At 43.8% G+C, this 71,353-nt stretch overlaps 4 protein-coding genes and 1 long non-coding RNA gene across 7 annotated transcripts; 4 read left to right on the forward strand and 1 right to left on the reverse strand.

Moving 5' to 3' along the window:
- The first annotated feature begins 23,602 nt into the window (after positions 1 to 23,602).
- On the forward strand, positions 23,603 to 25,260 carry LOC149768587 (uncharacterized). Its single transcript, XM_089930570.1, has 2 exons — positions 23,603 to 24,790; positions 24,906 to 25,260. The coding sequence occupies exons 1-2, from the start codon at positions 23,844 to 23,846 to the stop codon at positions 24,925 to 24,927; spliced, it is 969 nt and encodes a 322-aa protein (XP_089786696.1). The 5' UTR covers positions 23,603 to 23,843; the 3' UTR covers positions 24,928 to 25,260.
- Positions 25,261 to 29,652: 4,392 nt separating this feature from the next.
- On the forward strand, positions 29,653 to 32,477 carry LOC149768588 (uncharacterized). Its single transcript, XM_089930542.1, has 2 exons — positions 29,653 to 30,372; positions 31,065 to 32,477. The coding sequence occupies exons 1-2, from the start codon at positions 29,653 to 29,655 to the stop codon at positions 32,475 to 32,477; spliced, it is 2,133 nt and encodes a 710-aa protein (XP_089786668.1).
- Positions 32,478 to 36,645: 4,168 nt separating this feature from the next.
- On the forward strand, positions 36,646 to 37,266 carry LOC149768589 (uncharacterized). The gene has a single exon (XM_089930544.1). It carries the CDS (start codon positions 36,646 to 36,648, stop codon positions 37,264 to 37,266), a length of 621 nt encoding a protein of 206 aa, XP_089786670.1.
- Positions 37,267 to 39,118: 1,852 nt separating this feature from the next.
- LOC149768590 (uncharacterized) lies at positions 39,119 to 40,233 on the forward strand. Of its 2 annotated transcripts, none has more exons than XR_016411507.1 (2): positions 39,119 to 39,243; positions 39,598 to 40,233. It is a non-coding gene; the product is annotated as an uncharacterized LOC149768590 (long non-coding RNA). The 2 variants fall into 2 exon arrangements; XR_016411517.1 differs by lacking the exon at positions 39,598 to 40,233 and adding an exon at positions 39,362 to 39,590.
- Positions 40,234 to 41,687: 1,454 nt separating this feature from the next.
- LOC148715181 (uncharacterized) lies at positions 41,688 to 53,920 on the reverse strand. 2 transcript variants are annotated; one of them, XM_089930571.1, is made up of 6 exons: positions 53,616 to 53,910; positions 53,489 to 53,533; positions 52,447 to 52,527; positions 45,287 to 45,453; positions 44,290 to 45,036; positions 41,688 to 44,195 (listed from the first exon to the last, which is right to left on the reverse strand). In XM_089930571.1, the coding sequence occupies exon 6, from the start codon at positions 43,719 to 43,721 to the stop codon at positions 42,807 to 42,809; it is 915 nt and encodes a 304-aa protein (XP_089786697.1). In that variant the 5' UTR covers positions 43,722 to 44,195; positions 44,290 to 45,036; positions 45,287 to 45,453; positions 52,447 to 52,527; positions 53,489 to 53,533; positions 53,616 to 53,910; the 3' UTR covers positions 41,688 to 42,806. The 2 variants fall into 2 exon arrangements, with proteins under 2 accessions (XP_089786697.1, XP_089786698.1); XM_089930572.1 differs by having other exon boundaries at positions 41,688 to 44,523; positions 53,616 to 53,920.
- Between the last annotated feature and the right edge of the window lie 17,433 nt (positions 53,921 to 71,353).

Raw genomic sequence — 71,353 nt, forward strand, 5'->3', positions numbered from 1 at the left:
ATACATGGTCTCTAGTCATATGGGTCCTTGTAGTGTAGATTGGCTGCATTAAGTTCACTGTAGGAGTAGGGTATGCACTTACATGGAATCTATCGACCTTGATAGAAGAGGAGTGATCCTATGTGATTTGTTAGACTGAGTTCTAAGACCTTGGCCAGGGCAGTAATAGAAAGTGGAGAAAGAGTTTTCCACTATCGAACTCGAGTCAAATTAATCTTGACATATGACAGACGAAGGGGTTTGACGAGTTATCCATGACCTCCATCCTGTAGGGATCCACGATAGTAGGACTGTATCACACGATAACTGCACCTAGAGGTTCATCATTCTATTCTGCTGGGTAGCCACTAGATGCTGCTAGGTGTCACTGGTAGATGGTGGGACTCATAGGGATTATCTCGATGATCGATAAGCCCTAATGAGTAGAGTTGGAATCGTTCCGACCCATTGAAAGGAGTTTTCAATGATATTGTGATAGAGATCACAATATATCTCACTACCAGTCAGAGTAGAACCTATGGAGTCACACACACTAGAGGCATTGACCGATCCGATGGTTGAATCGTGATTAGGAATCACAAGTAATCAATTCGATTGATAATAAGCTGAAGAAGGAACAAAGAGAATTAATTAATTGGACTTAAAACAAGAGTCCTACTTGGAGTAGGATTCCTAGAGTCCTAATTGGATTAGGACTAGAAATCCTACTTGGACTGAGATTCCTACTTGGACTGAGATTCCTACTTGGACTGGAAATCCTATTTGGAGTAGGACTAGGATTCCTACTTGGAGTAGGATTCCTACAATCCTAATTAGATTAGGAGTTTTGAATTAAATTTGGATTTCTACTTGGAGTAGGATTCCTAGAGTCCTAATCGGATTAGGACTTCGAATTCAAATTAGAGTCCTAATTGGATTAGGACTAGAATTAAACAAGTCCTAATTGGATTAGGATTTCTTAAGTCCTAATTAATTATTAATCTAATGAATCAACATGACTCCTAATTGGATTAGGATTGAAGAGTTCAATTGAGTCATGGTTCATTCAAGTTCTAATTGGATTAGGACTAGCATAGATTGAACCCAATTGATTCATGATTTGGACTAAACCAAATAGGAGCCCTAGATGCCTTTATAAGGCTTTGAAAGGAGGTGCCTTAATGATAAGTGAAGCCCTCCTCCTCTCCATCACGTGGCCACCCTCCTCTCCTCTCTTTTCAGCCACCAACAACAAAGGGAAGAAAAGGATCTTGGTGGCCTCCTTCTTCCTCCACCGTTTGGTTCCAACGCAAGGAAGAAAAAGAAGGCTGCAGGGCTTCGTTCCTCTTCTTCTCTTCATCCTTCTTCTTCCTCCTCCCAAGCACAATCAAAGATTGATTGAAAGGGAGGATATCAGCCATCAAAGTTATCTCTGCAAGGGAGCTAGCACCCCGGAGAGATAGAAAGCTTGGATCGATTTTCTGCTTCGTGTGGATACCCGTAGAGGCCGGACACTTGAACGGCTTCAAGCGAACCTTCATCCTAAACCACGAACTTCAGTTTGCGGTGATCATCTACCCGACAAGGTGAAGATCTGATCTTCTAATGTTTTAAAAAGTTTTTAATCATTATCTATCTACGAACGATTTTTGAACAACGTTCATGCGATGAACGGTTGATCCCGCGCATGCCTCTTCCGCTGCATCTGAATTTTTTTTAAATTTCAGCGGCATGATCGGGGTTTTCTAACAAGGATGGCTCCTTGCTTCCGTGGGAAGAGAAGGAGAGGGAGAGGGATGAGGCGTGGAGAAGGAGGCTCCAATTCATGCATCTCACATGCCTCCAATGCCCCTTTTATAGATGGTGGCTTTGGGTTTTTCCTAGGTTTATCATGACTAGAGATAAACTCTTCATAACCACCCACCATTGGATCAATGCCAAGTGTCCATGGCTCCATGCAACCATTGCATGACAAGTGTCCAATCCATGTGTCCATGGCGCCATGCAACCATTGCATGACAAGTGTCCATGGATTAATGGATAAAGATGAACCCAAACCAAATCCTAATCACATCAGGAGAGAGGGTGGGGTGCCATGCATCATGTAATGCCATGTGGACTTTAGAGTCTGCATAGTATGAACACGACTTAAAGCATATAATTTAATCCTTGATCTAATTAGCCCAATTGCAATCCAATTGCAATCAATTTCACTTAATTTTTCTTCCATTAACTCACTAACACTTAGTGGGTTAATTCAATCACCAATCATATTGATAATTGACATCAATTGTGATTCTAAATCATAATTATGATAGTCTGACTAATCAAATCATCTATGTGTGTGACTCCATAGTTTCTATTATGTCTGAAAGTGAGACATATTGAGATTCCCATCTCAATATCACTGAAACTCTTCTCAGTGGACTGAAATAATTTCAGTTCTACTCTTAGGGTTCACTGATCATCAAGTGAATGCTTTCAAGTCTCACAATTCACTAGTGACACCCTGCAGTATGTGGTGGCAACCCAGCAGAACGAAATGTCTGAACCTCTAGGTGCAGTTAGCGTATGATACAGTTGTTAGGAACCCTAGTGGTCGCATGCATATATTTTTAAAAATTTTACAACGGAAGCATGAATTAAACTATTTAATTTCTATGCATGCTAGAGATCATATCTCTACAACAAAAATAGATCCAGAACTTTAAACATTTATCCTAAATAAGTTTGCATGATTCTATGTCTAACATGTAGTCAGGCAAAATTTCAGCAATCTAGTTGATTTCTAATCCTAATTTCTAATGAGATCAAATCGCATACCTTTTTGCTTTGAGGACTTTGATGGTGCCTTGATCACCTTGTATAGCCGCATATGCATCCGGCCTCAACGGATAGTCCACACGAAGCTCTAGAGAGATCCACAACTGCAGGAGTGCTAGCTCGCGCAGAGGTACTTAGTGGCTGAACTTTTCTCCCTCGAAGCATTCAACTTTTGATTCTTCTTCGAGAGGATGAAGGATGGAGATGAAGGAGAAGAAGGAGAAGAGAGGGAGGCTGACTCTCAGAATTTTTTCAGAATTTAGAACCCTTTCTAAAGACCATCTTTTTTAAACCCTAGGCATGGGGGTCTTTTGGCTATCAAAAGACCCCCCCACGCCTCACACCTATTTTAGCCTATGAATTTGGCTGATAAAATTCCCAAAAAATTTTGATGAACCGAAAGCTAAGAGTTGAACAAATCCTCTTGTAATTTTGCACCATGAATCCCTAAATATCAAGGGGTTCATGGACTCCAAACTTCAGCCGCATGCCACCCTGCTTTATGCGCCATGTTATCCCTACAAATTAGGTATTTGATTCCGATCTTTTTAGGAATATTTGAGGTGCCATATTTTTCTAAAAAATATCCCCACACCTCCTCTTTCCTCACGCCAGAAATTGGCCAAAAAGAAAGAGGATAGGCATCACTAATTTTAGGAATAAGGATGAGGTGTCTTTCCTCTCCAAGAAAGAAAGCTAGGGTCCTAAAATTTAGAAATTCTTCTTCTTACCAATTTTTGAATTTTTGAACTTAGAATCCTTATCAAATAAGGACTTTTAATTGGCTCGGATCAAGCCCAATCTAATTGGGTCAAGTTCGATTAATTGGGTCGAGCTTAATCAACTCGGATCGAACCCAATCCAATTAGGTCAAATCCTGATATAGCCCAAATTGAATTTTATTCAATTTGGCTTAACCTAAGCTCAATCATTCAATCAATTGAGTTCATTAGCAATCTAATTGCTAATTAATTCTTTAATAATTTAATAATTATTTTACTGCAACTTTTGCTTAGGGTAATTTGTCAATTGAATTGACCGATGTACCCTTGGATGATTCTTAATCGTCGATCAGCCATTTGATCAACCTAGAAACTTCTATGTGTGTGATCCCATAGATTCAAACCTAAGCTGGTAGCACAAGAACGACTTTCTGTACTAATCGAAGTGACCATCTAGCAATGGTACCCGACGTCCAGATAGGCCGAATAATTGCAAAGCAATATTCTGGAAGCCTTGGACTATGGTTACCGTATAATTAATCCCTATGACGCCAAATGCTTAGAATGACTTCAGAGTTCTGTCAACTCTTTAATCAGTGCATCCAAAATGTGTTTCAACTTTACAAATCCTGTGACTCCTCATAAGGATTATCCTGGTCAAGATTTTGCTAAATTGAACACAAGGGCATTATCTCCTGTCACCACGAGAGGTCAATTCCATCTTGACTCACGCACTGACTTCGCAAGTACTTGACTACACCCAGTAGCCTTCCATCACTAAATTAGAAATTCAGATAGTCCGGTACCAAAGTACAGTAAGTTGCTTGCAAGTCACCGTGGTGATCTTAGATCTGAGAGATACTTATACTCATATCTACTCGAAACATCTCTTGACAGCAGAGCATTCCGGAACTGATCACGTTCAGTGAAATGTACTCCTATAATTCACTTGCGTGACATATCAGTATCTCTATACTCCTTGGTTAAGAAGACAACCAACGTATATAGCACACAACGTCCTATTCTTGATAATGCTATTGTCCTAGTGATAGCATATCATTTGGTCGCGAACTAGTTTAAGAGCTCGTAGATAAATCATCCTTTATCGTTTAATAGAGTCCTAAGGACTTCATTACATTATTTGAGTTCATGAAGATGCAAAATATGTAATGAAACAATGCCACATAACTTTTATTAATTTTATTAATTCATATACAATTCAATCATCAACATGCTAACGATTGTCTTTCAGGACACAATTTCCAACAACAGTTCCTCTATTATGGATTCCGACAGGACGGAGGCTATGGATAACTCGTCAAACCCCATCATCCGTCATATGTCAAATTTATTTGACTTCTAATTCAAGATATGGAAAACTCATTTTCCAAAATACCTGGCCAGGAATTTATCAAACACAGTCTCATAAATCATATAAGATCACTCCTAATCTATCAAGATCGATAGATCCCATCTAGATGCAATCCTATTCCAAAATGAACCTACTGCAGCTAATCTACACTACAAGGACCTAAATGGTTGGGGCCCAAGTTTATATGCTCGTCAAACTACAGTAGCCTCACAGTGAATAGCTGAGGCATCGCAGGTCAAAGGACCAGTCATACAACTGCGGCATAAGTAGTCACTGACGAGTGGATAGACGTCCATGTGACTACTTTCTTTGGTCATGCTCAGTACACTTGTTCTCTAACAAGTACTTGCACAATCACTCTAGTGTCTCTACACTGTGGACTCGAGATTCATCCATCTGACTAAATGATCTGTGCACTAATCTCAGCGGATCGATCACCGCCCTCGTGATGGATCCATCGATCACTGCCCTCGTGATGGATCCATCGATCAGGAGCATTTAGAAATTAATCCCTAATGACACATGCCTCAAATTCTCAACTGCTTGAGAATATGTGTCATCATCTTATTAATTTCTTGGACGATTCATGGACACATACAAACATGAATGAATAACAAATTACCCAATTTTATTAATCAATAAGAGTAAATTACAAATTTATGCTCCAGATTACAAATATGCGTCAGCCACATTGGCTTCTAGGGCATACTTCTAACAGTTAGGTTGCTGCACTATGCATCATCATCACTAGGTGATTCATTATCTTTTATTGTCATATTGAAAAACTAAGTGCTTCTATAAGGGAAAAAACATAATAGGGATTGAACATTTTTCCACAACATTTTTTTTTTAATGGGGAAGGGGCATATTAGTTAATGCTTAAGGATAAATGCTCAAAGATACAACTTATACAGCTGAATTATTTTCACTTAAAGTCAGCAAAAACACTCCGCGGTGCGGGGCAGCCTCTTGCTGCATCGAGAATCGTGCTGAGGTCGGCATTTCACCGAACAGTAGGTGGGCACGCCAGATGGCAGCTCCAAGCGTGGAATCTGACCAGGGAAGACGGGATGTCCCATTACGAGGCCTGGCTGAGACCACACCACGATGGGTTGGAGTGGGGCGGGGGGTTCCGCCTCAACCGGAGATGGTATGCCATTGGTTCACCGAGGAGGAACTGGTTGAACTTGAGCGACGATTTTCTCAGGTGCTGATCTTGTCGATGGAAAGGGTGATGCAGGCGAGGAGCGATTGGGAGGGGAGGGTTGTGCACGCCAAGAGTTTGGGCCGGCACGTTCAGGCAGAGGTGGTGGCTCGCGACTTCAAAGGCCGGGCAAAGCTTCAGCATCCGGTGGAGGTTCTCCCACTGGCGGAGGGCCTTCTGACCATTCGCTTCAGGTCAGGGGAGGAGCGGGCGGCAGCGATGGCAGCAGTCCCGTGGCTGGTGGGGGGCAGTTGATGGCGATGGAAGAGTGGTGACCTGACTTCATCTCGGGCGTCCACTCAGTTAGCCAGACAGTGGTCTGGATTAGGTTACCGGGTCTGCCATTGGAGTATTGGGACAGTGCATCAATCTTGGAGATGGTGGCGGCGGCGGAAAGGCCGATGGCGCTCGATGCAGTGTCGAATGAAAGGTGGAGGATCGGCTATACCCGTTCCAAGGTCGAGGTCGACACCAGCCTTCCCCTAGTACCTGGCGCGTAGATTCAGTGGGGGGAAAAAGAGGTTCTGGTAGGCCTTCATTTACGAAGACCTGCCGAGCCTCCGCTACCTCTGTTCCCGCACCGAACACCAGGCAGTTGAGTGCCGGTTCTACGAGGTGGGAGGGAGATTGGACCCGGAGGTTACTGGGGATCCCAGCTGTTCTTCAACGGCAACGAAGAGGAACTCATCTGGGGGGAGCAGGCCGAGAGTGTTCGGTCCCTGGATGACTGCTTCTAGAGCTCCGGCGCAACGAGGAGGAGGTGGGGCTAGGGTTGCAGCGAGGTCGAAGGGACGGCAAGTCCCCGAACTGAGCCAACCTGGGAACCAGTTCATGCCAACTCGGGACCGAGTCCGACCAAGGGTGGGCCGAGCGAGCCTCAGTCATCGCCGGACTGCGACGGCTAGCGAAAGCCCAAGAAGATTTTACGGCGTACTTCACCGGCGAAGGAAATAGGGGGTGCCAAATTGGTGCTAGGAGTGGCAGCGACACCGACGAAGCGGCCTGAGTCAGCACCGACAAGCCGCTTTGGGCCAAGCGGACCTGGGACAACCCAAGGCTTGCAATCTAGGGCCCATTTTGTGCCCTTCCGATCTGGAGAGCGGGCCTGGACCACTGAAAAGGGCCAGAAGCCCATCCAAGCGGCAGGGGGCCCCTGGGCCTATACGAGGGCTGGCCCGAGTCCCTTCGGCACCCTCTATGCCAGGGTCCCTCATGCCGGGGCCTAGTGTGTCGGAGTCGGTGGCGGCGGCAACCAACGACGCTTCAGGAGTCGGAGCGTGTCACCGGTGATCGCGAAGGCCTGCGACCGAGGAGGTCTGTCGGGAGCGTATCTCCGCAGATCCCATCTCTCGTCGGGGTGCGGCGGTGTGCGGCGGAGCATGGGGTCCGCGTTCAGGGGCGCCAGGCCGCGAGGATGCTCGGACGGTGGAGGAGACGGGGCAAGGTGGCCTCCTGCCGGAGGACAAGGGGCCGAAACCCAGCTCAGTCCGCGGGAGCACAGTGAGTGGTCACGGGTCCGAGAACACATGGGAGGGAACCCTCTTCACTTCCACGGATCTTTCAGGCGGGAAGGCTCAGTTGAAGATGGATCAGCCGCTGAAGACCCACTGCGAGAAGCCTAAGGAGGGAGTGGCAGAGAAGTATAGGGAGATGGAAGAAAAGTAGGATCCTGAGTGTGCTGGGCATCCACGCGGGCCGGTACATAAAGCTTTGGTGCAAAAGCTGAAGGGTGTGCTTGAGATGGCCGGTCCGAAAGAGGTTGAGATGCTTGTGGCGAGGCGGGAGGGCTGCAAGACCCCGAGGGTGCGGCCACGCACCAAAATACCCAAGTGTTGTCATGAAGATTCTTCTATGGGACTGTCGGGGAGCGGGTAAGCCCTTCTTCCGGCTGGCTTTCCGTAGGTTAGTGAGTCTGCATGACCCTGATGTTTGTATTCTGCTTGAGACCTGACCGTCGGGATCTAGTTTGGAGCGAGCTAGGCGTGCCATCCCGAAATCATGGGGGATATATGCGGTGGAGTCTCGGGGCCTCTCGGAGGGCATCATTGTGTTATGAAGGTTAGGGGGAGTTGGCATTGATGTTTTCCACAAGTGCAGCCAGTAGGTGATCTTAGTCATTTCTGAGGAGGCCAGGCCCCCTTGGGTCCTTTTAGCCACATATGCCAGTACGGACTATCGGGAGAGAAGAGCCTTGTGGGAGGAGGCCACCAATCTCATTCGACTTGGGCACCCAGTGATGATGGCAGAGGATTTTAATTGCATCGATAGCCCGGAGAATAAGAGGGGGGCAAGGTTTTCACCAACACCATTGAGGTCAGAGAGTTTCAGAACTTTATACGGTCCAACGGGCTGGCTGACCTTGGCTTCACCAGCCCGCATTTCACTTGGTGCAACAACAGGCTGGGGATGGCTCGTGTTTGGGAGCGGATTGACCGAGGGTACGCGATGACCGGATGGATCCAGAGATTCCCAAACTTCTTGGTGTGCCGCCTGCCCAGGATTGCTTCTGACCATTGCCCAGTTCTGGTGAGTACCTCTTATACTTTTTCAGTTCATTGTCCTTTTTATTTGAGAAGGTGTGGTTGTCTTATCTACGGTCGTGGGAGGTCGTGAGAGAGGCTTGGCAGACGCCGGTTAGGGGAAATATGATGTACAGGGTTATCCGAAAACTTGAGCTAACCAGATGCCGGCTGCAAAGGAGGAATAAGGAGGAGGTGGGGAATATCATCAGAAGGGTGGAGGAGACGGAGGCATCCATCACCAGGTTACAGGCACTTGAGGACAGTGGGGGCGGTCTTTTAGAGGAGGATTAAGGAGAGTTTAGGGGACTATTGGCTAGACACCACTCCCTTCTTAGGTAGTAGGAGGTGTTTTGGAAGTAGAAGTCTCGGGTTCTCTGGATTAGGGAGGAAGATCGGAATATTAGGTTTTTTACCAGTCGACCATCATCTGGAGATAGCGGAACCAGATTGGCCGGTTCAAGGACAATAGTGGGCAGGTGTCAGAGGACTAGGAGATAGTCAGGAGGATCTTGGTGCAGTTTTTTCATGATAGATGGACCGAGTCAGGAGGTATAGCTGGAGGAGCATGCGGACCGGCACCAGGAAGGCAGGTGTCAGTGGAGGAGAATGTAGCTTTGGTCAGTCCAGTGTCCGAGGAGGAGGTACAGGCAACCTCCTGGTCACTGGATGAGGACAAAGCTTCGGGCCCGGATAGATTCCTCCCTTTCTTCTTTAGGAGGTACTGACACATAGTCAGACAGGAGGTGGTTGCGGCGGTCCAGCAGTTTTTTGTGTCGACGACGTTGCCCGTGGAGTAGAGGAGGACCTTCATCACATTGATTTCGAAGAGACAGGACCCCGTTGAGCCGAGCCACTACAGACCGATTAGTTTGTGCACTACCTTGTATAAGGTAGTGGCGAGGGTCTTGACTAGAGGATGAGGGGCATTCTACCAAGACTCATTTGCCCTGATGGAAAAATATCCCACAAAATCCGATAAAATCGGATGCCAGGTCAGAAAATCAGTTTTAAAATTTTATCTATTTATTTATAACAGGTATAAATAAATAACATAACTATATTATGTTTACCATACCTCGATCCCGCAGCGGAAGATGGTCAAGGTACTCAGGAACAGAATCTGGTACAGGGCCAAGTGCTGGATCAGATACTGGATCAGATGCTAGATCTGGTACTGGATCGGGAACTGGATCTGGTGCCGGATCTGGTACTGATGGATCTGGTGCTATGCGAGGCCCGGATGTACGGACCCTCTACTTCACACGCACGCCAAGAAATGCAGGAAGGTAGGATGATGTCTGTATATTGCAAAAACCCTTTTGCAAATAAACCCCTGGAAGAAAAGAATTTCAAAAATTCTTTCTTCCCTTTTTCTTTTTCTTTCTTTTCCTCTTTCTTTCCGTTTCCTTTTTCTCTCTTTTATAGGCTACTCAAAAGATCATGAATCTCCCCTCTCCCCAGATAAAATCTCTAGCTCAGAATGAAGAGAAAGCTAGCCTATTTATAGGCAAAGACAAGGCTGAACCAGGGAAGAGAAAACGCCAAAAGGGAAGAGTGAACGCCAAACGTTTCATGATTTTATTGAATTTTTTGAACCGTTTGATTTCAATTAAATCAGTCATATATTAAAGAGGTTTCAAAACCAAAGAGACACGTCTCTTCGGATCTTCAAATGGTAGCCGAAAGAGGGAAGATCAAGCGGCCTTCGATGTGTTCGGAAGAAGAAGAAGAACGCGGTCCACGGGAGAAGGTTTGCAGAAAAAAATTGGTCCACTGGACCGAGGAAGAAACCAGAACCAAAAACGTGTCATTCAAATAGAGGGGCAAACAAGTAAATTTCCAAATCAAATTTGACTTTTCTTAAATGGGTTAATTCAAATGGGCTGAATCAAATGGGCTTGGGTCCATTATTGGTTCTAAACCAAATTGAAGACCAATTTGAAAGATTTTGGATCCGAAAAAATTCCACATGAATCTGATTCATGTGAACTCCAATTAGTTCAATTTTCAGATCAATCCGAGTCACACTTGGACTAGAATAAATATGGAATAAATTCTAATAAAATCATCATTAAGCCCAATTACATTCATTTGAATCCAATTCAAAAACAAACTCAACAAATGAGTCCAAATCAATTTCAATTACATTAATTGAAACTTGATTAAGCCAGAATACAGACATAATTAAATACACATCCATGAAATTCAGTATGTACCTCATGTTTAGTGCTAGCTGAACATAGACAAAACCAAATCTCAAATGACCCACAATTTAATTCTCAATTAAATTGGATCAAGTCCTTCCTACTTAACTTGACTTATGTGCGTGACTCCGATAGGTTCGAACACTAAGCCGGTAGTACATGAACCACTCCATGCACTAATCGAGGTGACCATCTAGCAATGATACCCGATGTCCGGATAGGTCGAATATGCAAAGCAACATTCAAAAAACCCATTCATATGGTTACCGCATAATTCATCCTTTTGACCAACGATGCTCAAGATGACCTAAAGTGAACTGTCACACTTTGGTCCGATCATCCATATTGTATTTCAATTAATTAAATTCGAGTGACCAATCACTTGGTTTACCCTGGCCAAGGTTTTACTAAATTGAAACACAGCGAAACATCAACTCCTATAATCTGGAGCGGTCAATCCCTTCTTGACTCATACACAGACTTCGCGAGTACTTGACTGCACCCATCAACTTTTCAATATCTGAATTAGAAATTCAGATCGTTCAGTGCCAAAGTACAGTGAGTTGCTTGCAAGTCACCGTGATAGTCTCAGGTCTAAGGGATACTTATGCCCATATGCTTTGTGAGCTAACTCCTGACAGTGGAGTGCTCAACAGGTGAGTCACTGTTCAGCGATGATGTACTCCTACATCTCACCTATATGCCATACCAGTGTCTCCACACTCCTTGGTTAAGAGGACAACCAACTAAATGGCATACAACGACCTATACTTGACATAGCTATTGTCCAATTAATAGCTTGTCAATCGGTCGCGAACCAATTTAAGGACTAAATGATAAAACCTCCTTTATCCACTAAATTAGTCCTAAGGACTTCATCACAATACACAGGAGTTCCTATTTGAAGATGCAACACTTGTGATGAAAAGAATGCCAGAATAGATTTTATTATTCATTAAATAAAACATATACATTATTCTTACAATAAAAATTGGCTTTGGGACACAATTCCCAACAGGAAGATCGGAATATTAGGTTTTTTACCAGTCGACCATCATCTGGAGATAGCGGAACCAAATTGGCCGGTTCAAGGACAATAGTGGGCAGGTGTCAGAGGACTAGGAGATAGTCAGGAGGATCTTGGTGCAGTTTTTTCATGATAGATGGACCGAGTCAGGAGGTATAGCTGGAGAAGCATGCGGACCGGCACCAGGAAGGCAGGTGTCAGTGGAGGAGAATGTAGCTTTGGTCAGTCCAGTGTCCGAGGAGGAGGTACAGGCAACCTCCTGGTCACTGGATGAGGACAAAGCTTCGGGCCCGGATGGATTCCTCCCTTTCTTCTTTAGGAGGTACTGACACATAGTCAGACAGGAGGTGGTTGCGGCGGTCCAGCAGTTTTTTGTGTCGACGACGTTGCCCGTGGAGTAGAGGAGGACCTTCATCACATTGATTTCGAAGAGACAGGACCCCGTTGAGCCGAGCCACTACAGACCGATTAGTTTGTGCACTACCTTGTATAAGGTAGTGGCGAGGGTCCTGACCAGAGGATGAGGGGCATTCTACCAAGACTCATTTGCCCTGATAGGGGGCATTCATTGGGGGGCGATCCATCTCCGACAATGGCCTCATTGTTCATGAGTTCATGGCTGACCTCCAGAAAGTGCCTAAGCGCAGGTGCTTGATGGGTGTCAAACTCGATATGGAGCGGGTATATGACAGGATGAGATGGAAGTTTGTGCGGCGATGTTTGGAGGGGTTTGGATTTCACCCACAGTGGATCAGTTGGGTACTCGGGTGTATACTGTCCCCATCCTTTGCCTTACTGGTCAACGACTCACCATCGAGTTTCTTCGAGTCATCGGTAGAGTTGAGACAGGGCTACCCTTTGTCACCACTGTTGTTCATCCTATGTGCAGACTCTCTATCTCGAGCACTCGGACAGGCAGTCCAAGAGCAGGAGTTGGAGGTCTATGGCCCGGCGGCCGGGACGACTACGATTTCACATCTGTTATTCGCTGATGATTGTATACTTTTGGCTTGCGCGATGAGCAGATCAGCTCAGGCCATTAGCAGAATCTTGGGGGCATATTGTGGAGTGTCAGGTTAGCAGGTCAATCTGACCAAGTCTGCTATTTCTTTCAGCCTAAAGACTGACCATAGGGTGAAGCATTCTATCATGAGCCTTCTAAGGATTGGAGAGCAGGAGAGGACCCTTACATATCTCGAGGTACCTATTACGGGACGTCGCCCACGCAGGGGGGAGTGTACATCTATGAAGCTAGGCATGACACGCCGACTGGAGAGCTGGCAGGCGGGTGCATTGTCGATGATGGACCGAGTCATTTTGGTACGGTCAGTATTGAGCTTCATCCCCATTTACTTGCTCTCCAATACTCTGGTCCCTCTTGCAGCGATCTGAAGATTGGAGAGGATGTTTCATAGCTTCATTTGGGGACGGCGGGAAGGTAGAGACAGTGTTCATCTGGTGGTATGGGAGACTATTTGCTAGCCGACTAGCAGAGGAGGGCTTGGTATCCATTCTCTGGTCGAGCGTAGGGAGTTACTGGCGACCAGGATGGCAACCCGGTTTCTTCTAGAGCCTGAGAGCCTTTGGGGCTCATTGTTGAGGGCGAAGTATGGGGATCCTGCCCCCTACTTCACCCTACGTGCTCTTCAAGGAGCTTCCTTTATTTGGAGAGAGGTCTGGGCCTGCGCCCCGGGATTGATATCGAAGATCAGGTGGGATCAGGTGGGAGATTGGGGATGGTCGGACGATCAGCATTATGGAGGACAAATGGCTGGCTGAGGTAGCACTACAGGGTTGGCCCACCGAGATTGACTATGGCTGGTTGGAGGAAAGTAGAGTGTATGCCCTGTTTGCTCAGGAGGATCGGAGGTGGGACGAGGGTCTTGTTCGGCAGGTATTTGGGGAGCACCTTGCTGAGCATGTCCTAGCTTTGCTGATCCTAGAAGGGGAGGCAGTGGATAGGAGGGTGTGGAACAGGACAGGGAGGATGACTGTGAGTGCTCGGGACCTCTCGTGGATAGGCAGAGGGCCCTCGGTGCGACAGATGGACTGCGGCTAGATTTGGAGGATGCACATTCACCCCCGAGTGGCCTTATTCCTGTGGAAGGTGGCTTGGGGGTGTTTACCTACTAGCAGAGTTTTGGTGAGGCGAGGAGTGAAGGTCCCTGCCGGATGTGGAGCTTGTCAGGCGACGGAGGAGACCATCTACCATATTCTTTTTGGGTGCCCAAGAGCCAGCCAGATATGGAGATGTGCTTCAGCTCAGCCTGACCAGAAGCAAATGTGGGCATCCACTGAGCAGCTCCTATGACATTTGGAGGCCTCGGTTCGGGGGTCCATACAGGAGGAGAGGGAGACTCGTGATGCCTACCTGGTCTATCATTGTTGGCTGGAAAGGAATACACGGGTTTTCAACGGCGATAGCCCCCGCCCAAAGGTGGTGGCGGACCGAGTTCCACAGCATGCGGAGGAGATCACCGGCACTATTAAGGCTTCACCTACTAGGTTGGTCAGGAACATCTGGAGCCCCCATTCTGCTCTCGCAGTGTCCAGGATGATATTGGTATGTTGGGTGCCCCCACACCCTAGCTTTCTCAAGGTGAACTTCAATGGTAGTGTAGCAGTGGACGGAAGCTACGAAGGTGTGAAATTTATTATCAGAGATCACGATGCCAGACTTGTGGCGGCAGATGGGCGGAGAGTCAGTGGTGACCGCTGAGCTTCGGATGGCCTAGGAGGGTCTCTCCTATGCGAGGCGGATACTAGGTGCGGGTCGCATCCTCCTTGAGGGGGACTCGACGACGGTGATCGAGTGGATCCAGAGAGGGGGTGCTCAGTTGAGGACCGGCCGCTGCTGCATGATATTTGCAGAGCATTGGGGGAGGCCGACTCCTACCAGGCCACATACGTATATCGGAAGGCAAACGGTGCTGCAGATTGGGTTGCTTTCTTCGCGGCTCATCAGTCGGAAGGCTTTTTCTGGATAGATCATGAGGTTGTGCCTATACCTTTGCGTAGCATTTTGTTTTCTGATTTTGTTGGTTTTCTTCACACTGGTCAGCTGTGAGCTGCCGATGTACCAAAAAAAAAAAAGATGCAATGTATACCAAAGGCCACATAGTTATATATATGAATACTAGTAACATTTATAACACAAAAATAATAATTAATAATAATAATAATGAGTGGTTAGCTAAGGATGCTTACAAGTAGTAGATATTTATATGGAACAACCATGCATGCTAGCTATCTGCAGTATGTTTTTTTAACGAACAAGGATGAGACAAAGACCTAGTGAAATGATAACCATTTCATGGATGTAAGTCTTCACTTGTATCTGAGTCCGCTTTTCACACCTAACCATCTGAGCCTATTCTCGATGCTAAAAGAACAACATTATGTCATATCTACTTCAATATAATCAGACTCTCAATTAGAATTCAAAAACTCTTTAAAAAGCTATGGCATGGATTCAATTATATCACTACAAACTTCTAAATGCATAGATTTAATTATATTACTGCAAACTTCTAAAGAATTGCTACTTCGTGTGCACATGTGCATGGATATCACATACACGATACTTCTAAAGAATTGTTACTTCACTTGCATGAGCCTATAGAAAAGGTGGAAAGTGTAATCGAGTAGGTCTTCGTAGATTTGGGAGACTTCTCTTTTTCTTGGATTTCTTGAACATATTAACGAAGGAAACAAGGATATATTGCCATTGAGGTATCATAATTCATATCTTGGTAAAAGAAGATTTTGTAGAACAAGCCATTCCTCTTGGCTTACCAAATAGCACAAACCATTCTTCAACATCTTCATTTAAAATTTCAAAGCAATTGTCTTCCTACTTCTTCACACAAGTAAGATATGTTTCTAATGCTTATTTAATCCTCACATAAAGTTATAAGCATGCTTCTTTTTCTATAGCCTACACTTGCCCAAGACTCAACATAAGAAATCATACAATCCACAATATTATTTTAATGATATTTAAAAAATACTAAAAAATAAAATTTTGCCCCGTATTTATGATAAATTGCCAAGTATTAGTTCATAGCTCGTGAATCCATGACATTATTATAGAGATATTTGTTTAAAAATATCAAGAAATAACACTTTGTTCCATATTTATGATAAATTATCCGGTATTCGTTTGTAATTCTTCTTTATTTATCCTACCGACAAGTCAGAAATACTCTTTAAAGACATGATTGGCTAACAAAAAAAAATATTGGCTAAGAGTAAGTCGGGCTACCCCCGCACGCATTGCGACGATCGCAGCGAAAATACATACGCGGGGTCGTTCATCACATGAACGTCCTAGAAAATGTAGATTTTAAAAATTCTGAGTTCTCTAACTTAGAAAATTATGAAATCTAAGAAAAGATTAAAATTAAAAACTAGATTAATTTTAGATCTACGATTAATAATTGTAAAGATCCTATATTTACCTTTGAACGCATAGATCTTCACCGCTATCTGATGATCGTAAAATTGGGTTCGCTTGAAGCCGCAGAAGTGTCCAGCCTCTACGCGTATCCACACGAAGATCTGGATCGATCGAGGTTGCAATCGTACCGGGGTGCGAGCTCCCTTGTAGAGATCTCTTTTAATGGTTGAAAACTTCTCTAAGCAATCAACTCTTGATTGCTCTCAACAGGAGGAAGAAGGAGAAGGAAGAAACACTTTCTTTTCTTTCCTTTGCCATGGAAGAAGAAGGGGGAAAGAGAGGAACACCTTCCTCTCTTATGTTTACTTCCATGCGGCTGATGAAGAGGAGGAAGAAGATTGCTGCCCCTTCCTTTTGTCCTTGCAGATGGAAGAAGAAGAAGGGGAGAGAGGGATGGCCGCCCATCATGAAAAAGGACCAAGGAGTAGGGGCGCCAGCCCCTCTCCTTTTATTCCCTTTTGTTGGCGTGGACTCCTCCTAAAAATTAGGAGCCACGCCCCATTCACCTCAAACCCTAGGCGTAAGGGCTCCTCAAATTCTGGAGCCTCACGCCTAGCCCAATTTGATCTAGGAGGGGCGCACACCCCTCCTTTAATTCGGGCCCAAATCCTCCTCCAAGGAGGATTTGGGTTAGGTGCTTTAATCCTCTTCTAAAAAGAATTAGGTGGCCATGTGGAGTCTTTATCCATAAGAGTACTAATCCAATTAGGACCCAATTGGATCATTTAATTGAACTCTTCAATCCTAATCCAATTAGAAATTATCTTCATCTAATAGACCAAAATTAATTAAGACTCTAGAAATCCTCATCCAATTAGGATTCATAAAATTTTAGTCCTAATCCAATTAGAACTTTAGGAATCCTACTCCAAGTAGGACTCTAATTTAATTAGAAGTTCTAATCTAATTAGAGCTCTAGAAGTCCTACTCCAAGTAAGACTCTTGAACCTTATCATATAAGATCGAGCCCAATTAATTAAGTCCAATTAATTCAATCTAATTGCAATTAATTCCTTCTTTAACTCATTAACTCTTAGTGGGTCAATCCAATTATCAATCAAATTGATAATCTTAATTTTTTGTGATTCCAAATCATAATTCAACCATCAGATCGATTAGATCCTCTATTGTATGTGACCCCATAGGTTCTATTCTGTCTGGTAGTGAGATATATTGTGATCTCTATCACAATATCATTGAAACTTCTTTCAATGGGTTAAAACAATTCCAACTCTTGTCATTCAGATTCACTAATCATCAAGTGAATGCCTTTGAGTCTCACAATCCACCAGTGACGCATAGCAGCATGTAGTGGTTATCCAGTAGAATGGAATAGATGAATTTCTAGGTGCAGTTAGCGTAAGATATAGTCTCTCTATTATGGATCTCAATAGAATGGAGGTAATGGATAACTTGTCAAACCCCATTATCTGTCATATGTCAAGATTTATTCAACTCTAGTTCGAGGTTGGAAAACTCTTTTTTCAAAAACTACATTGGCCGACAATTTACGAACTCAGTTTTATAAATCACATAGCATCTCTCCTAATCTATCAAGGTCGATAGATTCTATCTAGATGCACCCCGACTCCTACAATGAACCTACTGCAGCCAATCTGTACCATAAGGATCCAAATGGATAGAGCCCATGTTTATATGCTCGTCAAACTATAGCAACCTCACTGTGAATAGCCGAGACATCGCAGGTCAAAAGATCAGTCATACAACTGCAACATCAAGTAAGTCACTGACAAGTGGATAGACATCCAAGTGACTACTTACTATGGTTACACTCAGTACCCTTGTTCTAGCAAGCACTTGCACAATCACTCCAATGTCCCACACTGTGGACTCAAGACTCGTCCATCAAAGAAAGTGATCTGTGCACTAATTTCAGTGGATCGATCATCGTTCTTGTGATGATCCATCAATCAGGAGCAATTCAGGAATTAATAGAGGCGCACGCCCCTCCCTTGTTTCCCCTTTCACACGCATGAAGGAACCCTTCCTTCCATGCTATGATTTTCTAATCTAATCAGAAACCATGTGATCCATCTTGTTTGATTTAATCCTAATCCAATTAGGACCCAATGTATCTTCCAAATTGATTCAAATGAATCCTAATCCAATGAGGATCCAAATTGGACTTCATGAATTAAGTTCCTTATCTAATAAGAAGTTCTAATTGATTAAGCTCAATCGAATCAATCAAAATTGCAATCTAATTGCAAATTCTTCTTCTTTAACTCACTAACTCTTAGTGGGTTAAACCAATTGTCAATCAAATTGACAATCAAGATCTATTGCGATTCTAAATCATAATCCAACGGTCGGAATGATCAAAATCTCTAATGTGTGTGACTCCATAAGTTCTATTTTGTCTAGTAGTGAGATATATTGTGATCTCTATCATAATATCTTTGAAACTCCTTTCAATGGGTTGAAACAATTTCAACTCTTCTCTTGAGGATTCACTGATCATTAAGTGAATGCCTCATAATCTACTAATAGTACCTAGCAGCATATAGTGGCAACCCAGCATAATGGAATAAATGAACCTCTAGGTGCAGTTAGCGCATAATACAGTACCTCTATTATGGATCTCGACAAGACGGAGGTTATGGATAACTCATCAAACCCCATCGTCTGTCTTATGTCAAATTTATTTAACTCAAGTTCGAGATTGGAAAACTTTTTTTCAAAACTGCCCTGGCCAAGGTCTTTCGAACTTAGTCTCATAAATCACATAAGATCACTCCTAATCTATCAAGGTCGATAGATCCTATTTAGATACAACTCTAATCCGATAGTAAACCTACTGTAGCCAATATGTACCATAAGGACCCGTAGGATCCATATTTATGTGCTCATCAAACTACAGCAACCTCACTATGATTAGTTAAGGCATCGCAGGTCTAAGTACTAGTCATACAACTGCAGCATCAAGTAAGTCACTGATAAGTGGATAGATATCCAAGTGACTTCTTGTTTTGGTCATATTTAGTACCCTCGTTCTCTAGCAAGTACTTGCACAATCACTCCAATTTCTCCATACTGTGGATTCAAGACTCGTCCATCAAGAAAAGTGATATGTGCACTAATCTTATCGGATCGATCACCATCCTTCGTGATGATCCATCTATCAAGAGCAATTCAGAAATTAATTACCTAATGACACATGTCTTAAATTTTCAACTCTTGAGAATATGTGTTATTATCTTATTAATTCCTAGGACAATTCATGGGCACATAATAACATGAATGAACAAAATGTCCAATTTTATTAATCAATAAAAAGGTCAAGTACAAATTTTATGTTCCAAAACAATTATAATGCATCCGCCAAAATTGGCTTCTAGGGCATACTTCTAACAGATGGGTTGAGAAAAATCTTCTTTTTTTTGGATCAGATCATTGTTCTATTGGTTTCTTATCAAGAGATTGAGTGATCAAACATATGTAATTTTTGACTTACTTCAGAACACCATAGCTTAGAGAGGGTGAGTCTTAGAACAATTGTAAGATTGCCATTGTGACATGAGAGTTATAGGTTCAAGACATAGAAATAACCTCTTTATATAAAGGGGTATCCTCTTCAACTCTTGTATACGTGGGAGTCTCGTGCACTAGAATACTTTTTTTTTCAGAATGGTGCAGCTTAAACCTCTCTAGAAGGAATACTTGAGCAAGGTTCATTGTTGGCGGTGAGAGTGGGTCCGTGCCTGCAGCAAACGAGGACTGCAGCAGAAAGCTTGGAACTCAACACAAGAGGAAGCAAAGATAGGAGAAAGAGTGATGCTTGGAATTATTTATTTATTTATTTACTTATTTAATCATTCATTTGATTGTCTATCTATATGATACATATCATGCTCTAACAAATTAAACAATATCTTGTTTGCATGTAATTTTTGCATATTAAGGAGTTACATATTGCTGCAGCACTTAAATATCAGTGGATTTTACAAAAATAATCTACTTAATTATCGACTTTTCAAGAAAAAAAACATATTTATTTCCTTGCATAATGATAAATTATAATGTTGATGACGATTGTGCTCATGGTTATAAGAATGAGGTTAGTTATAGTCCAAACAAATATATATGAGATATTCAAAACATACACATTGGGCATTCGACAAATGTGCATAAGATGCTTAGTAAATATGTATTATTAGCTTCATACGTAGATCTAGAGGTAAAATCTTAGAAGGATCTCTAAATATGTATTTTGCACGACAAAAAATGAATTCAAGTTTTCTTGCAAGATAAATAATTATATAGATGTTTTACAAAACAACACTAAATATTACTATTTGGGCACCATCATTGCATCTTCAAGGTTACTCATTCAAAATTGTATTCCATTATTTTTCTTGGACTTTTTCACATAATCCAGTAACATTAGGCTCCTTTTGGTTTGGGGCAAGAAAAAGGATCAACTATTTCACAAGATACTCTTATTTCACTCTAACTAGATTTTTGAAACAACTCTAGGTGAAGGAGATTTCCTCTATGGAAATATAAGCCAAATAAATTGTAAGGTCCTGCATTTTTTCATATGACAATATTTATGCATGCCCTACATATTTTATATTTCTAGAGCTAATTTCTTTATTTTTTTTATTTTTTAAAATATTTTATGATTGTTAGCATGCATATGTGTTTGTGAGTGTGCGCACAAATGCGTATAGGGAGAGAATTTAATAGGAAGCCAATAGTTTATGTTAATGATTAAAAAATATTGGTCTATGTCACGTCATATACGTTAAAAATGTTGGGTCTGCTATCACGATTTTGACATTCCTGAACAACAAGAATTTAAAACATAATCAACTTTGACGCCTCTAAACTACGCATCAAATTAAAGTTATTCATCACTCTATTATAATCTTTCATTTTGGAACCAGCTGTTGCCCAAGTGTGATAGGACAAGGGTTCGGTCCAACCTGAAGAAGTTTGGGTCCTCGCATCACACTTCGAGATGTATGGAAGCACTGTTTTTGACGTCCTATCATGTACATCGCAAGTGGGCCACTAATCATGCATGATCCATAAGCGCACTTCATTTGCTTAAAGCGCTGCCTGCACATTTCTTAAATCATTACGTTTTGCTTTGGAACGTTCCTTTCAAAAAAAAAAAGTATAGTTTTGCTTTGGAATGACGAATCACTCGCAAAAGGACTTCAAACTCACTATTTTATTGCCATTAACAGCTGCATCACCGACGAGCTCGGTAACTTAAAGAGCTACCTGCCACTATTTTGCGTTCTTCTATGTTGCTTTGAATTTTCCTTTATTAATCTTTCGCCAAAGAAAGATGCTCGTGGTAGATCAGGAACCTCCCAGCTTGTAAGAGGTTGAATGTTCAAAAGCAACTTCTCGCGAAGCGTGACCAGCGACCTTTATCCTAGAAGACCACATTAAGGTGTTTACTATTACATTTTATCACGGAGAATGGATTGCAGTATTGTATTTACCGAAAGGTGACGTATGTAACATTCCTTGCCAAAATTCAAACACTCGGCGCCTCCACTTCCGGCTTACAACAGTTTAGTAAATGAGGGATAACGCAATGAGCGCTTGAACTTTGTGTTGGAATTTGAATAAATTTTGAAAAATTTTAAAGAGGTGTAAATAAAAAAGATTTGTAACCCCCAAATTTTTTAAAAAAGAGTTGTTATAATCTTTAAGTTTTTCAAATTCCATTTGGAAGTTTCAAAACTTCCCAATATCTTTCATTATGGCCTTAATGAGGCCATAAGTATTCAACCGTTATGGTTGGATGACAAAAGGCCTATAAAAGAGCCATTCCTTGTATCTAACAAAAAATACAATAAAAAATCCTTCTTCTTCCTCTCATTGTTTCTCTCTACCACCATTCTCTCTTTTACAATTTTCTATATTATTGGGCAACCGATATAGACTAGGTAATCTGCCTACTACAGACGTGCACTGTAGATTAGGCCCGCTGTGAGCCGTTTGGGTTGTATCTTGGAGCCGTCGCTGACCGCCAATACCTGCACGTGGGGAGGCAACAACGGTTTTAGGACAGTGCGTCTTTTGGCGTGCCTCTCACACCTCACAGGCCAGATATTTTCTTACCACTATTTTATTAATTGTTAGATTTTCTTTTATGTGATTTAAATATCTACAAAGCATCTTGGTAGATCAACATTCTAAAACCGTTGTTATATTGTTTCATCTATATGTTTATATATTCTGCAAGATGCATAGTTGAACACTGTTTTTGTTCATCTTTGATAGAAATCATTGCTGAATACACTTTAAATAATAATATATATATAGTTTAGCTTTAGATTCTCAATTTTAATATTAAACTGTTTAATAAAAAAAAACAGTTTACTGCTTAATAAAAAAAACAGTTTACTGTTTAATTAAAAAAAAAACCAGTTTACTGTTTTACTGTTTTAATAAAAAAAAGTTTACTATTTTGATCAAGAAAATAGATTACTGTTTTAATTAAAAAAAAACAGTTTACTGTTTTACTGTTTTAATAAAAAAAAAGTTTACTGTTTTGATCAAGAAAACAGATTACTGTTTTAATTAAAAAAAAACAGTTTACTGTTTTAATTAAAAAAACAGTTTACTGTTTTAATAAAAAAAACAGTTTACTGTTTTAACAAAAAAACAGTTTACTGTTTAATCAAAAAAAAAATAGTTTACTGTTTTAATAAAAAAACAGTTTACTGTTTAATAAAAAAAAAACAGTTTACTGTTTAATCAAAAAAAACAGTTTACTGTTTAATCAAAGAAAACAATTTACTGTTAAAAAAAAAAAAAACAGTTTACTGTTTCAACAAAAAAACAGTTTACTGTTTCAACAAAAAACAGTTTACTGTTTAATTAAAAAAACAGTTTACTGTTTTAATAAAAAAAACAGTTTACTGTTTAATAAAAAAAAACAGTTTACTGTTTAATCAAAGGAAACAATTTACTGTTAAAAAAAAAAAACAGTTTACTGTTTCAACAAAAAACAGTTTACTGTTTCAACAAAAAAACAGTTTACTGTTTCAACAAAAAAACAGTTTACTGTTTAATTAAAAAAAACAGTTTACTGTTTTAAATAAAAAAACAGTTTACTGTTTAATAGAAAAAAAAACAGTTTACTATTTAATCAAAGAAAACAATTTACTGTTAAAAAAAAAAACAGTTTATTGTTTTAATATAGAAAATTGTTTACTGTTTTTAATTAAGAAAATAGTTTACTGCTTTAAAAAAAAACAGTTTACTATTTAATATATATAAAAAAAAAGTTTACTGTTCTGATTTAAAAAAAAAAATAGTTTTGGTGAAGATATAAGTATTAAATCTAATTGGTGACATTAGGGTTGTTTTCCTTTACAATTATTAGTAAAGTTATTGTTACATAGTATATTATTAAGAGATACTCTTAGGAACATCTTGTTTAAATTTATTCATTAGTGACATTATTGTTATTATTTTTCCTCACAGTTGAATACTCTACTGCCCTTTTTAAACTTTAAAAACTTAGAGTTTAAAATTTAGAATGGCAAATATGGAAGAAGCTAATAGTATTAAGCCTGAAAAATTTAGTGGACAAAATTTTCGTAGGTGGCAAAGACAACTTAAATATTGGTTGACTGTGTTAGGACTTGTATCTGCAATAGAGGAACCACCGTCTAATCAAGAGTTACCTTCACAAATGACTAATAAGCAAGTAGAGTACCACTGCTATAATAGAATACTTAGTGCTTTGTCTGACCACCTTTATGATGTGTATCATGCCACTACCTCAAGTGCAAAAGAACTTTGGGATGCTTTAGAGGCTGAATATGGGATGATAGATGCTGGCATTGATCGGTTTACTGTCTCAAATTTTAATAGTTATAAAATGGTAGACAATAAACTAGTGGGAGATCAAATTCATGAGTATCAAGAACTTCTGAGAGGAGTTGAGAAAAAGGGAACCAAATTTAGTGAAGATTTTAAAGTCTCATGTCTTATAGATAAGTTGCCATCATCTTGGAATGATTTTGCTAGGACCCTTAGGCATAAACAAGGAGAGTTAACCTTAACCCAAGTCATAAACTCTCTTAGAGTTGAGGAAAAACATAGAGCCAATACTAAGAAAGAGGATGAAAAGACTCCTAAGGTGAACCTAGTTGAAAATAATATTAAGAATTTTTACAAGAGAAATAATTTCCAACATAGGGGTAAGAACTTCAAGAAAAATAATAGGTTCCACAATCGTTCTAACCAAAACCAAAACTTCCAATACCGTAATAATAATAATAATAAAACATTCAAGGGCAAAGGAAGTGAGAAAAGGCTATGCTTTGTTTGTGGGAGAACTAATCACATGGCGAAAGATTGCTTCTTCAAGAAGACTGAGGAGTATAAGCCGAAGCCCAAGTCAAATCACTATCAAAGAGATCCAAAGGCTCAAGTCTATATGTTGATGGATCAAGAGAATTCAGCTGAGCCATCCTTTAGGTATAACTTTAGTTCTTCTTCTATTAATTTTACTTATGGAAATAAAGATTGGTGGTTAGATTCTGGAGCTAATGTACATATTTGTTTTGATCATGGTTATTTTAAAACTTATCAGAAATCAAGTGGAGGAAGTGTAACATTAGGTAATGACTCTGTTGCACGTGTGCTTGGAGTTGGAGACATAGATTTGAAGATGACATCTGGAAAGATCTTAACTTTGAAAGGAGTGCGACATATTCCAGAAATCAGAAGAAATTTAGTTAGTGGGTCATCCTTAGTCCAACAAGGATACAAGGTTGTTATGGAATCCAATAAAGTTGTAATTTCAAAAAATAATGTATTTGTTGGGAAAGGATTTATTAGTGAGGGGTTGTTTAAATTAAATGTACTTTCAGAAGTTAAAGTTATCTCTTCAAGTATTTTCAATGTTGAATCTTCTAATGTATGGCATGAACGATTGGGACATGTACACTTAAAGAAAATTAAAAGAATGATGGATCTAGATTTAGTCCCTAAATCCAATCTAAACTTTAAGCATAAATGTGAAGTGTGTGTACAAGCCAAACAACCTAAAAGGCCTTATAAGTCTGTAGAAAGAAACACTCAACTCTTAGAGCTCATACATAGTGATGTATGTGATTCGAACAGACCACCTACTAGAGCAGGAAATAAGTATTTTGTGACTTTTATAGACGATTGTTCGAAATTTTGCTATGTGTACTTAATAAAAACTAAAGATGAGGTGTTTAATAAATTCAAGATTTATAAGACCGAAGTAGAGAATCAATTAGAAAGAAAGATTAAGAAACTCAGATCCGACAGAGGAGGTGAGTATACCCTTACTAATTTTAGCATCTTCTGTGAGGAATATGGAATAGTACATGAAATAACTCCGCCATACTCTCCTCAATCTAATGGAGTAGCTGAAAGAAAGAATAGAACTTTAATGGATATGGTTAATGCGATGTTGATAAGTTCTGGGCTACCTGAGAATTTGTGGGGAGAAGCAATTCTTACTGCATGTTTCATATTGAATAGAGTAACTGTGAAAGATAATGATAAGACCCCTTACGAAATTTGGAAGAAAAGAACACCTAATCTTAAAATCTTGAAAGTGTGGGGGTGTTTAGCTAAAGTAGCAATCCCTGAGCCTAAGCGAAAGAAAATAGGGCCTAAAACTATAGATGCTGTCTTTATAGGGTATGCTCAAAATAGTAGTGCCAATAGATTCTTAGTTATAAACTCTGAGATTAGTGAAATTTCAAACAACACAGTTATAGAATCTAGAGATGCTACCTATTTTGAAGATATATTTCCTTATAAAAATAAAATTTCACACCAAGTAATAGATAAATCATCTACTAATGATAAACCTTCCACTAGTACAAGTGCATCTAAGGAACCAGAAACACAATTAGAGTTAAGAAGGAGTAAAAGGTCTAGAATAGAGAAAAATTTTGGAGACGAATTTTATACCTTTTTAACAGAAGGAGATCCTACTACCTATAAGGAAGCTATGTTTTCTTTAGATGCTCCATTTTGGAAGGAAGCTATACAAAGTGAGATAGAGTCTATTATTCAAAATAACACTTGGGAGTTAACTAATTTACCTCCTGGAAATAAAGCTATTGGGTGTAAATGGGTGTTCAAGAAGAAGTTAAAACCTGATGGAACCATAGACAAGTACAAAGCTAGACTAGTAGCTAAAGGTTTTACACAAAAGGAAGGAATAGATTACTTTGATACATATTCACCTGTATCTAGGATAACTACGATTAGAATTTTAGTTGCTTTAGCATCAGTGCATAATCTAGTGATTCATCAAATGGATGTTAAGACTGCCTTTCTAAATGGAGACATAAATGAAGAGATATATATGGAGCAACCTGAAGGTATTGTAGTTAAAGGTCAAGAACATAAGGTCTGTAAGTTAGTTAAATCCTTGTATGGTTTAAAACAAACTCCTAAGCAATGGCATGAGAAGTTTGATAAGGTGATCTTAGAATATGACTTTAAGATTAATGAATATGATAAATGTGTGTACTACAAAGAGAGTAATGGAGAACATGTGATCTTATGTCTTTATGTTGATGATATATTAATATTTGGGACAAATTTGGAGATAGTAAATGATGTTAAGTCTTATCTTTCTAGAAAGTTTGACATGAAGGATTTAGGAGAAGCCTATGTAATTTTAGGAATGAAGTTGGAAAGAACACCTAATGGAATTACTCTTAATCAAACCAGTACAATAGAAAAGATGTTAAAAAAGTTTAATTATTTTGATTGCAAATCTATATCAACACCATATGATCTAAATGTGCATTTGAAGAAAAATAATGGTGAACCAGTATCTCAACTGAAGTACTCACAAATGATTGGATCATTGTTATACATAGCAAATAAAACTAGGCCTGATATAGCATATGCTATTGGGAGACTTAGTAGATATACTCATAATCCTAACAAAGATCATTGGATTGCTTTAGAGAGAGTCTTTAAATATCTTAGAGGAACCATGGAATACTCATTGTGTTATAAGGGATTTCCGAATGTAGTTGAAGGGTATAGTGATGCGAATTGGATAACAGACAATATGGATGTAAAGTCCACTTCAGGGTATGTATTTCTTTTGGGTGGAGCAGCAATATCTTGGGGATCTAAGAAACAAACTATTATCTCTCGGAGTACTATGGAGTCAGAACTTATAGCTTTAGATACAACTTGCTCTGAGGCTGAGTGGATTAAGAACTTGATGCTTGACATGCCTTTAGTCAATAAACCCATGCCTGCCATTTTCATACATTGTGATAGTAAGGCAGTAATAGAGTTAGTAAGGCAGGCACATACTAATAAAAAAATGAATAGACATTTGCAAGTGAGGTACAAATCAGTTAAAAGCCTATTGAATAAGAATATTGTATCTTTGGAATTTGTAAAGTCTGAGAAAAATATAGCTGATCAGCTAACCAAAGCTCTTTCTAAGAAAGCTGTCATTGATTTGTCGAGGGGGATGGGCTTAAGCCCATAAGGGAGTCACCTAGGGAGGTAACCCAACCTTTATGATTGGAGATCCCATGAAGAAGGTTCAATGGGTAGAAACAATCCATATTGCGTGACTCATTTCAGCACTACTTTTAAGGAGAGAGTCTCCTGCTCATCCCTATGGCAATAGTGCTTTGATATGTGACGTTAGGAAGGGTGTTACCCTGAATGAGCCCGAGGCAGGCATACTCCTGCAGGATACAGGTCACATGTATTCTTGGAGGACTCACCTAAATGAGAGTTGTCGTGAGGCCGCGACCGTGAGAATTGGGCTGTTCTCTAATAACTCTCATGAGAATCAAGATTCAGCGCATGGCCATAAATAGCGCTAACCCGCACCAAGTCTATATCAATACTATGTGTGTGGCATGTTAAAATCTGGTCCAAAGGGTCTAGTTCAAGACTTAGTTCACTATGATCCTTCAGGTTAGAACTGTCAACACTAAGTGTAGGTTCAAGTCCGGAAGACACCTGCACCCATTGCATAGTATAAAGCTGCCCAAATTTCTCTCTATATATATGTATATGATTTTATAAAGTTTTGAAACTTGTGGGGGACTGTTGGAATTTGAATAAATTTTGAAAAGTTTTAAAGAGGTGTAAATAAAAAAGATTTGTAACCCCAAAATTTTTTAAAAAAGAGTTGTTATAATCTTTAAGTTTTTCAAATTCCATTTGGAAGTTTCAAAACTTCCCATTATCTTTCATTATGGCCTTAATGAGGCCATAAGTATTCAACCGTTATGGTTGGATGACAAAAGGCCTATAAAAGAGCCATTCCTTGTATCTAACAAAAAATACAATAAAAAATCCTTCTTCTTCCTCTCATTGTTTCTCTCTACCACCATTCTCTCTTTTACAATTTTCTATATCATTGGGCAACCGATATAGACTAGGTAATCTGCCTACTACAGACGTGCACTGTAGATTAGGCCCGCTGTGAGCCGTTTGGGTTGTATCTTGGAGCCGTCGCTGACCGCCAATACCTGCACGTGGGGAGGCAACAACGGTTTTAGGACAGTGCGTCTTTTGGCGTGCCTCTCACACCTCACAGGCCAGATATTTTCTTACCACTATTTTATTAATTGTTAGATTTTCTTTTATGTGATTTAAATATCTACAAAACATCTTGGTAGATCAACACTTTGATAGGTCAGAGTAGAGTTTCAAGTGATGACATTATGATTGGCTATCTTAAAATTTTGTCGTTTTTCTGACATATTAGGTCGCACTTGGTTGATTCCTCTCGCTGATTGTATCAGGGTTTTCCTCGTAGCATTGAGTTCAATGCAGTTACATTCTAACTAATGCGTAGCCCATGTTAAATTTCTAGTTTCTTTCAGCATCTGCAAAACACCAATGTTTTCGCCCACCAAGCGTCGCAGAAGGACTTGGAAATAAAGTTCCCACTGAATCGAAGCAGCAGCAAAATACCTTCCATGCTCCGCTTCTTCGATCAAAATACAGTACTCTTAAATTCTGGTAGCAGGGACTTGAAAATGACAGTAATTAACTAATGAATTAATTTTGATTATCTAAACAAAGTTCGAGTTGTGCAGTAGGTTTTGTAGCAGGCTTTGAGCTTTTGGCCGCGTCTTATTACTGATAACGCAGACAACTCCCCTATGTTTCTATTCTTATTTGATCTTTGCTGGTCAGATACTATATTAACGTATCATTCACCTACATATGGTACGTGCACAAGAGCAAACATTCCTTTACCAAAAGGTGACGTATGTAACATTCCTTGCCAAAATTCAAACATTCGGCGCCTCCACTTCCGGCTTACAAAAGTTTAGTAAATGAGGGATGACGCAATGAGAGCTCGGTGTAACTTGATGAAACTTTGTGCCTTCAAGAGTACCTGCAGGGTTAGTCACTTACCTCGGATCGCCTCGGACCACTGCCCCCTGCTGATTTCCACATCATTAGGACCTAGGCATTACAGCCCCTTCCGTCTTGAGAAGGTTTGGCTATCGTACCCCCAGTCCTGGGATATTGTACGTGATGCATGGCGCCTCCCGGTGCGTGGAGATGCTATGCACCGGGTGTCGCGCAAACTAGAGTTGGCCAAGAGGCGTCTCCGGCGATGGAACCGCGAGGTTGTGGGCAATATCTTCCGGAGAGTAGAGGGGGTTGAGACCACGATCACCACGTTGCAGTCGAAAGAAGATCTGGAAGGTACGCTTTCGATGAACGATATGGGTGACCTTCGGGGGCTCCTAGCGACTCACCATTCTCTATTACGACAGCACGAGATCTTCTGGCGACAGAAATCTCGAGTCCAGTGGGTGCGTGAGGGTAACCGCAACACTAGTTTCTTCCACCGGACTACGATTATTCGGAGGCAGCGGAGCACGATCCACTCGCTGCGAGATAGGTCTGGACATCGGGTGGAAGGTGAGCCCTCCATTCGTCAGATCTTGTTGGATTTCTTCCGCACCAGATGGACGGAGGAGGAGGATTCCGACGATGGTAACCCCCTCCCTCCTCCGAGGGTGGATGTGAGGATCGAGGATGATGAGAACGCAGCCCTGGTCTGACCGGTGTCGGCACAGGAGGTACAGGAGGCAGTCTGGGATTTGGCTCCAGACAAGGCTCCTGGACCAGATGGGTTCCCCCCGTTCTTTTTTGAACGATATTGGGGTATTATTCCGACAGCGGTGGTAGAGGCTATTCAGTGCTTCTTCTCCCAGGCGGTGATGCCGGAAGATTGGAAGGCTACCTTCATCACGCTCATTCCGAAGCGTCAGGAGACGGCGGAGCCCTGTCACTTCAGACCCATTAGTTTGTGTACAACCTTGTATAAGGTAGTGGCCAGAATTATGGTTCGGAGGATGAAGCCCCTTTTGCCTGGCATCATCAGTCAGGAGCAGGGGGTATTTATAGCTGGCATAAACATTTCCCATAATGTTCTGCTGGCCCAGGAGATGATGTGGGACCTTCAGCGAGCATCAAAGCTACATAGCCTGATGGCTATTAAACTGGATATGGAGAGAGCTTATGACAGGATCAGATGGAGATTTCTTCAACAGGCACTGGAGGCATACGGATTCCATAGGCAGTGGATCGGTTGGGTCCTGGGGTGTGTCAGGGGGCCAAAGTTTTCGATTTTGGTCAATGGCACACCTTCTCCTTTCTTTGAGTCCACCATGGGGCTGCGTCAGGGATGCCCTTTATCACCTTATTTGTTTATTCTTTGTGCTGACATTTTGTTCGTGATTTGCAGAGGGTGTGTGCCCGCAGGGAGCTGGAGGCCTATGTTCCCGCCCCGGGGGCTAGTCCTCTTTCTCACTTACTTTTCGCTGACGATTGTCTTCTTTTGGCCAGGGCGCGGGTTTCTGATGCACGGGTCCTTCATAGGGTGGTAGCGGATTACTGCATGGCGTCGGGTCAGAGAGTTAACTTCCAAAAGTCAGCTGTTCACTTCAGTCCGAGTACGGCGAGCAGGGTCAGACAAGAGATTCGTGGGATTCTGCAGATACCTGAGCAGGAGGAGACATTGACCTACCTGGGAGTTCCCATCACAGGCCGCAGATTATGGGTGGCAGAGTGCTCCAGCCTGGTGCAGCGGGTAGAGAGCAGGTTGGAGGGATGGAGAGCAGCTTCCCTATCTATGATGGGGAGACTGACCTTGATCAAATCAGTGTTGGGGCCCATGCCAGTTTATCTCATGGCCAACACTGTGGTTCCGAAGACGACCTTACGGAGGGTCGAGCGACTGCTGCGATGCTTCCTGTGGGGGTCACATGGCGGAGGCCGCGGGGTGCATCTGGTAGCCTGGGAGCACGTTTGCCGGCCTACCAGTGAGGGCGGTCTCGGGGTGCAGTCCCTGCTGGAGCATCGCGAGACTTTCATTACTCGGCATGCAGCTCGGTTCCTGCTAGAGCCACACGGGCTGTGGAGTCAGGTGATGGCTGCCAGATATGGACACGAGGGCTCAGAGGTGGCATGGAGTGGGCGGCGAGTCTCTTTCATGTGGCGTGAGATTGGGAGGTACGTGCCGACGGTGTCGGCAAACACCAGGTGGATAGTCGGCGATGGGCGGAGTATTGATGTGACTGCGGACCCATGGGTGGACACTGTCCCACTGAGGTGCTGGCCGACCATGATCGATGCTGCGGCTGCGGAGGGACTGCGGGTTTTTGATCTTCTGGCCCCAGGAGAGTCTGCATGGGATGATGCCAGGTTACGTCAGCTGTTCGGGGGATACCTAGCTGAGAGGATCCGGTCTCTTCCGGTGCCAGGTTGTGGGGGGCCTGATGTCAGGGTTTGGGGCACCTCATGCCGATCCAGGGTCCGACTGGGAGATCTCGCCGGTGTTATCCAGCAGGAGCATGAGCCAGGGCAGGACTACACTTGGATTTGGAGGTCAGGGCTTCACCCGAGGGCTGCACTCTTCCTATGGAAGGTGGCGTGGGACCGTCTTCCGACGAGAGCAGCGCTGAGTAGGCGAGGATGGGAGATCCCTGCGGAGTGCGGGACATGCAGAGTTGAGGAGTCGGTCGACCACGTGCTCTTCCAGTGTACGTGGGCGAGGTCGGCATGGCAGTGGGCAGGGCTCCCGCAGGAGCTCTGGCGTGGGAGGCCTCAGTTTTTACAGATGATGCAGCAGTGGTTGGTCCGCCCTCGGACATGTTAGGAGGCTATTCGAGCGACCTGCACAGCACATCAGATCTGGCTGGCAAGGAACGGTCGCACCCTCGGTGAGCGCAGGGTGTCACCGAGGTTTGTGGCGGAGCTAGCGTGCGTACAAGCATTGGAGATCAGATCTTCTTCAGATGGACCTCTGATAGCTCGGGACACCTGGGGTTCTCTTTCTGCTTCGGCAGCTTCTCAGATGGTGTTCTTCACCTGGGAACCCCCACCCCCGAGTTTCCTCAAGGTCAACTTCGATGGATCGGTTCTGGATGGAGGCGCGCGAGGTGGTGCGGGCTTTGTGATACGGGACCCGCACTCCAGAGTGGTGGCAGCAGGTGGCTGTCAGTTGTTCGGCTCGTCGGTTCCCGGGGCAGAGTTACGAGCTGCCTGGGCGGGTCTTCGATATGCGAGGTAGGCTTTGCAGGCTGGCTCGATTATTTTGGAGGGCGACTCAGCCACAGTTATCAGTTGGATTCAGGAGGAGCTGAGGGGCGAGGAAGACTTGGGCACTGGGCCGGGCCGCCCACGGCCCGGCACGAAGCGGGCCATGCCTGGCACGGCCCGCTAGCTACAGTACCGGGCCGTGCCTGGCACGGCCCACTCAAGGGGGCCGTGCTGGGTCACGGGTTTCTGGCCCGCAGGCCGAGCCCGGCACGGCCCGCGGGCCAGCCCGGCACGGCCCATAAGGGCCTGGGCCGGGCTGGCCCGTGGGCCAGGCCCGGTCCGGGCCTGGGCCGGGCCAGGCACGGCCCGTCTCCATTAAAATAAATGCTTCATAAATTTTTTTTAATAAATTAATAAATATTGAAAATTAAGAATTTATTAATATAAAGCCACGTTAATGGTGGGGGGTTTGGCATAGACCCCTACCAGTTTATTAATTTAAATCAAAATGGTATATGAAGGGAGGTTTGGACCTTGGTCTGACCTCCAGAATACAATAAGAAAGGAGAAAAAATAGAGATGACTCACTTTAACAATTAAAAAAATAAAAATGTACAATTATAAAAAATTAAGAAATCTTACTAATCATCAGTGATTCAGTGAATCAGTATTCACTCTTCAGTAGTGTTTGTATCATCATCATCAGAGGATGTTGTATTATGTCCACCTTTATCTTGAAGTCTTGCCTCAACATCCAACCAATCTTTGAAGCAGAGAAGCATCTCAACCGTTTCGCCCGTCATCCTACTTCTCTTTTCGTCAAGAACACGCCGACCTGCACTAAAAGCGGATTCCGATGCTACCGTGCACATCGGCACAGCTAAAATATCGCGTGCAATTGCAGACATAACAGGATATTGATTTTTAACACTCTTCCACCAAGATAATACATCTAGACTCTCTATTTGATTTTCATCATATGCAGACTGAAGATCATTTTGTAAAAAAAATTCTAGTTCACTACTTAAAGATGAAGAAGATGAAGATAAACTTGAAGCATGTGTGTGTTTTCTTTGTGCAATGAATGAAAAAATAGATGACGAACGAGAACTACTAGAAGAAGAAATAGAGCTTTGTACGGAGAATCTAGATCCACGAATTTTTTCATCATATATAGCATAAATATCATAAAGAAGTTGTTTTACCTCATTTTTAGCAGGTTCAGGATCTTGAATCATATTTTCACAGTATGCATCAAGTAAAATTAGCACGCCATTCAATTTAACTCTTGGATCAAATACAGCAGCTAAGTTATGCATAGGACATATCTTGTCCCAATACTCATTCCATTTAGATTCCATTTGGTCAATAATAGCATTAAAACATCATCATATCTATGTTCTGCAAATTTTTGACTAATTATATATGCTTGTTGTAAAAATGAACATGAAGTTGGATAATAAATACCAGAAAGAACATTGGTTGCATTATAAAAACTAAGCAAAAAATCTTCCAAAATTTTTCCTTTATTCCAATCAGTTTCAGTCAATGTAAAGCCTAATCCACGATCATTAATATATGCACTTAATAAATTTTTATATGGGTATGCATCATGTATCATGCTATATGTTGAGTTCCAACGAGTAATTACATCAAGTTTAAATTTTTTAAAATATTTACCATGATTTATACATAGTTCCTTAAATTCTTGAAGTCTTGATCTTGAAGCATGAATAAAAGAAACTGCATTTCTAATTTTTGAAATCACATCTTGAATCATGCCCATGCCAGCTTGAACAGAAAGATTTAAGATATGACATGCACATCTAATATGCAATAAATTTCCATCTAACATGGGATGCAATGAGTCTTTTAATAATGTAACAGCAGAATTATTATTAGATGCATTATCAAAAGTAATAGACATAATTTTATCATTAATATTATATGAACATGCAGTTTGATAAATGACATTTGAAATTTGTTGCCCAGAATGTGGAAAATCAAAAGCACGAAAAGCAAGAATACGTTTATTTAATTGCCAATCATTATCAATATAATGAGCAGTAATATCAATAAAACAATTACTACCTACAGATGCTGACCAAATATCAGAAGTTAATAAAATTTTTACATTTAAAGTAGAAAGTGTTTCAATTAAACTTTGTCTCATTGCTAAAAAGTTAGTCATAGCTACTCTTCTAAATGTACGCCTATTAGTTCTTTTGTAAGCAGGTTGTAGGTTTAATTGAACATATTCTTCAAAATTAAAAGATTCACATAAACTAAAAGGTAATTCATCCTTAACTATCCATTTTACAAGTGCTTTTCTTTGATTTTCTTGATTATATGCAAAATTACCTACAAGTAATCCCCCTTATATATTAAGGGTACTTTGAGTTTGAGCATGAGAATCATGCATCCTATGACTCTCTTGATGTCTTTTTAAATGCCCTATTCCCCCACTACTGCTACAACTATAAAGTTTGGCACATTTTTTACATTTAGTTTTCCAGACTCCATCAACCATAACTCTATCAAATTCATTCCATACAGCACTAGTCCTCTTACGAGAAGAGGTTTGATCTTCACTCGGTTTACTAGTTCTAGAGGAACTAGGAACATGGGGTTGGGGATTAGTTTCTTCTCCCTCAGAAACAGGAGGAATGCCAAAATGACTTTCCTCAAAAGATGACATATCTAAATTGATGAATTCAAAAAATAAAAACTAACCACAAGGAGGAATTGAGTAGAGGGTCGGAGGGCAGAGGCAGAGCCGAGATTCTGAGCTTCCTCTTGTTCTCTCAACAGGAGTGACCTTCTCTTCTCAACAGGAACCTCCTCTTGTGTAGCACTTGAACAGTTGCTAAATGCAAACTAAAAATTAAATTGCTAGAAGAGCACTTTAGAAGAGAGAAATAATAGTAGTAGAGAAAGAGAGAATAGTTGGTTTGGTGTGGTGAGAATGAGGGAGGAAAGGGGTATTTATAGAAGCCAAAAAAAAAATTCCCAAAATACCCCTCAATTTAGCCGTTTTTGGACTGTTGGGAGGGGCACTTTTGGAAAAATCCCAAAATAGCCATTGGAAACGGCTATTTTTCTCCCCCACTCTCCAGACGGGCCGTGCCTGGCAGGGCCCGTTTGCGCCCGAGACGGGCCGTGCCAGGCACGGCCTGTCTCGTGCCGTGCCAGGCCTGGCCCGCCAATAGACGGGCCTGGGGCCGGGCCGGGCTTCGGTTCTCTGCTGAGCGGGCCGGGCCAAGCACGGCCCGTTTAGACCTCTGGCCCGGTGGGCCTGGGCCGGGCCGGCCCGGCACGGCCCGATGCCCAAGTCTAGGGCGAGGGCACAGACCACCCCTTGGTTCGGGATATAGGGATGATGTGTGGGGTTGGGGTGGCCGTTCAGGTCAAGCATGTATTTAGAGAAGCCAATGGGGCAGCCGATTGGGTGGCTGCCTTCGCGGCTCATCATTCAGGATACACCCTTTGGGTGGGGGAGGGGGAGCTGCCACTGGCTCTCCGTGAGTTAGAATTTTTTAATTTTATTGAGTATATTCGTACACGTATTATATGAAAATCCGTCTTAAAAAAAAAAAAAAAAAAAAGGAGCAACCACACGGGTGCATGAATTATAGGATCAGGATTCAGGAGCCAGGGTAGTTTGATACTACTGCCCCTCCTATAAATAGGGCCCGGCAAGCATCGCCTATTAAATGTATTCAGGCTGCTGCAACGACCATCCCCCACCACTACACACTTAGAGATTCCCAATGAGCTCGTCAGACATGCATATCCGTCCCCAAACGGAAGACGAGAAGACCCAGGACGTCCCCGACGCCGTCAAGGAAGAATTGTTCAAGAGTGCCATGCAGGGCAGGTGGCAAAACGTGGAGATCGCCTACGCCCAGGACAAGAAGGTCCACGGAACCAAGATAACCTGGGCTGGGGATACCTTGCCGCACTTGGCCGCATCGAGCGGCGTAGAGAAGAATGTGATGCTTCTCGTGGCCTGCCTGAAAAAGACAGAGGACGAGCAACGTATACGGAAGATTCTGGCGATCCAGAACGAGAGGGGTGACACGTCGCTCCACATTGCCGCTGCTCTTGGGATGGTGGGTGTGTGCTTGGCCATGGCTAGGTTGCACCCCAAAATGGTGGTCGAGATTCACAACGGGCGCAAAGAGACGCCCCTCTTCAAGGCTGTGCGCCACGGCCAGAAGAAAGCCTTCTTCGCCCTGCAGTCTGTCGTGGACGAGAATTTATATCATACCCACATCAAGCCAACCCCTGCTGTCCCGAGGGAAGGTGTCAGGAGGGAAGGTGGCGACACCATCCTCCACAATGCCATTTTCGCGGAGCATTTTGGTAGGTACTACTTAATGGTAGATTTAATTAGCTGCAGTTAGAAATATTGGAATATCCTCCTAAAATTACAAAGGACTATCGTGTTTGTGTTGGCGTTGATTAGGCCATGTCTTTTTTAAAGATCATATACCTCCTTTATCGTAGTGGATGCATTTGCAAAAATAACTAGCTCGGGATTGCCGACATTATTGAAGCCCTGTTCCTAATTTTGAGTGCTGCTCGTGCTGCATAGATCTGGCCTTGGAGATCATAAACTGCTATCCAGATTTGGTGAACGCCATGAACGAGAAGGGGGAGTCGCCTCTTCATGTCCTAGCCAACAAGCCGTTAGCTTTCAAAAGTGGAACCCGTTTCGGCCTACTTGACAGCGTAATCTACCATTGTAAGTCTCTCTCTCTCTCTCTCTGTGCTCTCTCTCTCTCTCTGCGCGCGCATCTCTCCATCTCTACTTCCGAACCTCATCCAAAATTTTCAAAACCACAGATCCTGTATTACGGTATTGGATTTATTCCCGGGACATACCGACAAATGGAGCCTTTTCTCTTTCGTCGTTAATGGTGATAGCGTCCTAATACCTGAGGATTTGTAGGCTCTGAAATTTGGCTCTTCTCATCGGTGTCGTACCGGATGTTTATTTGAAGATGGTTCATCTCAAAAGCTCTGGATCATATTCGGCCACGGTGATTAAGTAGATCCGAGGTCAGAAATGCATAGTTGAGGACTGGCGTTGATATATGAAATTCGTAGGTTGTTGGAGGAGTGCGACTTTCATCAGGCCACGCACGTCTATAGAAAGGCAAATGGTACTGCTGACTGAGTTGTTTTCTTCGCGGCTCACCAATTTGGAGGCTCTGTCAGAAAAAAAAAAAAAAAAAAAAAAAAAAAAAAAAAAAAAAAAAAAAAAAAAAAAAAAAAAAAAAAAAAAAAGAAGAAGAAGAAGAAGAAGAAGAAGCTCTTGATCATCTGCCGCGTGTTCAGACTTAATTCACCAAGTCCACGTTGGAGATTGACTGATGGGCTGGGATGCCCATGGTGGTGGTACATGGAGATCAAGTTGAGAGAGATATATGAACCGCAACAAGAATAAAACAGCGGGGATTAGATCTTCATGAATTGACTTTGAGAAGGGTGGAAATTTCCACATTGGATGAGAAGGGCTATGTTACCAAAAATCACCTCCATGATATATGGCATGCACTACAGGGAAAGTCGGTTTTACCAACGCTTTTTTGCCGAAGCTTGTAGGGCTATTACCAAAAATCACCTCCATGATATATGGCATGCACTACAGGGAAAGTCGGTTTTACCGATGCTTTTTTGCCAACGCTTTTTACAAGCGTCGGCAATTTTCGGTCTAACGTCTAAATGTGGCGACGCTTGTAAAAAGCGTCGGCAAAAAACTACGCTTATACGTGATCAGCGGGTTGGTGTAATCGCAGGCCTAAGACGACGCTAAAAAGCGTCGTCGGAAGCCAATCAGACCCCATTCCCATGGGGCTCCTTTTCCTTGCCATGACCTTCTCCCCCCTCTCCCCCGACCCCTTGAAAAACCCCTCTCCATCGCCTCTTCTCCCCTCCACGGGCCGCTCAAAACCCCTCCCCCTCGCCGCCCTCCCGCTCCAGCCACGAGAAAGCCAGCTCCGCCCTGGCTCGGTCGCCGGATCCGGCAGCGGAAGCAGGGAGGGGAGGTGCGGAGGGGCCGGCGGCCAAGGCTGATGCTGCCGCCGCGATGGTGTCGCCGGCGAGGCGGGTGAGCCGGTGCGCGGGTTGCCGGAAGAGGGTGGGGCTTACGGGGTTCCGGTGCCGGTGCCGAAGCAGGGAGGGAAGCCAACGACCCCCCTCCAAACAACCCCTGTCGGAAGGGGTTGCTTCATAGAGATAGAGGTACAGAGACCAAACCCTTCTCCAATCCCTCTTTTGCTCGATCTTTTCGACTTTTTTTTGGTTGTTTTCTCATATTTTCTTGGGATCTGTTCTACCCTCAGATGTCGATGAGTTCTATGCGATGTGCGATCCAGGTGAGTTTTTTTTTGTTTTTTTTGGTAAAGATCGGTAGAAGTTTGAGATCAGGGTTGTTTTGGTGTTGGATCTGGTTCTTGGAATCGAGGGATTTGGGTGTGGGTTGATTTGATGCAGAGAAGGAGAACTTGTGCTTGTATGGGCATCCTGGAGGGATGTGGGAGGTGACGTTGCCGGCGAAGGAGGTGCCGCGGGAGCTGCCCGAGCCGGTGCTCGGGATCAACTTCGCGAGGGACACAGCGACAGAAAGGAGCCGGTGCACAGCGACTCGTGGCTCCTTTCTGTCGCCTTCTTCTTCGGAGCTCGCGGTTAAATTGATTTTTTTTTTGGCCTTTTCCGATTGTAATTTACAGAGGCAGAGGGAGAGGGAGCTGGAGTTGGAGGGGAATGAGGCACTGGAGATTGTGTCGGTGGAGCATTTCCCGGCGGAGACGTCGCCGGAGGCCACGAACGACGACGACGGGTCGCCGGGGGCGGCGGTGGAGGAGGAGGAGAAGGCGGCGGTGCGCATCCAATCCTACTACCGCGGCTACCTGGTATGCGTCCCCCTTCGTTTCCCATGGATTCTAATTAATTGAAAATCCACTCTTTTATCAAAAAAAAAAAAGCACTTTTAATGAGCTAACCTAGGTTATGTGTGCGTGAAGTTTTCTTTTTTTTTTTTTAATAAATCTTCAAGAATGCAAGTGCAGCCTCGGACCACAGCTTGCAGCTTTTCATGTGAATCCGACGAACATTTGTATGGCATAAAGGCCACATTTGCATGGCGGCATCCTCTATAGCTTTTCTAAGCGGTGCTGTTTCCCGCCGCGCGGCGTCCGCGGGTGGAGACGGAGTGATGTGCCAGGTGGAGACGGCGGCGGGGCTGGCGGAGATCGAGGCGATCGCCGGCGTCGACCCCTTGACGTGGTGCAGATGGATCTGAGCGCGAGCATGGGGCATCTGTGGGATCTGAGGGATGCGATGAAGGAGGCAGAGAGGAAATTGGGGAGGAATCGAGGCTCTGATTCAAAAATTTTTTAAAATATTTTAAAAAAAAAAAATGTTTATAACGACACTTTAAAGCATCGGCGAAAACCCAAAACTGTTTTGGGCTTTTCTGACACTTTAAAGCGTCGGCGAATGTTGTTTTTGCCGACGCTAAAAAAGCGTCGGGAAATTCCTGTTTTTACCGATGCTTTCTCTTAGCGTCGGCAAAAACCGGACCCACACCCACCTGCCCGACGTCTGACCCACGCTTCGGGGTGCGTGGGCTGGAAATTCGCCGATGCTTAAAAGCGTCGGTAGAGACTAAAAAAACCGTCGGAAGATATCCTTTCTTTTGTAGTGATGAGGCCATTGATACATTCATGCTTTAATATGATACAAACAAAAGATATTAAATTGGGTCTTCAGATATTTTTTTACTTGTAATACACATTGCATTCCCTAATAATTTGTTAAACATGATATTGTTACAAGTGTTATTTCATTGAATGAAATGACATATGAAGGACGCCAAATATTTATTCATGCCCTCCTCGCCTCCCACCTTCTCTTTGTTGAGAAAGCATATTGATGGTGATTAATTGCAATAAACTCTTAAAATATTTCTAGTTCTAAGAAATTTCTGAGATTTCAGTAAAAGAGTAGAAGGGGCAATGAAAAGGAGATAATACAACACTGGCCACTGTAGATGGCGAGCAGGGGAAATTATTGTCCTGAAATCTTCTTTTTCTCATTAGATAAGTCATCAAATAAGAAACAGTCATGGATTTTTTTTAGGAATAAACAGTAATTTAAGAGGATGCTGTGGAGAAATTAAAGTCCTGCTTTCCTAATTTCTCTAAAATGCTCCAAGCATTTAATTTTTGGGTCAAACTAGCATGATGCTTGAATATGATTATTTATTTATTTTTGAATTATTTTTAAAATATAATATAGTTGTATAATAAATTAATTAAAAATATTACATAGGTTCGTCCAAACCATCATTGACCATTACGATATTGCAACAGCTATTATTTAAAATCATAAAATAAATTAAATATTTGCAGGTTAGAGTATAGATTGTAGTAAATTTTAAAAACATAAATATGTCAAGTGATTTGAGTTTGAGTTAAAACTAAATATGAATATATTATATATAATATTAAATATTTGTTAATTATTACAAATATATTTATTTTTTATATATAATTGTTATATTATATTAAATTCATTATGAGTATATGATATATTGATTTCAATTGTTGTATGTATTCTTTGCAATTGTTATGATGTTTATATAACAAATTTTTTGAAGAAAACATGAAGGAAGTGAGGCACTGCCCCAATGGAGGTGTTTATATGCCAAATTAAAAATCATCTTCCCACTAATATCAGTGTCCACATGTGATTAAAAATATTATTCTATAGCCTGCAATTTATTAATACATTGATTTATTTAATATATGACTTTTACTTATTAATAATAATATAGAATGCAGAAAAGATTTAAATTTCATTATTAGTACCAGCGTACACATGGTGAATAAAAAGCTGGGCACAAACAATGCCTCCTTTTTAGATAAGAAAAAGAAAAGTAGAGATGTGGGAAGTAGGCATGGATTTAATTCTTTAATTAAATTCTCTAGTAATTGAACTGTCTAACTATTCTCTAGTAATTGGCTGCAAGCTTTCAAGCCTAGCCAAAGTTTTAGAGAAGAATAAACTGCTTCTGCTTGCAGCATTAATGAGCACGGACAACCCTGCAAGTCGTGTGCCGGCACCACCAAAGCTGTACTTCCATTATGAGCTCTACGTCTTCGATGGCAACCATTTTTGGCAGCTGGCCAGCGAAGACGACAGCAGAAACAAAGTGCTTTCGTACTCCTCGTTTGCTTAGCCTCTTCCCACCTCCATGGGCTACGAACCAGGGTGCTCTCGTCAGTTTGTGGGGCAAAATGTGAATTTTGTCTTTTGAAAATAACACCACGGCAAGAGGGCACTGCACCTTTGAGTTATCAGTTTTCAGGGCAGAGCTCAGGTCGTTTGGGAGGAAGTCTCCTATATGAGGCGAGTTCTAGAGATCCAAAACATCATTCTGGAGGGAGAGTCTGCGGAGGTGATTGACCGAATTTTACAGGAGGGGTTGGGTGTGCTCGACCATTTGTTTTTAGAGGACATTTGGCGGCTATTGAGGAAGTGTGATGTCTTCCAAATTGTGCATATATTCAGAGAGGCGAATAGAGCTGCTGATTGAATTGCCTTCTTTGCTATTCATCATTCTGGAGATATTCTATGGACCCGCTTTATATCTATTTCTCTACTTCTGTATAGTATTTTGTCCTTTGATTCAGATGGTAGTGCTCACGCAAGACTAATGTGAGCTGCCGATGTACCAAAAAAAAACACCCCGGTGCCAATGCAATTATTAAGATTTCATTGATTACATCAACAATTAAGGTAGCTTTTAGGAACTAATTTGCAAAATACCAGAAGGAAGAGAGAGAGACACTACTGGGAGTTCCAATGAGATGCACGAGTACAATGAATTATCCAATAGACACCTCAACGTCAGAAAAAAATATGCAATGAAAACTTACGTGCACTGTGCTTCTAAAAATGCATCGAATTCCTCTCTAGCCTTCAGCAATCGTGGGGTGATGCAAGCAGCGGTCGGAAGTGTTGGATACAAGGTATGGGTTGACGTAGAGAATCTAACATGGCGATTCGATGCTTCGTGCGACTTCCTTGGAGTCAAATTTGACGTGCTCTTTTTCAAGACCACCTTCCGATCCTCATCATAAACAAAAGCCATCTTGACCGCTGAATTGGCATCGTCGGTGCAGCTGCTTATCAGCTCCAGAGGCAAGTCGAAATAGGACTCACCAGCTTCATCACCAACATCCAAGATGACAGAGGAAGACCATGACCCGTATTCAAATTTCTCAAGAGAAGCCGCTCTTGACACGGTGCTTCTCTGCTCTCCTTGCTCATCTCGGCTAGCTTCTACTTGTTTCTTTTTGGAGAAAACGGGCAAAAACAAGCACAATACCCCGCATTTGAAGTTTTCTTCCGCTCGAGGATCAAGCTCTTCAGAGTCCTTACACTTGCCAGCATCGTCGGTGCAGTCGCAGAGAATACGAACTCCATTTTCAGGCAGCTTCATGCCGGGACTTCTAAGAATGTCGAACTCATCTGATGGCGTGGAAGATCTCCCCTCACCACAAGACTTGCTCCTACGGAGGGGAATTCCTGCTGTTGGCTGATATGAGATGGATTTGTGGATCGCTGGCGAGCCAAGGAGTGGAAAGCAGGGTGGGGCTGTTTGTGCTGGAATTCTCCATTTCTTGAAGCCCTTCGCTGCAGCTGAACCAGATTGTGGCGACGAGAACGCTGAAATTGGAAGACTGCAGCTGATGAATTTAGGCTTTCGGAGCGGCGGCAGAGTCAGTGGTGATTGTGGCAGATGATCTCCCACCTTTGCTAGTTGCTTCAGTGACAGAGGATCCATAGAGATTTGCTTCTCCTTGTCTGGTTGGACGTGAGGTATAGAGATGGTAGGAAATCGAGCTTTCTTCACTGCAAAGATCCTCCTCCTCTTCCTTCACATCTTTTTTCACTTCTTCCTCGTAGGCTTCACAGCCTTCCATCGCATACTCTTTCTCACAGGCAGCCATGGCATGTTAATTGGTCTTTGGCAAGAGAAATCATTGATGGTTTGATGTGTTTGAAGAGATTTATACTGACAAAGGGAGAAGGTGGCGAGCACGATCAGCATAGTGTTCTGCATGTTCTTTTCTGGCTGTTAAGCTGTTGACCAAACAGACTCCAAAGAATAATTCTTAGCCATCAGTCCTTCATTCTATGATGTATAGAACCGGGGCTGCACTCTTTAGTAATATATTATAAGGACTATTAGTTGTTCAGGTGTCATTCAGTCGTATAAAACACCATTAATGCATTGCTGTTGTCAATCATTCTACACCTGCAATTGAATAGAGGCAATAATAGCATTAATTTCTGACCAAAGTTTGTATACTACTTGGAAAAACCACATTTTGGGGGACCATCTGGTTGACCTGCTTTGGCTATGGATGAGGGCACTATAGTTCCTGCAAGAAATAATGATTGATTTGTTAACCGTCCAACACATGAAGACCCCTCCAGTGAAATCTTGGAAATAAAAAGGTAAAGGCCATTAATCTGTCATAAAATTTGTTGCGATGATTTGGGCTGCATGGAACCTCAATATGAGCAAATGGTGCTAGCTATTCTTCAACAATAGCATGATCTTCGTCAGCAACAAAAGTAGCCTGAGTTGTTCGAGTGAGATAATTTAGCAAGCGTTAACCACTGTTCAAGGACCAAACGATCCAAATAGAAAAGGAATTTTTATTACAGCAACTAGGAACCTTCAGTACAAATTCGAGCAAGAACTTTTAGCTAGAACACATGCAAAAATGCAATCTTGCGCATTTGGGCCAATATATTTTCAATTACATGGCCATATAGCAAATAAAAAGATAACAAATAATGGCTACGGCAGCATAAGGTTGGCTGTATCACAAAAAAAACGAATACCAAATTCATCATCGATTATAGTTAATTACAAAAATCTTGGCAGATTTCCGAAGAGTATATTGACTAATAAATTAGAGAAAAACTTTACAAATAAATATACAGAATGATATATAAATTTGCCAAACTGCTCTGGACAGAATTGTAGAATAGGATCAGTACAACCGACAGGCCAGTTAGAAGTGGCAAAGCTGTCACCAGGTAAAGAGCACCATACCCCTTGCACACAGTCAGGCAATGCGATGTATCTGAAAACATGAACAAAGAGCAGGAAAGATTGAGGGGGGAGAAAAAGATCGAGTCCATCATATCATACTGGTTGCATGCTCATAGGGAAGGATTAAAGCCAACAAAGTGATGATAGTTTATATCAATCAGTCAAGTGCAAAATGTTGGCAGTAAATGATACAATCCATAGTGGGATGGACTCAAAACCGAGACTGTTCCCTCTGCACATAAATTTCTTAAAAGCAGGAGTTATGGACTTTTGATACTTACCACAGCAGGGGGAACTTCTGTCTTATCATTCTCATCTCCAGGTTCAATATCAACAGCTGAATCCCAATCTATGTTGAGTTTCTTTGCAGCCACTTCTGGGTCAACGCTGTGTCTGTTGCTTTTGCATATAGAGATTTGCTAGGACTACTCTTCTTTGGTGCTTCAACCTTACCAAAGAAATTAAACAAAAGAAAAAAAAAATGAGGATTGAAAAAGGCACCAACCAATCCTGTTAGATGGGGAAAAGATGCTCCTGGTAAGCAGCATCCGTGCAGGTTCAAGTTATTTTGAATGATATAAGTAAACTAATGGCTCATATATGGTTGAATTAAAGCAAAAATTGAAGGTAATGTAACATTTATATGTAGAGAATTGCAAGAATGAAAGAAAACAATGCTTCTGTTTCTGTTTTTAAGATAAAACACTTTATCCTGCAAACTTGGACCCACAGAGGGGGCAGATAGTTTGGTCAGCCTCTAACCAAGCAAGACCCATGCAGTAAGGCCCCCTGCCCAAGTGACTCAACTCAAACAATGACCGATGGTGTGGTTTCAGTTTCACCAGTAGTTGGTTACCCTAAGAGAAACTTACCCCTGAAAGACTTCTTGCAACAGAAAAGAGCTAAGTCTAGTAACCATAGAAGTCCCTACTAAGATTACCTGGGTCTTGTATCAAGCAAGGTCTTGGAACATAACAGTGATAACACCATGATGTAGGTTGATACAGCAGTTCAAAGACCATGGGTGAATTCAAGGTATAACATAGCAGATATGGTACATATTGTTGCGAGATGAAAGCACTCACCCTTCGATCGTATTATTCCCTTTCCTAGATCCAAATTGCGGAAAGACGAATCGAGAAGAAGAAGTAGTCGAGAATAAAATCAAACAATCACAAAGACAACAATTTTACGTGGTTCACCCCAATACGGGTTACGTCCACGGAGGCCACACACACATATTCAATATATTCAGCAAAGGGTTACAATGATCTCTCTTCCCCGTTGGAGATTGCACACCTGGGGCTTACAAGAGAAATCCAAACCTTCTAGGGTTTACAAGAGAGATAGGACTCAAAAAGAAACTCTCTACAACCGCTCTCTTATATCCTAGGGTTCACAAAAAACCCTATTTATAGGTTTTCAACACATAAGGAAACTTCCCTACGAAACCTTAAATCAAAAAATCCATCTTGCCACTGTTTCAATCAATCCTGTGATCAGGAGTCGACTCTTCACTTTCAGAGGTCGACTCTTGATAAGCTCGAGTCGACTCGGACATCCTCGGGTCGACTCCAAGTATCAGCACCGAAGACTGACACGCTCTGTCTTCTTGAGAGAGTCGACTCCTTCAACCTAGAATTGACTCGAACAAGGCTGGAGTCGACTCCTGCAGGGCTGGAGTCGACTCCTGCAAACGACCCCAAAAAATAGCTCTCTGTTTCTTCATTGTGGCAAGATGCGAGTCGACCCTCTCATCCCTGGGGTCGACTCAAACTTCACATGAGTCGACTCCTAGATGCTAGGGGTCGACTCCATTCAGTTGGCACAAACTTTTTCAAGCAAACTTGAGCCAAATTCAAATTGCAGTCATTTCGAGTTTCGAGGCACATTTTCTCAACAATCTCCCACTTGCCGAAAAACAAGCCTGAAGCAACCGTAACCCCATCGGCAACATGATCTCCAATCATCCTCTATGTATGTGAACCTCCGTCTTCACTTCTAGCTGTGAAGACCAACAGAAGATGCACAGATGTGCAACTTCTCAAGAGTAAACCACCTTTGTCAACATATCTGCTGGGTGTCCATTGTATGTATCTTCTCTAGCTGGAAAGATCTTCGAGGAGTGACCGAATAAAGTGATATCTGATATCAATGTGTTTGGTCCTTGAGTGAAAAGCAGCATTCTTTGCCAAATGTATAGCACTCTGACTGTCGCTATACAACTTCGCATCGCCTTGCTTCATGCCAAGCTCTTTCATCAAACCTTGTAACCAAACCATCTCCTTGCTCGCTTCAGTAAGAGCAACGTATTCGGCCTCGGTCGTAGACAACGCTACAATCTTCTACAGCTTCGAAACCCATGAAACTGCAGCACTTTCCAGCGTGAACACATACCCGATAGTACTCTTTATGCCATCAATGTCTCCAACCATGTCAGAATCCACAAAGCCATGTAGGCAAACATCAGACCCACCATAGCATAGACCTAAGTCTCTGGTTCCCTTCAGATATCGCAATATCCACTTCACAACTCTCCAATGCTCCTGGCCTGGATTGCTTGTGTATCTGCTCACCACTCCCACTGCATGGGCAATATTTGGTCTCGTGCAAACCATGGCATATATAAGGCTTTCGACTGCTGATGAGAGGGTACATGCTTCATCTCATCTCGATCATCCAACGTAGTAGGACACTCCTGCTTGGATAACTTGAAGTGTGCGCCCAGCGGAGTACTCACAGCTTTAGCCCCGTCCATATTGAACCACTTCAGCACCTTATCAATGTACTCTGCTTGAGACAACTTCAACGTTTTAAGCTTTCTGTTCCTGCTGATATGCATCCCAAAGACTTTCTTGGCTTCGCCCAAGTTCTTCATTGAAAACTCCTGGGACAATTGCTCTTTTAGTTTCACAATCTCTCCTATGTTGGCACTTGCCACCAACATATCATCTACATACAGAAGTAGAATGACATAGGAGCTCTTCAATCCCTTGAAGTAGCAGCAATGATCACCATTACACCTCTAAAAATCATTCTTCAGCATAAATTGATCAGACTTCAAGTACCACTGACGAGGAGCTTGTTTCAACCCGTACAGACTTTTCTGAAGTCGGCACACCCAATCTTTCATCCCCTTCACTACATATCCTTCTGGCTGCTTCATATAGATTTCCTCTTCAAGGTCGCCATGTAAAAATGCAGTTTTGATATCAAGCTGCTCAAGATGTAAGTCTTTGGCGGCCATTATACTCAACACCATCCGGATGATAGACATCTTCCCAACTGGAGAAAAGATATCGTCAAAATCAATGCCCTCCTTCTGCTGAAAGCTCTTGACAATAAATCTCGCTTTGAACCTCTCAGAACCATCTGGTTCAAGCTTTAGTCTGTATACCCACTTGTTGTGCAAAGCTCTCTTCCCCTTCAGAAGTGTAACCAAATCCCACGTCCTGTTGGATGATAGAAAATCCATTTCATCATCCATGGCAAGCTTCCACTTGTCACTGGCTTTGACCTGCAAAGCCTCCTTGTAGCTTTTTGGCTCACCACCATCCGTAAGCAACAAGTACTGTAGGAAGTCAGCATACCTAGACGGAGTTTTTCTGTTTCTTTTACCTTTACGCAAAACAATCGGGATATTAGCTGGCGGTTCTTCTTGTTGTGCTTCTCCCACTCGCTCAGCAACTTCTTCATCGTCTCGAGACATTGTTTCATCATCCAGCTCTGCATATTCCGATTTTACAGTTTTGACGCCTTGGTCCGTCTATTGCTGCAGGTCCTTATACAGAACCTCATCATTGAATACAACATTTCTGCTCCTGATGATTTTCCGATCTGTCGCATCCCAAAACCGGTATCCAAAGTCATCACCACCGTACCTTGGTTCGGTTGTCTGCAGTATCAAGCACGTAAAAGATGCAACCAAAAGTACGCAAGTGAGATAGTTTCACCTCTTTTCCAGTCCATGCTTCCTCCGGCTGTCTAAGCTCCAATGCAACTGAAGGCCCTCTGTTGATTAGATACACTGCTGTACTGACCGCTTTCGTCCAAAAATCTTCGCCAACCCCGCATGAAGCCTCATGCACTGTGCCCGTTCGTTGATAGTGCGGTTCATGCGTTCTGCAATGCCATTTTGCTGTGGCATTCCTGGAATCGTCTTCAGTCTTCGAATTCCAGCTGAGGCACAATAAGCCTCAAACTCATCACTGCAGTATTCACCCCCATTGTCAGACTTGAGACACTTCAATCTCTGACCTGTCTCATTCTCCACTAGAGCCTTCCACCTCTTGAACTTCTCAAATACATCGGATTGGTGCTTCAAGAAGTAGACCCATAGCTTTCGGGTAGCGTCATCGATGAATGTGACATAGTACCTTGCTCCCCCATGAGAAGCCACTTGAGTTGGTCCCCATACGTCAGTATGTACGAGTTCCAACTTAGAATTTTTCTTGGTACTACCTTTTTTTGAAAAACTGACCTTCTTCTGCTTTGACAGTACACAATCTTCACAGAATTCCAAATCCACAGATTTCAGATCTTCCAGTTTTTCTGTGGACATCATCACCTTCATCCCTTTCTGACTCATGTGACTGAGTCTCATGTGCCATATCCTTGCATCAACAGTCGGATTTGCAGCACTGATGGTGGAATCAGTATCAGCTGTCATGTATAGTGTTCCCAACCTTGCACCTCGAGCGATCACCAAGGCTCCCTTAGTGATCTTCCAAGTATCATCATTGAAGGTGGTCACAAATCCCAAATTCGACAACTGACTTACCGAAATTAGATTTCGAGCCAGTTTGGGTACATGTCGCACATCTCTCAGAGTTAAAATCATCCCACTTGATGTCTTTATCTGAGCATCTCCATTTCCTACGATGTTGCAACTGTTTCCATCACCAAGATACACCTTGCCGTGATCACCTGCAACATAGTTTGCGATGATTGTCTTGTTCCCAGTAGCATGGCACCTGAGTCGACTATCCACGACTCCGAATGAACATCACAGAAAAGTATCAGGGCATCATCTTCACTTGCAGTTTTGGCTAGATTAGCACTTGCTTTAGTGTCAGAACCACCGTTGTTCTTCGGTACTTTGCAGTCTTTTCTCAAGTGACCCTTGTGCCCACAATTCCAATACTTTCCAAGAGGTCTAGACTTGTTTCTAGACTTGGATCGTCCACCCCTGTTTCTGTCTCCCTTCTTTGAAGTCCTTCCACGTTCTTCAAAAGCCAGCGCGTTCCCAGATGAACTTGCTGATGAATCCAAGGTTTTCCTTCGAGCTTCTTCACTCAGAATAAAAGCCACCACTTCATCAAACCTCGCTGTAGTCTTCCCCGAAAAATTACTAACAGCCATGATGAAGCATTTCCAACTTTCAGGCATCTGACCTAGAAGAGCCCACGCCTTCACCTCATCAGTGAACGTGATCTTCACAGATTCCAATTGGGCACATAGGGTATTGAATTCATTCAGATGTGAATGAACACTCCTACTGTCTCTCATCTTCAAAGTGAATAATTGTCGAATCAGGAATACCTTGTTTGCTCCTGTTGGCTCATCACCAATTCGCTATAGTCTTCCCCGAAAAATTACTAACAGCCATGATGAAGCATTTCCAACTTTCAGGCATCTGACCTAGAAGAGCCCACGCCTTCACCTCATCAGTGAACGTGATCTTCACAGATTCCAATTGGGCACATAGGGTATTGAATTCATTCAGATGTGAATGAATACTCCTACTGTCTCTCATCTTCAAAGTGAATAATTGTCGAATCAGGAATACCTTGTTTGCTCCTGTTGGCTCATCATACATGGATGCCAGTGTGTCCACAAATCTTTTGCAGTCTTTACTTTGGATATATTGGCGAGGATCTCCGATGCCAAGGATAAATGGATAGCGGCGAGTGCCTTCTTATCAAGACGCTCCCACTTCTCCGATGGCATGTCTGTCGACTTCGCTTCTTCTCCACCCAGTGGTAGATCCAGATCCTTTGAGAGCAAGTAATCCTCCATCTGCATCTTCCACACACCAAAGTTCTGTCCGTTGAATTTCTCTATCCTCAATCTTCCTTCGTCAGCCATTGAAACACAGGGAACGTAGCTCTGATACCAGTTGTTGCGAGATGAAAGCACTCACCCTTCGATCGTACTATTTCCTTTTCTGGATCCAAACTGCGGAAAGACGAATCGAGAAGAAGTAGGAGAGAATAAAATCAAACAATCACAAAGACAACAATTTTACGTGGTTCACCTTAATACGGGCTATGTCCACAGAGGTCACACACACAGATTCAATATATTCAGCAAAGGGTTACAATGATCTCTCTTCCCCGTTGAAGATTGCACACCTGAGGCTTACAAGAGAAATTCAAACCTTCTAGGATTTACAAGAGAGATAGAACTCAAAAAGAAACTCTTTACAGCCGCTCTCTTATATCCTAGGGTTCACAAAAAATTCCTATTTATAGGTTTTCAACACATAAGAAAACTTTCCTACGAAACCCTAAATCAAAAAATCCATCTTGCCACCGTTTCAATCAATCTCGTAATCAGGAGTCGACTCTTCACTTTCAGGGTCAACTCCTGATAAGCTCGAGTCGACTTGGACATCCTCGGGTCGACTCCAAGTATCAACATCGAAAACTGGCACGCTCTGTCTTCCTGAGAGAGTCGACTTCTTCAAGCTGGAGTCGACTCGAGCAGACCCCAAAAAATAGCTCTCTGTTTCTTTACTGTGGCAAGATGCGGGTCGACCCTCTCATCCCTGGGGTCGACTCAAGCTTCACATGAGTCGACTCCTAGATGCTAGGGGTCGACTCCATTCAGTTGGCATAAACTTTTTCAAGCAAACTTGAGCCAAATTCAAATTGTAGTCATTTCGAGTTTCGAGGCACATTTTCTCAACACATATGGAAGGCAAAACAAATGATTTGTGCTTTAAACTAGAATCCCAACATGAATAGCACTAACCCTATCAAATGCACCAATCCCTCCTCATGCCACATGGCAGGCAATCTATGCAGCACTTTTCTTTTCGTACCAGGGTTAGGCCACAGAGCATTACTCTTAATGAATAGATTGAGGATAGTTGGTATAGTTATACGAAATTAGGATTGTTTAAAACTGGATACCTTCAAGAGTTTTGTAATATTCTCTTTTCTAAACTCAATAAACCAGCACAATTTGTTATTACCTTCAAAAAGTACAATCTTTTTCATATTTAGTTTAAAAGCATAATAAGGATCCTTTAGTACTGGTCCATGCTAAAAGAAACCTCAATAGTTATCGACAGTTCTGCATATCAACGATTAGCGATTTCAATAGGCTATTAGGATAATGAGAAATAACAAGTATTACTTAAAGGCTTTCCCTTCAGGAGGTCTAGGGTTCAAATCCTGGGTATTACACAAAAAAAGAAAAAGAAAAAAAGTATTACCTCAAGATCAGGCCATTCGATCATCCTCTTAGCAAGCAACCGAAGAGCGACATGATTCTCTGGAATTCTCCCTTCATTCGCCTATAAAAACATTAGCATCATTAGGACTGCTCATACAAGATGCAAGATGTGAAGTTATACTTATGCTCAAAGATAAGAAGTTATGCTATCCTTTAAGTGTTCATTAATGTTAAAGTACGAAATTTATTACAGTGGATTTGCACACTTCATTTGTTCACTGTCCATGTATATTGCACAGAAACATCAAACATAAGTGAGTCTTCTTCCCCAAGAAAACTCAAGCTTGTATTTGTATAATGGCCATCTCATAATATCTTCAACTCTATTAAGGGTTTGCAGGGACCATATCTTTAACTTGTCGAGCAGCCTGTAATGTGGTAATATCATTCTACATCTAAAAATAAACCATGCAATGGTGTTTTCTACGAGTTAGTATTCTCTACAAGTTCGCTATATCTGCCTGTTGGAACTCCACAGGTGCTGAGGCCTCCAGGTCTTACGTTAGTATTCTCTCCGTGATAACATTTAAGAGAATTCGATCGAGTACATTAAAAATAAAATAGAATTTGTATTTCAATGGATTATTTCTTAAAGACCAACAAATTATCCAGTGAAGAAGCTAGATCGTCTCCTGAACCCTGCACTTCCTTTTTGATTTCATCTGCATGGCCAAAAGTGCGCTTTTCTTAGAGTCCATTCTAAAAAGAAAGGTGTTTTAGTAGAAATCCCTCTCTGTTCATCTTGCAAGGCATTCTTTCTAAGTCTTCTATACCGCTGATCTGGTATTTTCAACTGGATATAAACCCTTGGGGGAACTGAAAATATGTAGTGGTCGCAGGAGCATAGCCAACGTCTTGCAAGCTAACCTTTTTGCCTCTGCCGCTTAGGAACAGATTTTCTAACTACTCCTATACTGGAAATGCCAAATTTTTCACTAACTTTTAACGATTTAATATAAGAGATTCGGAACAATGAAATTAATGAATCATCGAAGCGAAATCGAAGACAGAAATGATCTTACCTCGCCAAAGAGCATGTCTCTGTTCTTCTTGAGAAGCCCCACACCCTGCCAAAGAGAAAAGAAGAAAGAAATTGAGACCGAGATTTAAAAGTAGCCAACTGAGTGAAGATGAGTGAGAGTAAAAGACCCTTCGGATCTGCTGAACGCATTCCAAATCCTCGGTGCTGGCATCCTTGTGCTCCACGCCACTGGAGACGCCCAGCTCGGTCTCTTCCGTGCCGACGAAGACGACCAGGCGGCGCCCCAGGCGGTGGCGGAGGCTGAAGACTTGGGCGGAGGGCCCGGCGGCGGCGGAGGGAAGATGCGGTCTTGGTAGAGGTTTGGGGGAGATCCGGAAGTGGAGGAGGGCTGGCCTTTCAGCGGAAGGGACTGGGAGAAGCGGAGCCCATTCTTCTCTTGGACGGGCTGGGCTGGGCTTCTGGCCTTTGTTTGGCACCACAGGCCGATTCGGGCATCAGGGAACTTTTAGTACTGGATAAGACTATTATTTCTCTTGATCTTGGGCTAGTAAACTATTCTATTATATAAAATGGAGTGGTTTGCTGCAAAATAAAGTGGAGGAGGAATATTCTTTCCTTCTCCTAAGCCAACCTACTCCGAAACTAAACAAAACCTTTATAATTAAGATGTCATGTCCCATCCAATCCATTGCTCTACAAAAGAGGCTCGCTTATCTTGGGCTAGTAAACTATTCTATTACATAAAATGGCGTGGTTTGCTGCAAAATAAAGTGGAGGAGGAATAGTCTTTCCCTCTTCTAAGCCAACCTACTCCGAAACTAAACAAAACCTTTATAATTAAGATGTCATCTCCCATCCAATCCATTGTTCTACAAAAGAGGCTTGCTTAAAAATAGGACTAGCGCTCACCGAGCCGGACTCGTGTTTGGCTTGCGGTGGTTTCCTTGGATTCTCAAGGGGCAAGTACACCTCTCCTATTTCTTCGGGTTGTGAGCAATTGCCTGTGAGCTTCTCACTTGGACTAGCAAATAACATTTATTAGCCAAGCAAAACATGCTGAGATGGAAGATATTACATGCCAACTTTGGTTAGCCAATGACGATAGCTTAGCGGGCAAGTTGAATTCTTTTTAGGCTACATAGAGCCCGGCAAGATTCCATCACAGCACTACCGCAAGACAGAGGTGTCTTCTTCCTGTTGTCGTCTTTGGTCATCGTCTTCCATAATGGTTACAATGGAGTACCATACGTGGTGGCCAGCTTGCTCATGCGATAACATTCAACACATAGCCAGGACATTTAACCTATAGATAAAAAGGAGAGGTCATTCGGTTTGAGCTTTGTTAAAATATTTACGAAAGAAAAAAAATAATAATAATTTTATTTTTCTATTTCATAATATTCATTACATTTTAGAAATTATATATATTCGTGTACAAACTTCATATAAAAAAATAATATAGGCTGATATAAAATTGTGCTAACAAAGAAAAATGTTATGCGCTGATATAAATTGTTATGTGATTTCTAAAATCATTCTAACAAAATCATGCTAAGAAAGAAAAATAATACCGACCAATACAGAATCATGCTAACTAATAAAAATATTATGGGTTGTTACAGGTTATTATGCTATCTTTAAAATTATGCTAACATCCTTTCCTCAAACTCAAGATGGTACTATAGGTGTCAACTTAAGTTTGGAAACTAGTTCACGAATGTACGCAGAAACTGATATACTAGATCAAGAGCTAAAGTAGCAGCTCAGAAGCTGATGTGATAAACTAAGAGCTTACATGGGAGCTCAGAGGCGGACGTGGTGGTAGATCAAAAGCTGACGTAGCAGCACAAAGTCTAATGTGGCAGAACACAAGTTGATATAATAGCTCGGAAGCTGATGTAGCAAGTTAGGAGTTGATATAATAACTCAGAAACCGATATGGCAGACTGATGTGTCACTCTGATGTGACAATATAGAATTTGATATGGCAGAACAGAAGCCGACATAGCAGCTTAGAAAGTGATGTGACAGATCAAAAAGCTAACACAGCAAATTGATGTGTTTGACAATGGAGCTGATTGACTTGTCTGATAATGTAGCAACAAGAAGACACATAGGAGATTACAGTTACAGCGAAGACAGAGCTAAGAGAGAAAGTAACCGAAGATCGACGATCCTCATAGATGGAGGCACTATAGAAAAGGAGCAAGAGATCTCAATTAGATAGTGAAGGAGCTAGAAACAACAAATAAAATTGGAGATGGAGAGAAATGGGTTGAGCTTCAATGAGGAAAGACAACCGAAGATCCAAAACTAAGAAGAAAAGTGGTGGACAGGAGCTGCGAATCCATTAAGAAATAAAGGATCTTTGGATGTTAATCTACCGAAAATAAAGGATATGTAGATCTCCTAAGGAATATAGGGTCTTTGAATGTTGATATACTAGTAAATAAAGGATCTGCAGAGAAATAGATGATCTGCGAATCCACTAGAAAAAAAATAAACTTCGAGTGTTGATTCACCAGAAAATAAAGATCGATAAATCAGCAATAGAGATCTTCAAAGCTTCTAAACATGGTAACGACGACCATAGCAAAGGCGGAATAGATGGCGACAACAGATTAGGTGATCGGTGGCTCTGATACCATGTTAAAATATTTGCAGAAGAAGATAAAAACAAGAGAAAGAGAGAGAAAAAAATAATTTATTTCTCTATTTCATCACATTTAGTACATCTCAAGGGTTATATATACTCTTATACATACTCCATATAAGAAAAATAATATAGGCTGATATAGGATCATACTAACAAAGAAAATATTATGGGCTAAAACAGGTTATTATGTGATCCTTCAAATTATTCTAACAAGATCATGCTAACCAAGAAAAATAATACTGACCAAATCCCACTAACAAAGAAAAATATGATGAGATGATACAAGTTGTTACGTGATCCCTAAAATTTTGCTAACAAGCTTCATCATAGAGTGCCCACAAGAAGTTGAACTCTATGGAAACTTCTAAGTGGAGTAGCATGAACAAAGATGGGAGTGCTTCTGCAAACATAAAGAGCGCTTACACACACTCATATAGATAAAGGAATTGTAAAGGCACGATCTATTAACCAACCCATAAGCTAGCACGAATCTTAGCACGCAAGAATCTTAGCATGAGATTTGAAAAAAAATGTATCTCGCATGGCTCGCATGTGAGACTGAAGAAGCAAATTCCTGGAACCTAGAGCGAGTCCATTTTCTTCCCTAATTTCGTCTGGCATAGGGAGTCTAGGGTTTGCCAAAGCCCTAGATTCAGTCTATAAAATTAAGGTCCTCCCCTCTTCCCTATAGGCAACTTGCTCCTAATCCCTGATCAATCGCAAGCAAAATCCATCAAGTTTTCTTGATTTTTTGTTGAGTGCTCTCGGCGAGCCACCATCGATTCCTCGTCAGAATGAGGTAATCCACCCCAACCCCTCTTCTATACCTGCCTTCAAGTCTCTTGGCCATCATCAATAGCTTCATCGGCCAGATTTCCACCAGAGTGTCGCCAGATTTGGATGCCCTATTCCTCTCCATTATTTCTCTTTTCTTCTTCAGCCGGATCGGCTGCTATCATCGAACATGGCCATGTTTTGATCACCGACGACCAATGCTGCTGCTACCATTGCTGGGGGTCACCGCCATGGTGGTGGTCGACCCTAGAGCCCTCTTTCTTTCTCTCTTTTGAGAGAAAACAAGGGTTGACACCATTGGGGCGGCCGACCCTAGAGCCCTCTTTTTTCCTCTCTTTTGAGAGAGAACCGGAGGTCTCTCTCTCCCTCTTATTTTCTCTCTGTTTCTCTACGTAACTTATGAACCAATGGAGGGTCCAGATATCTAGATAAATCTAAGTTGACCAGTCGACCCTTGGAGGAGTCCCAAGCTGGCATTATATGACCAAGGGCTCTGAATCGATATTTCATAACCAGGGCTCTTAGGCCAACATTTGCGTCCATCTACTCGCCCATCTATAATATTTCAATATTATTAATGGTGGTTATTTACGATTAATTTGAGGATAAGATTTGATACAACCATTTGGGCAAGAAGGTGTTGAACAAGAAACCTTGCTCCCGAGTTCATAGATCAAGGAGTGGATTTGTATTCATTATAATTGAGGTTGTGGCTAATAAAAGTAAGAATTCTTTCACGCAATCACCTATATAGATATATATATAAGTTTTTTTTTTTGTTACATATATCAAGGATTTTGGGTTTTACATCATCTACAGCATGCTTGTCGATTGATTATTGATCTAAATATATATATATATACACACACACACACACACACATATCTATAATATACATGTATCCAATATTTGATGATCTTGGTTGTTTCGAATATGATACTTGTTGTTTTGGATTTGACAAGCAAAATAATATGAAATTATATTTATTTGGCAAAGATAAAAGTGAAGATCTTGATGGTTGAGTAAAGAGGATTTGGGCTACCTATGCTATGGATTGCTAGTCACATACAAAATCGTGACATTTTCGTTTGCTGCCATAGGTCGAAACTTGGGTATTATGAATTGCCTATCACAAGTCGAATCATGACATCTTAGTTTGCCATCACATGCCAAAATATGAATATTATAGTATGATGCTATAGGTCGAAGTATGGAATTATAGTTTGCCAGTTATGGGCCGAAGCATAATCATGGATAGTCCAAACTAGAAATAAAATTGGGAAAATCTAGATGATCATGAAAGAAAAGATATCTGAAACTACTTTTGAACAAAAGTTTTAGATTGATGACATACTTGATATATTTTCTTGAATAAATTTATATTTGATGACGTAAATTTAAATGTGCATATCTATATGGATTTATTTGAGCTCTGCTAAATAATCAAGATGATATTTCATGATTTTTGTTTGCATTGTCGTATGGTTAAAAACTAACTTTTATTTTAAACTTTACTTTATCCATATTAGTGTGAGTGTGAGAAATTCTTATCGGGCTGTAAAAGCTCACACCATCTCTTTTTTTTTTCCTTACAAAGTTGTAGGATGCTTAATCTCGGATTGGTTGGGCGTGGAGTTCGAGTATCGGAATTATTAGTTAGATAATTGACTTTCTGAGATTAGATGAATATCTGAATTTTTGTAATTAAGTAAACTTTGCTATTTGATAATGATGGATTTATTTAGTTAGATTATGGTCAAACTTTATGATTGACTATTCTGGTGTTATTAGATTCACCTTATAGGCTTTACATGATATCTAAGGCTTTTCTCTAGAATTTTTGCGTCCATGTCACGTAGCCGATTGGGTTTTGGGTTACAGGTGTAACAGGAATAATAGTAATAAATTTGATTTAAAGCAAAGAGGGCAAAGATTTTCAATTTTTCAAAAATTAATTTGATTGTTTTTTAGAGATATAGGACAAAGCTACATCCCTTTTTTCAGAGCGTATCGGAGAGTCATCTTCAGTCGGCAACACCAGATATATCGAAGCTCAGGTGTTTACCAAATTGATGGGCTCAGAGTGTTATGGTCGAGTGAGGGGTTATGGTATTGGAGTTACCCCCACTCAGTTGTCTACAGTGGGTAGATATACTCAAGATAGGAGTAGCAATCGGGTCGGATCGGGTCACATACAGATCGAATCAGAAAATCATAAATCTGAACCCGACTTGTTTATTAAACATGTCAGAAATTACAATATGAACCTGTCATGTTTAATAAACAGGTAACTCGACTCGATCCGTTTAACCTATTTAATAAACAGGTAACCTGTTTGCCCAACCCAACCCGACCTGTTTAACCTGTTTACCCAACCCGACCTGTTTAATCTATTTGCCCAACCCGACCCATTTAACCTGTTTAGACCTGTTTAACCTACCCAACCGAACCTGTTCAACCTGCCCATCCCAACCCATTTAACCTGTTTAGACCTATTTAACCTGTCCAACCAAACTTGTTTAATAAATTGATAATCTCTTAGACTGTTAGCCTTAGGCCTTAACTCAACCCAATCCGACCTAACCTATTTTATACATTAAGCAGCATAAGAAAAAAATCAAAAAAATAGATCCCATTCATTACAAAAATCAAGAAAATAGATCTGTCCCAATGTTGTAACCTTTACAACTATTATCAGTGGGTGGTGTGGTTGTAGTACTGCCAACATGGAGAATGCAATAAGAGTTTCTACAGAAATGTGTGAATCTGGTGTCTCCCAATACAAAGACCTTTGACATGCTTATATGGGGATATGGCGAAGTAAAACAACCATGGAAAGTAGAAGAAATGCTTCAGACAATGAGAGAAGCTAGAGTAATGCCCAAAAAAATAGCATGCGCCTTGTGGCTGAAGGCTTTATCAAGGAAAACTCTGAAGCAACAGGTTACAGATGATAATCCAAAAGGCGTTCGCAACTCAAATCTGTAAACAAAAAAAGAATTTTTTAAAAAATAAATGAAGGAACAGAGCCAAAATTTCAGATCCCACAGAGAATAGAAGAAGATAGGATAAACCCTAACCCTAACTGTTGCTGGAAATTGGACCCGGGGGCAGCCGTCGGTTGAGAGGGCAGAGCTCCGGCGAGAACTAGCTGGCGGCGATCCGTCGGCGGGCGGCGTCCTCTGTAGGGCCTGCAAAAAAGCCGATGGCCGGGGTTTCCGGCGTCGGCCCTCCGATGCCTAAGTCAGAGGGGGCAAAGATATATGGAGAAAAATATGCTCAAAGTTTCGGTGTCCAGCCCCCTCTAAGGTGGGAGGGTTCCCCTTCTATAGAGGGGCCTTGGATTACCTGTGATGTGACGGGACGGAGTTTACCGTATGATTGAGCACGTCGGCTGGATCAATGCAGGATCGTGTGCATTAATATCTTGCCGTAGGAGGTTAGGCCGGGGCCAGGGAGTTGTCACGGCTGATCAGAGGCAGCCGAGCTAATTTGCCGTGGAGAGCTTGAGATCCGTAGACAGCAGGAGCCATGTGCATTAATTGTTGAGTAAGCCGGAGATCTGCAGAGTCCATGCGCATTAATTATTGAGAAAGCCGGAGGTCTGCAGAGACCATGCACATTAATTGTTGATGGCAGTGGCAGGGGATGGTCTCTGGTTGAGCTGCAGAAGGATATGATCGCGGTGAGTGGATGGCGAGGTCAAGCTTTCGAGGTCGGGAGCTTCCAGGTCGGGCATTTCGAGGTCGAGAGCTCCTAGGTTGGACGCCTAGTCGGGCGCCAGGTCGGTCGTCCGAGGTCGGGTGCTTCCAGTCACGTGCTTTGGGGGGGCTTGTATTTTCCTCAACACTACCCTCCGACTTTCGAGTTCGAGCTGCTCGCGAGCTCGGACGTAGGAAGTAGTTGCTTTTATTGCAGTGGTGGGGGCTAGGGAGACTTAAATTATGCCGGCGCTCTGCGCGCTTCGAGGTGATTTTAATGAGGAGAGAGGGGGCGACGCCCTTTCGTCCTTCGAGGCTGTCTCGCGCGGTGAGCTCAAGATGGAGCCCCAGGATCTGATGGGACGCTTTCTTGATTTCATATTCGAAGCGTCGATCCAGGTTAAATGTGTCGCTTCGATTTTTGGACTGGCACGTGGTGCGATCTGGACGAAAGGCGGGATCTAGCCCCGCCGATCTGGGCCGTCGGGAGGGTCTAAATTAACCTCCGACTTAGCCCTAGGAAGGTCTCGCTTGTTTGTTATTGCTGCCATCCTTTCTTCTTTTTCTCCTGGTTGCGACCGAGCTTTCCTAGCGGCGTTCAGAGGCGATTTCCGGCAGTGTTCAGAGGCGATTTTCGGTAACCCCATGGTAGGTCGTTTTCCCACACTGGCTCGGAAGTCCTTTTCTTTTCTTTAAATACTTGCTTTCTTCTCCTTCTTCGTTTTCGTTTCTCGCTTTTTCCTTCATTTTTCTTTTTTCTTTTGAGATGGGTTTTGGTCCCGGTGAGGTTGGATCTACCTTGACCGAGGAGGAACTAGAGCTAGTCCGTTTTCGGTTCTTCTTCAAATCCAGATTTCATCTCGAACTCGTAGGGTCGGAAGACCGGGTAACTAGACCTCCGCCAGGTCGGATCGGGGTGTACATCGATGCGCTCTGGGCCGGCCTGCGGTTCCCCCTTCATGATTTTGTGAATGACTTGTTGGTGGAGTACCAACTCGCCCCAGCACAGCTCACTCCAAACTCATGGAGGACCATTGTCGGGTTCGCGTCCCTCTGCCTTGCGCATGGGACCCGACCTCGAGTGAGCGTCTTCCGTCGGTGTTTCATGTTAAAGACGAACCCGGCGGACATAGAGTGGCTGTATTTCGCCTGGAGGAGCGGTATGTCGCTCTTCCGAGGTGCCCCTTCCTCGATTCATGAGTGGAAGGGGAGATTTTTCTCTCTTTCTTCCGACCTCTCGTGGGGGTTCGATCCGAGGTGGGGGCGTCCCGGGCTGAAGGCCCTGAATAGGTTTAGTGGTCTTTCGGTGGACGAGCAGTGGGCTTTTGATGCTCTGCGAGATCTCGGGAGGGACATCCTTCTGACCGAGTTTCTAACCGAGAAAGCTCTGGTGAATGTCGGCCTGAGCTCGGCGCGCCCCGAGGGTAAGGGCAGTTGCACTGCTCTTTCATTCTTCAGTTTTTTGCCTTACTTGTTCCTTTCCTTTGTTCTTTTGATGTTGGTTCGATACTTAGAAAAAATTTCTTCCTTTCTTTGTTTCAAACATTCTTCACATGCCGACCAGCAATGCATCTCTCTTCGCCCGACTGAAGAGGAGGGCAACCGAGGCCGGCGGGGCTCTCCCTAAGCCCCGTAAGAAGGCTAAGTTGACTGCTACTTCTGCCCCTGCCGAGGCGAGGGACTCGGGGGCCGGAGCTTCGGGGTCTTTTCGGGGGAGAGCTCCAGTTACCGAGCGCGCGAGCTCGGGTTCCGGGGGAGCATCGGGCTCAGCATCTCCGACCTGCCCCGCTCCCATTCCTCAGTAGGCGGGCCGGCCAATTATCCGCCTGTGGCGCTCAGGGCCAGAGCCAAGCAGGGGCCCCGGGGTCCCGAGCGCATCCTGCCCCGTCGCCACGACCTCGGGGGGCCAAGTTCTTCAGGGGCCGAAGGGAGAGCGTCGGCTTTGCCGAAGTCCCCGATACGCGAGGGTAGCTCGGCCTTCCGAGACGGTGATGTTGCGCGCGAAGTATTCCGCCGTGCAATGCTTCCGGCAGATCGGGCCGAGTTCAGAACCCTCATGCTGGAGGAAGTTGTCGATCAGACCTACCGTAATACTGTTCGGATAAGTCACCTTTTTATTTTGCCCTTAGTCATTAGTATTTTCTTCATTTTTGCTTATCGTTGCTTTTCCTGCAGCATATCCATGAAGTCGATACCCTAGTATTCATTGCCTCGAAATGCCAGGAGGAGTCCCGACGGCTCTATAGGCAACTGGAGCCGGCCAAGAAGAGGGTTGCCGAGCTGGAGGCTGCGTTGGCGGAAGCCGTAGCGCGGAGGGAGGCCACTGAGGCGGGTCGGCGAGCTATTGTTGACGAGCTTGAAGAAGAAAGGGCTGTGCATACTTTGGCAAGATCAGAGTTGTGCGCCTCCGAGGCGCGCCTTGCCGAAGCTCGCTCTGAAGTCGCTGACCACAAGTACGAGGGAAAAATTCTCCGCCTAAAGGTCGAGCAGCTTGAGGCCCGAGATAGGAGGGCACTCGAGCGAGCTGAAAATGCTGTGGAGCTCTTTAAGGAGTCGGAAGAGTTCCGCGACATGCTGGAGGAGGAGACCGTGGACGGGTTCCTCCGGGGCTTTGAGAATTTTTGAAGGCAGATGGCGCGATACTACCCCTAGCTCAACCTTTCGGGGATCCGTCCAAGGATGGGGATAGGCGCCAAGACCGAGGCCGATGTCCCCGCAATTCTTGCGGCCGAGGAGGAGCTCGCCGAGGCCGAAGCTGACATGGCCGATCAGGCGACGTTGGGGGCCCCTCCTGGGGAGTTTGCCGAGGGCGCTTCCGAGGCCGCTGACGAGGCCCCGGCTGAGGCCGCCGCGGTGGGTTCCGAGCCGACGCCCGCTGAAGACCCTTGAGTTATTGTTGTAGCTGATCCTGAGGGTGACACTGATGTAGCCGCCCCCCCTAGGACTTTAGTTTTTCCTTCGCTTTTCTTTTTGTAAGTGAGTTCGGCCCTTGAATATGGCCGAACCTTAATTTTGTACTCGACCTCCAAGCCTTTATTAATGAAAAAGTTCTTTTCTACATTTATATTTGTCTCTTTTTGCATAGTAGGTAAATTTTTACCTTAGCTGCTTAAATCAAATTCCTCTTTCGCAAATTTTTCTAAGTGTTCAATCTCGGCTAGGTCTGTAGACTTAGATTCTGGTGGCGTTTGCTAGATTATCGGGCTTAGCTCTGATAGGGATCGCGCTAAGGCTCCATGCTTAGATTTTAGGAAAATTCGCTAAGCCTTCAAGTTCGCGATCCGAAGATGTCCCGCTAATCCTTCAGACTCCGAAAATTCGGCCAAGTCCTTGGGCTCGGTTTCTAGGATAGGCTTGTTAAAACTTTAAGGTTGGATTCCGAAGAGATCCTGCCAAACCTTCAGATTTGTCTTTTGAAAAATTTTGCCAAGTCTTTGGGCTCAGTTTCCAGAGTAGGCTTTAAAGTCGGACTCCGAAGAGGTCCTGGACCGAGGTCAGGCCATTGTCAGGGTCTTCATGCCCATTAATTTTGAACTCGGTTGGAGTATCGACAGGTAGAATCCAAACTTACGGTGAGTGTTTTGGCGCCCCCGGGCTTAGCCGTAGGATCATTGGGCGGAGCTTGAAGTTGTCACCACAAGCCATCTCGGCTTGGGTTAACGTTTGAAGTCGGCCGAGCCCTCGCTCGGAGGGGTCTGGAATAAACGAGGATCGAGCCGCAGATCGGTGCATGGGGTCGAGAAGACCTCGGCTCATAGTTGGTTCAGAAGAGCATCCCAACCTCGGTCGGGATTTTGTCAATCGTTATGGTATATAACAAGTAGATGCAATAATGGAGGTGCTAGGTGGAAAGTACCTTTCGCCCCGTTGGAGCCGAGCCCCTTGCATCGAGGTAGGTAGTTCCGCTCTGCGGTCGGTTCTTCGTGGCGTTCTTTGGCCCGTAGTTCGCTTCCATAGGCAATGCCATTCGTTGTGGAATAAGATGGCGCTTTGATTGGGGCCTCGCACAATAGAGTAGCTCGCACCGGTCGACTAGGAGAAATGTCGTGTATTTGGTGTCTACTTTAGGCGCGCCTGCATGCTGGGGGGTCCGCGTAGGGGCCACCTCGTCGTTGAAGGTCAAGGGGGGCCGCAACGGTTCTACCCCCGCTCTTGTCTTTCCGAGGTCGAGGGAGTTCAGGACTCTACGGTCGACACACGGGGCATCCCGACCTTGGTCGAGGTATCGAGCATGAGGTCAAAGAAGCTAAGGCTCGCTGTTGACCTGGTGATGCTTTCCGAGTTTGAGAGAGTTTGGGACTCTACGGCCGACACACGAGGCATCCCGACCTTAGTCGAGGGATCGTGCACAAGGTCAAGGGGTCTGAGAATGCACTGTCAACCTGCGATGCTTTCCGAGGTCGAGAAAGTTTGGGACTCTATGGTCGATACACGGGGCATCCCGACCTTGGTCGAGGTATCGAGCACGAGGCCGAGGGAGTTGGGGCTCGCTGTCGACCTGATGATACTTTCCAAGATCGAGGAAGTTTGGGACTCTATGGTCGACACACGGGGCATCCCGATCTTAGTCGAGGGATCGTGCACAAGGTCGAGGGGTCTGGGAACGCACTATCGACCTGCGACGCTTTCCGAGGTCGAGAGAGTTTGGGACTCTACGGTCGACACTCGGGGCATCCCGACCTTAGTCAAGGGATCGTGTGCAATATCGAGGGGTCTGAAAACGCACTGTCGACCTGCGATGCTTTTCGAGGTTGAGGGAGTTTGGGACTCTACGGTCGACACTCGGGGCATCCCGAACTTAGTCGGGTCATTGAGGGAGATCGAGACCGAGCTCGATATCAATGCGGTGGGGTGTTCCAGGCTTAGCTGGGGCATCCGAGCTTGGTCGGGCATCTGAGCTGATTCGGATAGTCTGAGGATCACAAATGTCCCAATATCAGGAGAAACGTAACATGATTAAAGAAGAACTGTAGATGAATTATCGTAAGGAGAGGATGGGATTCATGTTTCCGATCACCGAGGACCCCTTAGGATTTTACTGGTAATACATCCGCGGATTCTCGAAATTCTAGCTTCGTGAGATGAGGGTTCCTCCGAAGGATTCCAGCTTGTACGCTCCGGGCCGCTGGACTCGTGCGATCCGGTAAGGTCCTTCCCAATTCAAGGCTAGCTTCCCTTGCTCGGTTGGCTGAGAGGCTTCAGCTCTTCTGAGGACGAGATCCCCCACTTTGAAAAGCTTGGGCTTGACTTTGGAGTTGTAGTACTAGGCCGTTTTCTGTTAGTATCTCGCCATGCGGACTCGGACGACTTTTCTTATCTCTTCAACGAGGTTCAAGTTGTTCCTGAGCTAAGAAGAATTGGAGTCGGCGTCATAATGCTCCGCTCGGGGAGGGGAGACCAATTTCCAATGGGATGACAGCGTCCGTCCCGTATGCTAGGTTAAAGGGGTTTCGCCCGTGGGTAGTCGGAACGTAGTTCGATAGGCCCAGAGAACGTTGTATAAGTCCTCGACCCACTGTCCCTTGGATCGATCGAGCCTGGCCTTGAGCCCCTGCAAAATGGTGCGATTTGTTACCTCGGTTTCTCCATTTGTTTGGAGATAGGCAACCGAGGTGAAGCAGTAGTCGATGACGAGTTCGAAGCAAAATTCTCTAAAACGAATGTTGTCGAACTGGCGGCCGTTGTCGGATATGAGGATGCGAGGGAGTCCAAATCTATAGATGATCAACTTCCCCACAAAGTCTCGCATTTTCTGCTCGGTGATCCGGCCACTGGTTCAGCTTCGACCCACTTGGTAAAGTAGTCGATGGAGACAACCAGAAATTTTCTCTGCCCGGTTTCCAGGGAAAATGGCACCAGGATGTCGATTCTCCACTGGGCGAATGGCCAGGGGGCACTGATCGAAGTCAGCAGGGCCGAAGGTCGACGCTGGATATTGGCATTCCGCTGGCATCAGTCGCATCTTCGAACAAAGTCCGTTGCGTCCTTTTGGAGATTGGGCCAAAAGTATCCTTGGTGCAAGATTTTATAAGCCAATGCTCAGCCTCCCAGATGGTTTCCGCATATCCCTTCATGGACCTCTTGCATAGTATAGTCTGCCTCTGACGGGCGGAGGCATCTGAGGAGAGGAGAGGTGAAGGATTTTCGGTAGAGCTTGCCTTCATATAATATGAATCGGAAGGCTAGACGCCTGATTCGGCGAGCCTCGAGCTCATCATTGGGGAGGACTTCACTTTGTAGATAGTTAACGAGCTCGTCCATCCAGCTCGGTTCGGTGCCGATGCACATGGTCAGCTTAGGTTCTTCTGTACTGGGTGTTTGGAGATATTCGAGTACCATCGCCTTGGGGAGCTCGCTCATGCGGGAGGTCGCCAGCTTCGACAGTTGATCGGCCCTGAGGTTCTCCATTTTGGGGATATAGTGAATGTTGAAGGAGCCTAGGGCGTATGTGAGGTCTCGTACCTTTTGAAGATATTTCTGCATTGACGGCTCCTTTGCTTCAAAATCCTCCAGAACCTGGCTCATGACCAGTTGGGAGTCACTAAAGACCTTCAGGTTTTCTGCCTTCAGCTCTTTTGCCAGCTTGAGCCCGGCAATGAGCACCTCGTACTCCACTTCATTGTTCGAGGCTGGAAACTCGAGGCGTAGGGCCTGCTCAGCCACTACCCCATCCGGGCTGGTGAGGATGAGACCTGCTCTGCTACCCTCCGAGGTCGAGGAGCCGTCCACATATAGGACCCATGGCGGCCTTGGGGTCCCCTCCATTGGCATGAGCGGGAGCTCGGGATCATCCGGCAAAGTGCACTCCACGATGAAATCGGCAAGCATTTAGGCTTTGATAGCCGGCCTTGGTCGGTATTCAAAGTCGAACTCTCCGAGCTCAACTATCCATTTGGCAATTCTTCCGGCACGGTCTGACCTCTGCACGATTTGCTTCATAGGCTGGTCAGTTAGTATGGCCACAGTGTAGGCCTGAAAGTAGGGTCGGAGTCTCCGAGCTGAAGTGATCAAGGCAAAAATTATTTTCTCCAGTTTAGAATATCGGGTCTCAGTATCTCTGAGGACCCGGCTAGTATAATAGACAGGCCTCTGAAGCTTGTCCTCATTCTAGACTAGGACTGAGCTTACTGCAACCGGGAGAGATGACCAGGTACAAATAAAGAACTTCGTCTTGCTGAGGCTTGGTGAGTAGCGGAGGGGAGGCGAGAAGGCACCTAAGCTTTTCAAAAGCTTGCTGGCATTCCTCTGACCATAGGAAGTTCTTCGGTTGTTTAAGGATCTTGAAGAATGGGAGGCAGCGCTCGACCGACCTGGAGACAAAGCTCCCCAAGGCCGCAACCCGCCCGGTAAGCCTCTGCACCTCTTTGACCGTCTTTGGAGGCACCAACTCTTGCAGCGCTCAGATCTTCTCGGGGTTAGCTTCGACTCTGCGATGAGTTACTACAAAGCCCAGAAATTTGCCCGAGGTGACTCCGAACGCGCACTTTGCAGGATTGAGCTTCATTTGGTACTTCCTGAGCTTGGAGAATGTTTCGTTGAGGTCAGCCACATGGTGCTCTGCTGCTCGATTTTTCACCAGCATGTCATCTACGTAGACTTCCATGTTTCGGCCTATCTGATCTTTGAAGATTTGGCTGACCAGCCTTTGGTATGTAGCTCATGCATTCTTCAACCCGAATGGCATCACTCTGTAACAATAAGTGCCCTTGTCGGTGATGAAGGTCATCTTCTCCTCATCTTCAGGCACCATTCGGATTTGATTGTATCCCAAGAAGGCGTCCATGAAGGTGAGCAGCTGATGTCCCGAGGTAGAGTCGACGAGCTGGTCAATATTGGGGAGGCGAAAACTATCCTTCGAGCAGGCCTTGTTCAGGTCGGTGTAGTCCACGGACATACGCCATTTTCCATTGGCTTTCTTCATGAGGACCATGTTGGCGAGCCAGTCCGGATAGGAGACCTCCCGGATGAAGCCGGCCTCGAGGAGTCTGTCTACTTCCTCGGCCGCCGCTCGCTGTCGTTTCGGGACAGAGCCCCGCTTCTTTTGCCTCACAGATCTGTAGGTCGGTTTCACCTAGAGTCAGTGGACCATGACCTTGGGATCGATTTCTGGCATGTCGGCGGACGACTAGGCAAAGACATCCATGTTGGCCCGGAGGAATTCAACCGGGCGCTCCCTTTCGCAGGAGCTCAGGCAGGAGCCGACCTGCACGGTTAGTTCTGGACAATTTTCTTGTAAAGGGGTTTGGGTAAGAAGCTCACCAGGCTCAAATTGTTTCTTCCAGAGGTTGTTCCATATGTCTAAGGTTTCAATGGGCATCATGCGGTCCATTGCTTGAGTTGGCACCTTGGCCGGTAGCTCCTGTTGGCTTGACGCTTCAGCCGGTGGTTTTGCTTTGTAGGTCGCCATGTAGCACCGCTTGGCCACCATCTGGTCTCCACGAGCTTCGCCTATCCCATGATCAGTGGGGAACCGCATGAGCAAATGGTAGGTTGAGACTACAGCCCGGAGGGCGTTAAGTCCCGGTCTTCCCAAAATGGCATTGTAGGCTGAAGGCAGGTAGACTACAAGAAAGTCCGTCCTCACGGTGCTTTCTCGGGGGGCGAGCCCAACTGTAACAAGAAAACCGTTCTCACCCTCAACCGGGATTGAGTCCCCAGTGAATCCGACTAGTGGAGCGTTCATTCTCCGAAGCTGGTTTTCTGTCAACCCATTTTCTGATAGGCATGGTAGTACAAAATATTTGTCGAGCTTTCATTATCAACCAAGACGCGCTTTACATCAAATTTATTTACAATTATAGAGATGACCACAGCGTCATCGTGAGGGGTTTCAACCCCTTCCAAGTCCTCGTCCGAGAACGAGATGGCTTTAGAAGTGCGCGGGCGCTTTAGGGGGACCCCTTCTTCGGCTGGCTCTTCAGCCGAGCTTCCTCCTCTAATGACATTGATGGTGCCGGCGATGAGCCCATTGTCATTTGGATTTTCGGGCGGCACGACCTTTTCCACTGGCCTCCTTTCCTCGCGTCGGTTCCACACGAACCGGATGAGTACTCCGCGGCAGATGAGCACCTCGATCTCATCTCGGAGCTGGAAGCAATCCTCTATGTCGTGGCCGTGGTTCCGGTGGAAATGGCAATACTTCCTAGGATTGCGCCAAGCTCCTATGTCCTGTATTGGGGGTGGAGGTCGGAAATAGTTCCGACCTTCGATCTCCATTAGGATCTCGGTCCGAGGTGCGTTGACGGAAGTGTAGTTCTCGTACCTTCCCGAGTAAATTCGAGGTCGCGATGGAGATCTCAGTCGAGGCGGGGACCTTGGCCGCAGTTGTCCCCATTGTCGAGGTGGGCTCCTCAGCCGATGCTGGTTCTTATTTTGGCGGGAAAATCGGCTTCTTAGGCGGCCGCGCTCCTCACGGCGCTTCTTTTGCTTCTTTGAGGCCTGCTCGGTCGCTCCCTTTCTGGAGGCGATAGCCTCCTCGGCCTTCGCATACTTCCGAGCTCGGGCCAGCATTTCTGTGAAGTCAGCGGAGAAGCTCTTCTCGATGGAGAAGAGGAATCTGTAAGAGCGAGCCCCAGTCTTCAGTGCCGACATGGCTATCGATTGGTCAAGCTCGCGAACTTTCCAGATTACAGCGGTAAAGCGGTCGAGGTATTCTCTGAGGGATTCCCCTTCCCAGATTACTTGGGGAACCGGGTCGGCCGGAGGCGGCAAATTCTGGACGGAGTGTCCAGGACTTGGTGGAAGATGCCGAAAAGCATTGGAGGCTCTTTTACTTCTCAGCTTCATAGCCACGACTCGGACCCTTCCTCTAGCGCCAACTGTTGCTGGAAATTGGACCCGGGGGCAGCCGTCGGCTGAGAGGGTGGAGCTCTGGCGAGAACTAGCTGGCGGCCATCCGTCGGTGGGCGGCATCCTCTGTAGGGCCTGCAAAAAAGCCGGTGGCCGGAGTTTCCGGCGCCGACCCTCCGATGCCTAAGTCAGAGGGGGCAAAGATATATAGAGAAAAATATGCTCAGAGTTTCGGTGTCCAGCCCCCTCTAAGGTGGGAGGGTTTTCCTTTTATAGAGGGGCCTTGGATTACCTGAGATGTGATGGGGCGGAGTTTACCATATGATTAAGCACGTCGGCTGGATCAATGCAGGATCGTGTGCATTAATGTCTTGCCGTAGGAGGGTAGGCCGGGGCTAGGGAGTTGTCACGGCTGATTAGAGGCAGCCGAGCTAATTTGCCATGGAGAGCTTGAGATCCGTAGACAGCAGGAGCCATGCACATTAATTGTTGAAAAAGCCGAAGGTCTGCAGAGTCCATGCGCATTAATTGTTGAGTAAGCCGGAGATCTGCATAGACCATGCACATTAATTGTTGACGGCAGTGGCAGGGGATGGTCTCTGGTTGAGCTGCAGAAGGATGTGATCGCGGTGAGTGGATGGCGAGGTCAAGCTTCCGAGGTCGGAAGCTTCCAAGTCGGGCATTTTGAGGTCGGGAGCTTCCAGGTCGGGCGTTTCGAGGTTGAGAGCTCCTAGGTTGGACACCTGGTCGGGCGCCAGGTCGGTCGTCCGAGGTCGGGTGCTTCCAGTCACGTGCTTTGGGGGGACTTATATTTCCCTCAACACTAACTACGAAGAAGCTAGGATCTTTCTTACCTCGGTAGAGTAGAGGATCTGACCTCGCATATATGAGAGGAAAGGCGACGGGAGCCAAAGAAATCCAAAGGCCAGGTCCTCTTTATGAGCTCTTCCGTTCAACTTCAACC

This window comes from Phoenix dactylifera, chromosome 1 (assembly GCF_051530095.1).
Source record: "Phoenix dactylifera cultivar Ajwa chromosome 1, Ajwa_hap1_PhDact_Kaust_v1.1, whole genome shotgun sequence".
In the NCBI taxonomy this organism is placed as follows: domain Eukaryota; kingdom Viridiplantae; phylum Streptophyta; class Magnoliopsida; order Arecales; family Arecaceae; genus Phoenix; species Phoenix dactylifera.

Coding starts and splice junctions, on each gene's coding strand:
- LOC149768589 (XM_089930544.1), top strand. CDS start 36,646: ATGCATATCCGTCCCCAAACGGAAGACGAGAAGACCCAGGACGTCCCC.
- LOC149768587 (XM_089930570.1), top strand. CDS start 23,844: ATGGCAAATATGGAAGAAGCTAATAGTATTAAGCCTGAAAAATTTAGT. Junction 24,791..24,905: donor TCAGCTGAGCCATCCTTTAG/GTATAACTTTAG, acceptor AAAACTTATCAG/AAATCAAGTGGAGGAAGTGT.
- LOC149768588 (XM_089930542.1), top strand. CDS start 29,653: ATGAGAGCTCGGTGTAACTTGATGAAACTTTGTGCCTTCAAGAGTACC. Junction 30,373..31,064: donor ATGATGAGAACGCAGCCCTG/GTCTGACCGGTG, acceptor CGTGATTTGCAG/AGGGTGTGTGCCCGCAGGGA.
- LOC148715181 (XM_089930572.1), bottom strand. CDS start 43,721: ATGGATCCTCTGTCACTGAAGCAACTAGCAAAGGTGGGAGATCATCTG.